The sequence below is a fragment of the Hordeum vulgare genome, chromosome 4H, assembly GCF_904849725.1.
Source record: "Hordeum vulgare subsp. vulgare chromosome 4H, MorexV3_pseudomolecules_assembly, whole genome shotgun sequence".
Classification (NCBI taxonomy): domain Eukaryota; kingdom Viridiplantae; phylum Streptophyta; class Magnoliopsida; order Poales; family Poaceae; genus Hordeum; species Hordeum vulgare.
This window is the reverse complement of record NC_058521.1, coordinates 592,858,727-592,930,815: the sequence shown is the minus strand read 5'-3', so window position 1 is coordinate 592,930,815 and position 72,089 is coordinate 592,858,727. Positions and strand designations below refer to the sequence as shown.

Here is a 72,089-nt window from a genome sequence, read left to right as displayed (position 1 = left end):
AGGTAACAAATGGTAAAAGTGAGCACGAACGGTATTGCAATGCGTGGAAAAAAGGCCTAGGGTTCATACTTTCACTAGTGAAGTTCTCTCAACAATGATAACATAATTGGATCATATAACTAGCCCTCAACATGCAAGAAAGAGTCACTCCAAAGTCACCAATAGCGGGGAACAAACGAAGAGATTATTGTCGGGTACGAAACCACCACAAAGTTATTCTTTCTGATCGATCTATCATAGAGTTCGTACTATAATAACACCTTAAGATACATATCAACCAAGACCCTAATGTCACCTAGATACTCCATTGTCACCTCAAGTATCCGTGGGCATGATTATACGATATGCATCACATAATCTCAGAATCATCTATTCAACCAACACATAGAACTTCTAAGAGTGCCCCAAAGTTTCTACCAGAGAGTCAAAACGTGTGCCAACCCCTGTGCATAGGTTCCCAATGTCACGAACCCGCAAGTTGATCACCAAAACATACATCAAGTACTCACATGAATCCATGTGTGCCAACCCATATGCATAGGTTCCCAATTGTCACAAACCCGCAAGTTGATCACAGCAGATAGACACGTGCAAGACATACATCAAGTGTTCTCAAAGACTCAATCCGATAAGATAACTCCAAAGGGGAAACTCAATTCATTACAAGAGGGAGAGGGGGAAGAACATCATAAGATCCAACTATAATTGCAAAGCCCATGGTACATCGAGATCAAGACATCTCAAGAACACGAGAGAGAGAGAGAGAGAGAGAGAGAGAGAGATCAAACACATAGCTACTGGTACATACCCTCAGCCCCGAGGAAGAACTACTCCCTCCTCGTCATGGAGATTGCCGGGATGATGAAGATGGCCACCGGAGATGGATTCCCCCTCCGGCAGGGTGTCGGAACTGGCTCCTGATTGGTTTTTGGTGGCTACAGAGGCTTGCGGCGGCGGAACTCCCGATCTAGGTTTCTTTCTGGGGGTTTCTGAATTTATAGGAATTTATGGCTGTCGGTGAATACTCACAACATACGCCATAGGTAGGCTAAAGTCGGTGAGAACCGAAGGGACAAAGGTGGGCGCTGGGAACGAGGTTGGTACACGCATGGGCTACACGATGTACCCAGGTTCAGGGCTCTCCGTAGAGATAATACCCCTAATCCTGCTGGTCTGTTTGATGTATGGGAACAGAGTACAATGTCGATCCTCGAGCTGTGTTGGGAGGAGGAAGAGGGGAGCAGTCGGCTCGTCTCTGCCTCTCTCTCTGTGAGTTGGTGAGTGAGTAGTGTTGAATGACTTGTGAGTGATCGGCCCCTTTGCATGGGGCGGTCGGGGGGTTTTATAGACGAACCCGCCGGCCTACAATATGGATAAAGGGTACATTTGTGGGACCCGGCTGGCTGCTTCGCCGGCTGGCCAGGGGCCCACAAGGGTCTTGTGTTGTCGATGAGGTGCCCGCCGGCTGCATGGTCTCGATTGCCTGTGGGACCCGCCGGCTGGCCAATGGGGCTCTCGTGTAAGGCTGACGCTGAGCATGCGCTGTACGTCGAGCGTCACCCCGCGAGATTCTTCATGGGCAGGTAGTACGACCGCCTCCACTGTTCCCCACGCCTAGTGCAGTAATGGAGTGGGAGTGTGACGGTCCGACACTATGCTAGGTGATGGATCAGAGCCGGGGTAGGTCAGCGGCGTGGCCGCCGACGCTCGTACCTGCCGGGCGCCCTGATACTGTACCTTTGCTGACGCGTAGCTACCTTTAATCGTGAGGTCTCTTCCTGACCTACGATCTGATGTGACTTGTGATCCTCGGCTGGCTAGCCTGCTTGGTCAGCCGGCTTGAGGGTGGCCGCCTCCTCCTTAATCCGGCTGGCGGGACCAGGCCGGCTCTGAAGGGGAGGCCGCCTGGATTCTAGCCGGCAGGGGTTGCCTGGCCGGCCAGAAAGGTGGCCGCCTAGTCCTCCAGCCGGCAGGTGATGCCTAGCTGGTCAGAAGACTTGGGCCTTGAGAATCTCCGCACCTTCATGTCCATTGGGCCGGAAATGAAGGGGCAGGCTTGATGAGCCTACCCCGGGGTTATCCCCCCGACAGTAGTCCCCGAAACTGGCGAGGTCTGCCGCCTGCTGGCGGGCGGCCTCATCGGCTTGTTGATTTGTCTTGATATTTTGGTTGTTGTTTACGGTCAAGGACGCCGGCTTCGGAACCGGGTAGCTTCGAAGCGACGCCTCGGTCCAGTCGTAACTGGCCCAGAGATCGCCACGTGCCAGGCCCCACCTGGCGTAATGATGGCGATTACTGCTGACGGGACTGGGCCTGGGCCCTGGGTCCCGCCACGACGCCCCCTCGGCCTCCGCGCGGGAGATCCTCTGCGGATTTACTCCGTGACGGTTGGGCTTAGGTGGCGTTACCGCCCGTAATACACGGAATTTATGGGGCCCGGCGCGCACCAGATCCCCTCCCCATGACGCTTCGTGGGGGTTTAAATGGGATGCGAGGGTTTCGAGGAGGCCATTCGCCTCCTCTTCTCGCCCTGCTCCGTGCTCTCTTCCTCCTTGCGTCCTAAGAAAGAAGAGCTCGCGCCCTTCGTCTTCTTCATCTTCGCCGCCGAGACCTCCGTCGGCCGCTTCGAGCTCTCGCCACCCGCAGCCATGGTCGGTGGATCTTCTTTGAAGAAGTCGTCGGTGCAGCAGGCATCCTCGCAGGGGGCCTGGCTGGGCAGCAACGTTGACGAGGGCACATTGACGCGCTTTGCCACCATCGACTGCTGCCCCCGGCCTCCCAAGTGTCGGTGCGGCTTCCTAGCTCTGAGATCGCTCCCGCACCCTCCGCGGGAGAGGTTGTGGTCTTCGTCGAGCACTTCTACCAGGGCTTTGGGCTCCCGGCTAGCTCCTTCTTTGCCGAATGGCTTCAGTTCTTCGGCCTGCAGCCGCACCACCTAGCGCCGAACGCCATACTGCAGCTGGCCGCCTTTGTGGTGTTGTGCGAGGGCTTCGTGGGGATCGAGCCTCGCGTCGATCTGTGGTGCAGCCTGTTCTTCTTCAAGCAACAGTCCATTGCCATGGAGAAATCTGAGGTGGAGAAGCTCAAGGGGCCGCGCCCCATGACGCCGTGCGTGGCCGCGGTGGTGCATCACCGCCTGAAGTCCGGCTTCCCCCAGATGCCTCTGCAAGATTCCATCAAGCACTGGCAGAAGGGCTTCTTCTATGTGAAGAGCGCCGACCCGGCCCAGGACGCCCTCAACATGCCCCCGTTCGCCATCGCTCCTCCGACACGGCGGAACTGGGATGCAAAGACTCCCAAGCCGCATCCTGAGGTGGCGCTTATCTGCGCCCACCTCAACATCTTGGGGAAGAGCGGCCTCCTCGGCCGCGACCTTCTCGCCACCATGGTGGTCCGCCGGATTCTGCCTTTGCAGAGGCGGCCGCATCTCGTCTGCCAGATGAGCGGCCGGCTTGATCCATGCTGGCTGTCCGCCAAGAGGTTCACCCCGGGCGCTGTAGCGCGAAGGGTGAACCTCATCTCCACCGCCCGCATGGATGAGGGCGGGGAATGGACATGAGGGATGCCCCCATTCAACCGGGCTCACCCGCCTCCGATGGTAGCCTTCCTCCGTTCCTCTCTGTTGTTTTGTCTTGGAGCCGGTGGCGCTGCTGAGCCTGGTTGAATTCCTTTTTTGTAGATGTTCAAGACCCTGCAGGGGTCCCTTCGTCAGCCTGCTCCTGACGTGAAGGAGTCCGACGCCTCCGAGATGGAGGACGAGGGTGCGATGGAGCCCCGCTCAGACTCCTCCGCCGGCTCGGAAGATCCCCTGGAGTCAGAAGGGATCGAGCCGTCTGGTGAGTACCCACGGCACGCCATAGCAGACTGGACGGACGACGATGAGGAAGCCTCATTCTGTTCTGATGCAGCCTTCAAGGAAGACTCTGACGAGTTGGAGGAGGTCACCAGCTCACTGCTGACGCGTGGCCGGCGTCAAGGTGGCGGAGCGACCGCTGCCGACGAGGCAGCCGGGAAGAAGGGAAAGGGTGCCACAGCTTGCCGGCCGGCCTCTAAGCGATCGGCGCCGGGTCCTCCAGCCGGACAGCAAGCAGACGGCGCCAAGATGCGCCGTGGCGGTGGCCGGAGGAAGGTCCCGGTAGTTGCAGGGTATGGTTTCCTCCTCTTTTCCCTTCTTCACCTTGAGATGAGCTTTGTTCCTGAGAAGCTTGGCTTGACAGGGAGGCGGAGGATGCGGATGAAGACACCGCCTCCGCAGCCGAGCGGGTCGGCTGGGCAGCAGCTGATGCTGCCGAGAGGGAGCTCGAGATAGAGTCCAAGCGCCGGTGGGACACGGCTGCGGGGAAGGCCACCGTGGGTCAGCCTCGCCCCAACCGTGTCGAGAAGCCGGCGGAGAATCGTGCGAAGGCTAGACAGGACCCCTCCGCACATGCCCGTGTGGAGGAGCCAGCTAGCGAGGCCTCCTCCAGGCCGGACCCCAGGACCGAAGGGGCCCAGCCGTCTGAACCGGCAGCCCCGGAGAAGGTGGACCTAGAGACGATCCCGGTTTCTCCCAGGGCCGAAGCGGCTCCTCACGCGCTGGTGCTGGATCTGACCACGCCGGACGCAACCCCTGATGCCCCAGGGGCGACCATGGATGCACCGGACGCGGCTCACCGCCTCCTGCGGGGGAGGTAGCGCCGGTTGGGACGGCGCCCGAGCCGGCCCCAGGAGCCGACGGCATCGTTGTCCCCCAGCAGGGCCCTGTTGCGCCAAGGGCCGGCGGCCAGGCTGGGAGTCGGCCCATGAAGTCATGGCGGGCGGCGAACTTGGCCCGCCTGCGAATGCCCGACGGCACCGTTCTTTCCGGCGTACCGGAGCTGGTGACGTTGTTTTCCACCGGTCGGTCAAAGGTGGAGCAGGCGACCCGCGTGGTATGCGGCGACATGGAGCGCCTGGAAGCCCGCACCCAGGTAGGCCTTGCCTTTTTTGGTTTTTCTTTGCGCTTTTTTATCTTCTCTTGACGTCAGTGGGGGCGCGACAGCGCACCCACTGGGTGTAGCCCTCGAGAACCGGGCGGGTTGATTGCCAACCGGTCTGAATCTCTTGGAGGCCTTTTTTTCCTTGCACAGTTTTCTTCAGTGGGGGCGCGAAAGCGCACCCACTGGGTGTAGCCCCCGAGAATCAGGCTGGTTAGGCTTTTAACCTGGTCGAATCTTAATCTGGTTTCCTTTCTCTCCCCCTTGGCAGGCGCTTTACGATGCTCAGGTACAGGAATACAATGAGCTTCGGGACCAGCACCTGGGGGCTGATAGCCGGATCGCCGAGCTTGAAGCCCGGCTGGGCGAGGTTGCCGCGGAGCGTGATGTCCTGCGCGACACCGGCGGACGGCTCCAAGAGCAGTTGGACCTTCTGCAGGCGAAGAAGAAGGAGCTCGAGGCGGCTGGCCGGGTCGAGTTGGAGCAGCTGCGGGCCATGCTGCAGGAGAAGGTGGCCTCCTACTCTACCGACGTGGACCGCCTCGCGTCGCTTCACCTCGAGGAGGTGAACCTCAAGGACACCTCCTTGAGGGCGAAGGACGAAGCCCTTACCCAGAAGCAAGCGCAGCTGGCCAAGGCGCTGGGGTCCGCCACGACCCTCCAAGAGGAAATCTCCCGCCTCACTCATGCGAGTGAGGTGCGGGAGCGCGAGGTCCTCGAGGTCTCTCATGAGACCGACGGCGCCTTCGAGCATGGGTCTCTCTTCCTTGTTTTGGGTTTGGTCTTTTTGCCGTCTCCTCCTCTTGTTGTGTTCTTACGTTCTGGTTGCCGTTACTCGAGATCTCTTCCCCGAGACCCAGGTCGCAGCCGACACCGCCATTGAGGTGTGCCATGAGGAGCGTCGCGCGGCCGGGCAGGAGGTAGACACTACCTCCGGCTGGAGCGTAGAGGAGATCGGGGTGGGCCTTCGGGCCCGCCTGCACGTCCTGGGCGAGTCTGTGACTCAGCTCCAGGTTGCAGGTTCGTCGATGGAGGCGGCCCTGTGGCCGAAGGGCGTGGAGCCGACGACCATGAGCCGGCTTGCCCGCTGGCTCGCAGCGGGTGGAGAGCGCGTGGACGCCTGGCGTGCCTCCGCAGCGCGGTCTGGGGCTTCTATGGCCTTGCGCTTGGCCAAGTCATGGTATCGCAACCTGAACTTGGGCAAGCTGGCTGCCCAGCACGACGGCTCAGAGGCGGAGCTACAAGGCATGGAGGAGGAGCTCCGGGTGAGAGCCAGCGCCATCACCGAGTACGCAGCCTGGGACGACTTCGTCTTGGAGCGGGGTGAAGACGGCGGCGTGATCGCTGAAGATCTGCATGGCCTTCAACCCTACGATGCCGACGGCAGCTCCGACGAGGCGGTCTGGGCTGCGGAATCTGCAGCCGCCTCCAGCGGTGGGGCGTATGCCGACTCCGGGATCGGCGGAGCCGGGGGCCGCAGCGAGGGAGACGGAGCAACTACCTCGGGAGGAGCCGGAGGCGGTGATGCTACCACATCAGGAGCAGCAGCCGAGACGACCACTGAGGCCGTTGTCCCGTAACTGGTGTCCTTTTGTGTTTTTGGTTCTACCCCCAGAGGGATGTAACGAACGTGGGCCGTGGGCCAATGCTTTTTATGAATGTATATATTCAACATTATATTCGTCACCGAGCGTGTTGTCTTATGACCCCGTCTTTTGATTCCTGGTTGACTTCTCTTATCCAAAGCCATCAAGATATAAAGAACAGGACATAGGCCAATCAGAGGCCGGCTTGAATGAGCCAACTCGAGCCGGTCGTCCCAAGTATAGCCGGACTGTGCATGTATTCGACCTGACCTGGCGTCACTTCGCGAACCGGGCGACCGGAGCCAACCCGCAGGCTCGAGCGAAGGACCAGGATTCAGCCGGTACACTATGTGCCCGACTACAAGGGTGGACCGTCCGAGCGGCTGGCGAGCCCGTGAGCTTGTTTAAAGCTAGCAAGGAGCCGCTCTGCATAGCCCCTCCGAGCTTGATTAAGCCTGCAAGGTGGTACGCGGTGTAGCCCGTACACTAAGTGAAAACTCTTTAGCAAGAAGAAGCATGGATCATGCTCGTTTCATCATAGTTGTTGTTTCCGGCAGTCAGAGGCCGTCTTGAGTCTTGAATGAGATCGTATATACGATCGAGCCAGCCCGAGCCGATCGTCCCAAGTATAGCCGGATTGTGCATGTATTCGACCTGACATGGCGTCACTTCGCGAACCGAGCGACCGGACCCAACCCGCAGGCTCAAGCGAAGGACCAGGAGTCAGCCGGTACACTATGTGGCCGACTACAAGGGTGGACCGTTCAGGCGGCTGGCGAGTCCCCAAGCTTGTTTAAAGCTGGCAAGGGGCCGCACTGCGTAGCCTCCGAGCTTGAATAAGCCGGCAAGAGGTGGTACGTTGTGTAGCCCGTACACTGAGTGAAAACTCTTGACAAAAAGAAACATGGAGCATGTTCTTTTTATTTCCTTCGTTGTTCCCTGAAGAGGGAGGAAGATACATGTGCATGCTCTTTCCTTTGCTTGTCTTCTGCCTTTTAGCAATAGAACGGGCGAAGCAACGCCGCGTTCCATGGGCGCTCCGTTTCTTGGCTGGTGTCGTCCCTCTTGCGCTTCCTTGGCTTCTGGGCATCAATCAGGTAGTAAGTGTTGTTGTGCAGCGCCCTACTAATGATGAAGGGTCCCTCCCAGGGGGGTGAGAGCTTGTGCTGGCCGGTAGTGCGCTGGATTCTTCTAAGGACCAAGTCTCCCTCCCTGAAAGAGAGAGACCTGATCTTTTTGCTGTGGTAGTATCTCGGCTTCTGTTGGTAGATGGTCGTCCGGCTCAAAGCCAAGTCCCTTGCTTCTTCGAGGAGATCCACACCGTCTTCTCTGGCCTCCTTCGCCTCCGTTTCTGTGTATAGGGTGACCCGAGGCGAGTCGAATTCTACATCCGTGGGGATAATAGCCTCATACCCATATACCAGAAAGAATAGAGTGAAGCCGGTCGACCGGTTGGGCGTGGTACGGATGCTCCATAGCACAGCCGGCAATTCTTCAATCAAGCAGCTGGCTGACCTGACCAGTGGTGCCACCAGTCTTGGCTTGATGTCGGCTAGGATCAGGCCGTTGGCCCTCTCCGCTTGGCCATTTGACTGAGGGTGTGCCACTGAGGCCATGTTGAGCCGGATGCCAACCTTGGAACAGTAGAGCGCCAGGGCGCCCTTGGCGAAGTTGGTGCCATTGTCGGTGATGATGCTATGGGAACGCCATATCGGACAGAGATGTCTGTGATGAACCTGACAGCCATGGGACCGTCAAGCTTCTTGATGGGCCTGGCTTCGATCCACTTGGTGAACTTGTCAACGGCTACCAGAAGATGCGTCATCCCTCCGCGAGCCGTCTTGAAGGGCCCAACCATGTCCAGTCCCCAAACGGCGAACGACCATGATAAGAGAATGGTTTTTAGCGCTGAAGGCGGCATGTGGCTTTGTGTACTGAAGCGTTGGCAGCCTTCGCATTTGTGCACCAGATCCACGGCCTCCTCGAGGGTCGTGGGCCAGTAGAATCCATGGCGGAATGCTTTGGCCACCAAGGTTCTGGAGGCGGCATGATGCCCACACTCCCCCTGGTGGATGTCTCTGAGGATCTCCTGCCCTTTTTCTGATTCGACGCAGCGTTGGAACACGTCGGTCGTGCTGCGTCGCACCAGCTCGCGATTAATGATGGCGTAGGTGGTGGACCTGCGCTGGGTCTGTCTCACCTCCGCCTCGTTCTGAGGAAGTTCGCCGTGAAGAAGGAAGGCCACAATGGCCTGAGCCCATGATGGAGCCGACACAAGGGTCGCCTCTGCTTCGTCTTGACTGTTGGGGGCTTCTGCAGCCCCCGAGCTTGATGGCGTCTCCGGTGCTATTGCTGCAGCCGGCTCACCATCTATCTCCATGACGTCCACCCACTGGGAGGATTCGAGCCCCGACAGAGCCGGGGTTGTCGTTGTAGCTGGTGCCGCTGTTGGAGTCGGTTGGACCAATCGGGCCGGATTAGGATCCGCAGCCGGCGTAGTTGGTGGAACTGACGGCGCTTGCACCGTAGACTCAGTCGGTGCCGCATTTGGAGCTGGTGCCGTCAGTGCAACCGGCGTGGGGTCCACAGCCGGCATAACTGGCGGAGCCGGCGGCACTTGTATCATAGGGTCGGCCGGTACGAAGATTGATGCCGACTGAGGAGATGGCTTGATAGACGGCTTGTGGAGTTGGTCGAGGGAGACGCCGGCTGGGATGGCCTGCCTCGTGGAGCCAATCTTTACTAGCGTATCGGCCGCCTCATTTTCCGCCCTGGGAACATGGTGGAACTCACAACCCTCGAAGGGGTCGCTGAGTTGCTGGATGAGGAAGCGGTAGCTTGCCATGTTGGCGTCCCTGGCGTCCCATTCGCCAGAGACCTGCTGCACCACCAAGTCTGAATCGCCGAAGCATATGAGCCACCGGATGCCAATCTCCTTGGCAAGTCGGAGGCCGTGAGCTAGTGCTTCGTACTCGGCGACGTTGTTGGAGGCTGTGAAATGGATCTGGAGAGCGTACTTGAGTTGGTCCCCTTTCGGAGATGTCAAGATGATGCCGGCTCCCAGTCATGTCCGCATCTTCGAGCCGTCGAAGTGCATCCGCCAATGTGTGGAGTCTCGAGGCGGTGACTCGAACTGGGTCTCGGCCCAGTCGACTAAGAAGTCGGCCACCACATGTGATTTGATGGCGGTGCGAGGCTCGTACCGAATATCATGGTCTGCCATGGCGATGGACCATTTGGCAATTCTGCCTGTGGCATCACGGTTGCCCATGATCTCTAAGAGCGGAGCAGTGCTCACCACAGTGATGGCATGCTCTTGGAAGTATTGTTTTAATTTCTTTGCAGCAAGGTAAACACCATAACACATTTTGTAATAATGAGGGTAGTTCTGCTTAGAGGCGGACAAGACCTCGCTAAGGTAGTACACAGGGCGCTGCACTGGCAGGGCCTTGCCTTCCTCTTTGCGCTGAACTACCAACACTACGCTGACCACGCGAGTGGTCGCCGCGATATATATGAGTATGGGTTCCCTTTCAGATGGGGCTGCCAAGATTGGCAGGCTCGAGATTACCCGCTTGAGGTCGCGAAAGGCTTCATCCGCCTGGTCGTTCCACTCGACCTTCGTCGTCTTCTTCATGAGCTGGTAGAGTGGAAGGGCCTTCTCGCCAAGCCGGCTGACGAACCGGCTGAGGGATGCCAAGCAGCTAGCGAACTTCTGGACGTCAAGGATCCGAGCCGGCCGCACCATCCGCTCGATGGTGCTGATCTTCTCAGGGTTCGTCTCGATGCCGCGGGCGGATACGAAGAACCCCAAGAGCTTGCCGCCTGGGACCCCGAAGACGCACTTCTCAGGGTTGAGCTGGATCTTGTATTCGCGCAGATTGGCGAATGTCTCCCGCAGGTCGTCGAGGAGGTTGAAGTGCTGCTTCGTCTTGACGATGATGTCATCCACATAGACGTGGATATTTCTACCAATCTGTGGCAGTAAGCACTGCCGCATGCAGCGTTGGAATGTCGCACCTCCGTTCTTCAGACCGAACGTCATGGTGGTGTAGCAGTAGGCCCCGAAGGGCGTGATGAAGGAGGTCTTCAGGCGATCAGCTGGGTCCAGCTTGATTTCATGGTAGCCCGAATAAGCATCCAGAAACGACAGCAATTCGTAGCCTACAGTGGAGTCGATCACTTGATCTATCCTAGGCAACGCGAAAGGGTCTTTCGGACAGGCCTTATTCAGGCTAGTATAGTCGACACACATTCGCCATGTGTTGTTCTTCTTCAGTACCAGGACCGGGTTCGCCAGCCAGTCCGGGTGGAAAACCTCCATGATGAAGCCGGCTGCAAGGAGCCGGGTGATCTCTTCTCCGATTGTGTGCCGCTTCCCCTCGGCGAAGCGGCGCAAAGGTTGTTTCACTGGCTTTGCATCCGGTCGCACGTGAAGTTTGTGCTCGGCGTACTTCCTCGGAACACCCGGCATGTCCTTGGGGGACCATGCAAAGATGTCTCGATTCTCACGGAGGAAGTCGACGAGCTCGCCTTCCTATTTGGGGCTGAGGCCAGCCCCGATAGTGATGCACTGCTTCGGGTTGGCAGGATCGAGTGGGACCTGCTTGGTCTCTTTAGCCGGCTTGAAAGAGACCTCGCCGGCCGACTGGGACGGAGGAGAAGGAATCGCCGGCTGCTCAGTAGCCTGGGCCACGGGCCGATCGATCTGCCGCTTCTCCTCAGCAATCACCAAGGCGTCAGCGAGGCGGCTGCTATCCTGGGCACACTCGAGCGACTTCTTGTAGTCGCCAACAATAGTGATGATGCCCTTGGGACCCGGCATCTTCATTTTCAGGTAGGCGTAGTGCGGGATAGCCATGAACTTGGCCAGAGCCGGTCTCCCCAGCAGCGCGTGGTATGGGCTACTGAGGTCCACTACCTCGAACCATATGGACTCTCGGCGGAAGTGGGCCTTGTCACCGATGAGGACGTCCAGCTGGATCTTGCCGATGGGCGAGCATGACTGACCAGGCACGATGCCATGGAAGACAGTGCTGGTCGGCACGACGTCCGTCTCCTTGAGACCGAGCTTGCGGAGAGTGTCGAGGTAGAGGATGTTGATGCTGCTGCCGCCATCGACCAGCACCCGGGAGAATCGGCAGGTGAGCCTTTTGGAGGCGAAGGTGGGGTCGAGGACGAGTGCGTATGACCCTGGGTTGGGCATCACCGCAGGGTGGTCCACCCGGCTCCATGTGATTGGTTTGTCAGACCAATGCATGTACTGGGGAACCGGGGGGATCGTGGCGTTTACCTCGTGTCGTCTTTGGCGCAGGCTGTGTTTGTCGTCGCCTTCGCTGGTGAAGACGACGAACGCTCCGTCTTGGTGAGGATAGTCGTCAGGGTGAGGACCGTCATCATGAGGCGGTGGCGGCAGAAGCGGAGCGTGATGGGGAGCCGGTGCTCGGGGCGCCGCCTGCGCACCCGGAGGAGCCGGCAGGCCCTCCCCTTGCGACAGCCGGCGTGCGATGCTGCACTGTCAAAGGGTATGGGTAGACAGCGTCGCCCCAGAATGTATCTTGCAGGGGGCGTTGAGCAGCTGCTCGAGAGACTGTCTGGGCAGCCAATTGGGGTTGCCCTGATTACGACGCTTTCATGGAGGGCCGGCTTGAGAAGCCGACGCCTCGCCCTCCACATTGGCTACTAGCTTATTGTTGGAGCGGGGATCCATCTGATCCGCCTTGCGCTTGTAGTTATTCTGGCCGCCTCAGTTGTCCCCAGCCGGCGCGGGCACAACCTTGTCCAAGGCGGTCACCTTGATGCGCCTTGCGGAGTCGGACGTGGCGTACTTGTCTGCCTTGGCCATGAGCACCACCAAAGAGGTGAGCTCGGTGCACATGAGCTTGTGCTTGAGGAGGGTGCCGTCTTGGCATCCATCGATGAAGTACTGGATGGCTTGTACCTCATGCACCCCCTCGCAGGAGTTGCGGAGCTCAGTCCACCGGGTGACGTAGTCGCGGAGGGGTTCGTCGGCCTTCTAGACGCACATGGCCAGCTCGCGGGGCCGGCCAGGGCGCTTGTAGGTGTCGGTGAAGTTGCGGACGAACGCCTCCTCGAAGTCCACCCCAGGAGTTGACACTGCCGGCTGGGAGGCTGTTAAGCCAAGTCCGGGCCGAGCCGGCCAACATGAGTGGCACGTAGCGAACCGCTACGCACTTGTTGCCCGTGGCGATGCCTACGGTCGTGGTGTAGTCGATCAGCCAGTCTTCTGGCTTGGCCGTGCCGTTGTATTTTGGCGTATCCTGCGGCAAGGTGAAACCTCGGGGGAACGGCTCCCCTCGGATCCGGAGGCCGAAGCATGCCGGACCGACGGGTCCGTCTTCCTCCAGGAGGGCCGAATGGGCCAGGGCGATGATACACCGGTGAGCGTCCCGCTCATCCTGGGTGGCGGGGGCGCCAGCCCCGGTGGCGAGAGGGGAGGCGCCTCAGGAGCCGGAGGCGTGAGTTCTTTGCGGGGGAAGGCCCCCGTACTCCGAATCGCCCTCGTCGCCTCCGCGATGCAAGCCCGAAGTGTGCTCGCTTTGGTGCTGCGAGCGCCGGTCTTGGCTTCCCTCGCCCCTCCAGCCGGAAGGGCGATGCGAGGAAGATCCTTCGGCGTGGTGCTGGCCGCTAGGGTTGCGACGAGCCCCCGAGTTCGGCCCCGGGGACTCTGATTGAGCCTGACCGGGGTCAAACCGAGCATGCTGCTGATTAGCGGCGTCAAGGAGATCCTTGACACGCTTCTCCTAGAAGGCGCGCTCCTCGCCTTCTAGTCTTTCCATCTCCTCCATGGCCGCCTGTGCTGCCCTCATGTTGGCCGCAGGAGTCTCGTAGGTGGGCAGGTCCCCGCCTAGAACCTCGGCGACGAACCGTCCATGGCTGTGGACCGATCCAAGCCGGCTGGGGGCCTCGGAAATCGGAGTAAGACCGTATGCGGAGTTATACTCACGATGTGTAGCCTCCAACCGACGTTTCGCCGAGGCCACGGTGATGCCCTCCTCTAAGATACGCTTGCGAGCCTCCTCCAGCGAGGCCCGAGCGTCTACAGGGTCGATGGAAGGGGTGACCAGTGTCTTCAGGCCGGCGATGGCGTCCCAAAGAGTGTCGGCGGCGGCCGCAGCGGGCTCGTCGGCGCCTGCGGAGGCCTTGCCGGGAGCCGTGCTGGTGCCGGCGCCGATAACCATCACCTCCACGGCGTTGGAGACGGCAGCGACGTGGTATGGGGTGAAGAACCCCACCGACGGCGGAGGGCCGTCGAAGATGAGGACGTTACTGGGGTAAATGTCGTGGGCAGGCATCTCAGCGATAGAGAGCATGCTGAAGCTCGCGCAGAGCGCCTCAACGTCGTAGTCCTCGCCGAAGTAGCGCGGGCCGTCGTTGAGACGAAGGTCGCTGAAGAGGATGCTGAGGTTCTCCATGGCGGCGGCAACGACGCTAGGGAGCGCCTCCTCATCAGAATCTTCGTCCGAATCCGCATGGCGGACGGGGACATCGACCATCATGCATGGGCGTCGCCTCGTCGAAGGCGAGCTCCACGGGCATGCCAACTGATCCGGACGCGATGCATCCGGTGGTGTAGGTGCGGGGACGCGCTCAGCGCGTGAAGCCAGCCAATGCCGCGATCGACCCCACGCTGGGCGCCAAATGTCGGTGAATGCTCACAACATATGCCATAGGTAGGATAAAGTCAGTGAGAACCGAAGGGACAAAGGTGGGCGCTGGGAACGAGGTTGGTACACGCATGGGACGCACGATGTACCCAGGTTCAGGGCTCTCCATAGAGATAATACCCCTAATCCTGCTGGTGTGTTTGATGTATGGGAACAAAGTACAATGTCGCTCCTGGAGCTGTGCTGGGAGGAGGAAGAGGGGAGTGTTGGGTAACGTAGCATAAATTCAAAATTTTCCTACGCATGTTCAGATCTTCCTATGGAGAGATCAGCAACGAGAGAGGGGTAAGAGCATCTCCGTACCTTTGAAGATCGCTAAGCGGAAGCGTTGCTAGAACGCGGTTGATGGAGTCGTACTCGCGGCGATTCCGATCTAGTCCCGAACAACGGCACCTCCGCGTTCAACACACGTGCAGCCCGGTGACGTCTCCCGCACCTTGATCCAGCAAGGAGGAGGGAGAGGTTGAGGAAGAAGTCCAGCAACACGATGGTGTGGTGTCGATGGAGAGACGAGGTCTCCCGGCAGGGCTTCGCCAAGCACCGGCGGAGAGGAGGAGGAAGAAGAGCAGGGCTGCGCCGAGGGAGAGGGCAAAGTGTGTTCTCCAAAGGCCAAAGCCCCTCTATATTTATAGGAGGAGGGGGAGGGGGTGCGCCACCCCTAGGGTTCCCCCCCTAGGGGATGCGGCAGCCACCAGAAGGGAGGGGGGCGGCGGCCAGGGCAGGGAAAGAGGGGGGCGCACCCTAGGTGGGCCTTGGGCCTCATCTGCGCCTAGGGTTTCCCCCTTCCCCCCTTCTCTGGTGCGCATGGGCTGGGTGGGGGCGCACCAGCCCACCTAGGGGCTGGTTCCCTTCGCCACTTAGCCCATCTAGCCTCCCGGGGTCGTTGCCCCCCTTCGGTGGTCCCTCGGGGCCACCTCCCGTGGTCCCGGTGGTCCCGGTACATTACCGGTGACGCCCGAAACACTTCCGGTGTCCAAAACCATCCGTCCTATATATCAATCTTTACCTCCGGACCATTCCGGAGCTCCTCGTGACGTCCGGGATCTTATCCGGGACTCTGAACAACTTTCGGTAACCTCATATAACAATTCCCTATAACCCTAGCGTCATCGAACCTTAAGTGTGTAGACCCTACGGGTTCGGGAGTCAGGCAGACATGACCGAGACACCTCTCTGGCCCATAACCATCAGCGGGGTCTGGATACCCATGGTGGCTCCCACTTGCTCCACGATGATCTCATCGGATGAACCACGATGTCAAGGATTCAATCAATCCCGTATACGATTCCCTTTGTCTGTCGGTATAGAACTTGCCCGAGATTCGATCGTCGGTATACCTATACCTTGTTCAATCTCGTTACCGGTAAGTCTCTTTACTCGTTTCGTAGCACGTCATCGTGTGACTAACTCCTTAGTCACATTGAGCTCATGATGATGTTCTACCGAGTGGGCCCAGAGATACCTCTCCGTCAGACGGAGTGACAAATCCCGATCTCGATTCGTGCCAACCCAACAGACACTTTCGGAGGTACCCGTAGTGCACCTTTATAGTCACCCAGTTACGTTGTGACGTTTGATACACCCAAAACACTCCTACGGTATCTTGGAGTTGCACAATCTCACAGTCGAAGGAAAAGATACTTGACATTAGAAAAGCATTAGCATACGAACAATACGATCTAGTGCTAGGCTTAGGATTGGGTCTTGTCCATCACATCATTCTCCCAATGATGTGATCCCGTTATCAATGACATCTAATGCCCATGATCAGGAAACCATGATCATCTATTGACTAATGAGCTAGCCAACTAGAGGCTTGCTAGGGACACATTGTGATCTATTCATTCACACATGTATTACTGTTTCCTGTTAATACAATTATAGCATGAACGATAGACGATTATCATGAACAAGGAAATATGATAATAACCATTTTATTATTGCCTCTAGGGCATATTTCCAATAGGGAGCAGCCGGCTCGTCTCTGCCTCTCTCTCTATGGGTTGGTGAGTGAGTAGTGTTGAATGACTGGTGAGTGATCGGCCCCTTTGCATGGGGGGCGGCCGGGGGTTTTATAGACGAACCCGTCGGCCTACAATATAATACAATTATAGCATGAACGATAGACGTTTATCATGAATAAGGAAATATGATAATAACCATTTTATTATTGCCTCTAGGGCATATTTCCAACAGTCTCCCACTTGCACTAGAGTCAATAATCTAGTTACATTGTGATGTATCGAACACCCATAGCATTATGGTGCTGATCATGTTTTGCTCATGGAAGAGGTTTAGTCAACGGGTCCGCAATATTCAGATCCGTGTGTACTTTACAAATATCTATCACTCCACTCTGGACATGGTCCTGGATGGAGTTGTAGCGGCGCTTGATGTGCTTCGTCTTCCGGTGAAACCTGGGCTCCTTGGCTATGGCAATGGCTCCAGTGTTATCACAGAAGAGTGTCATAGGACCTGACGCGCTTGGAACCACTCCAAGGTCGGTGATGAGCTCCTTCATCCAAATTCCTTCATGAGCCGCTTCTGAAGCAGCTATGTATTCCGCTTCACATGTAGATGCTGCCACGACTTCTTGCTTGCTGCTGCACCAGCTCACTGCCCCACCATTCAACACATATACGTATCCGGTCTGTGACTTAGAGTCATCCGGATCTGTGTCGAAGCTAGCGTCGACGTAACCCTTTACGACGAGCTCTTCGTCACCTCCATAAACGAGAAACATTTCCTTAGTCCTTTTCAGGTACTTAAGGATATTCTTGACCGCTGTCCAGTGTTCCGTACCGGGATCACTTTGGTACCTCCCTACCAAACTTATGGCAAGGTTTATATCATGTCTGGTACACAGCATGGCATACATTAGAGAGCCACAGCTGAAGCGTAGGGGACAGAACTCATCTTCTCTCTATCTGCTGCCGTGGTCGGCGACTGAGTCTTACTCAATCTCATACCTTGCAAAACTGGCAAGAACCCTTTCTTTGAGTTTTCCATATTGAACTTCTTCAATATCTTGTCAAGGTATGTACTTTGCGAAAGACCTATGAGGCGTCTCGATCTATCTCTATAAATCTTGATGCCTAATATGTATGCAGCTTCTCCAAGGTCCTTCATTGAAAAACTCTTGTTCAAATAGGCCTTTATGCTCTCCAACATCTCTATATTATTCCCCATCAATAATATGTCATCTACATATAATACGAGGAAAGCTACAGAGCTCCCACTCACTTTCTTGTACAGACAGGCTTCTCCGTAAACCTGTATGAACCCAAACGCTTTAATCACCTCATTAAAGCGAATGTTCCAACTCCGAGATGCTTGCACCAGCCCATAGATGGAGCGCTGGAGCTTGCACACTTTGTTAGCACCCTTAGGATCGACAAAACCTTCTGGTTGCATCATATACAACTCTTCCTTAAGGTTCCCGTTAAGGAACGCTGTTTTGACGTCCATTTGCCAAATTTCATAATCATAAAAGGCGGCAATTGTAACATGATTCGGACTGATTTCAGCTTCGCTACGGGAGAGAAAGTCTCTTCGTAGTCAACTCCTTGAATTTGTCGAAAACCCTTTGCGACAAGTCGAGCTTTGTAAACCGTTACATTACCGTTTGCATCAGTCTTCTTCTTGAAGATCCATTTATTTTCTATGGCTCGCCGGTCATCAGGCAAGTCCACCAAAGTCCATACTTTGTTCTCATACATGGATCCTTATCTCGGATTTCATGGCCTCAAGCCATTTGTTGGAATCCGGGCCCGCCATTGCTGCTTCATAGTTCGAAGGTTCACCGTTGTCTAACAACATGATTTCCATCACAGGGTTGTCGTACCACTCTGGTGCAGAGCGTACCCTTGTCGACCTTCGCGGTTCAGTAGTAACTTGATCCGAAGCTTCATGATCATCATCATTAACTTCCTCTTCAGTCGGTGTAGGCGCCACAGGAACAACTTCCTGCGCTGCGCTACTTTCCTGTTCGAGAGGGGGTGTAATTACCTCATCAAGTTCTACCTTCCTCCCACTTACTTCTTTCGAGAGAAACTCTTTCTCTAGAAAGGATCCATTCTTGGCAACAAAGGTTTTACCTTCGGATCTAAGATAGAAGGTATACCCAATAGTTTCCTTAGGGTATCCTATGAATACGCATTTCTCCTCTTTGGGTTCGAGCTTTTCTGGTTGAAGTTTCTTCACATAAGCATCGCAGCCCCAAACTTTAAGAAACGACAACTTAGGTTTCTTGCCAAACCATAGTTCATACGGTGTCGTCTCAACGGATTTAGACGGTGCCCTATTTAAAGTGAATGCTGCAGTTTCTAATGCGTATCCCCAAAATGATAGCGGTAAGTCGGTGAGAGACATCATAGATCGTATCATATCTAATAAAGTGCGATTACGACGTTCAGACACTCCGTTGCGCTGCGGTGTGCCAGGCGGTGTCAGTTGTGAAACGATTCCACACTTCCTTAGGTGTGTGCCAAACTCGTGACTCAAATATTCTCCTCCACGATCAGATCGTAGACATTTAATTTTTCTGTCACGTTGATTCTCAACCTCACTCTGAAATTCCTTGAACTTTTCAAACGTCTCAGATCTGTGCTTCATCAAGTAGATATACCCATACCTACTCAAATCATCGGTGAGAGTGAGAACATAACGATAACCACCGCGAGCTTCAACGTTCATTGGACCACACACATCAGTATGCATTATTTCCAATAAGTCGGTTGCTCTCTCCATTATTCCTGAGAATGGAGTCTTAGTCATCTTGCCCATGAGGCACGGTTCGCATGTGTCAAATGATTCAAAGTCAAGAGACTCTAATAGTCCATCAGTATGGAGCTTCTTCATGCGCTTAACGCCGATATGACCAAGGCGGCAGTGCCACAAGTATGTGGGACTATCATTATCAACTTTGCATCTTTTGGTACTCACACTATGAATATGTGTAACATCACGATCGAGATTCATCAAGAATAAACCATTCACCAGCGGAGCATGACCACAAAACATATCACTCATATAAATAGAACAACCATTATTCTCTGACTTAAATGAGTAGCCGTCTCGCATTAAGCAAGACCCTGATACAATGTTCATGCTTAAAGCTGGTACTAAATAACAATTATTAAGGTTTAAAAACTAATCCCGACGGTAGATGTAGAGGTAGCGTGCCGACGGCGATCACATCGACCTTTGAACCATTCCCGACGCGCATCGTCACCTCGTCCTTGGCCAGTCTCTCCTTATTCCGCAGTTCCTGCTTTGTGTTGCAAATGTGAGCAACAGCACTGGTATCAAATACCCAGGAGCTACTACGAGCGCTGGTAAGGTACACATCAATAACATGTATATCACATATACCTTTAACGTTGCCGGCATTCTTGTCCGCTAAGTATTTGGGGCAGTTCCGCTTCCAGTGACCCTTTCCCTTGCAATAGAAGCACTCAGTCTCAGGCTTGGGTCCGTTCTTTTTCTTCTTCCCGGCATCTGGCTTACCGGGCGCGGCAACAGCTTTGCCGTCTTTCTTGAAGTTCTTCTTACCCCTGCCTTTCTTGAAACTAGTGGTCTTGTTGACCATCAACACTTGATGCTCCTTCTTGATTTCTACTTCTGTAGACTTGAGCATCGAGTACAACTCGGGAATGGTCTTCTCCATCCCTTGCATGTTGTAGTTAAGCACAAAGCCTTTGTAGCTTGGTGGGAGAGACTGGAGGATTCTGTCAATTATAGCATCATCCGGAAGTTCGACTCCAAGTGAAGTCAGACGACCGTGTAACCCAGACATTTTGAGTATGTGCTCACTGACAGAACTGTTCTCCTCCATCTTACAGCTGAAGAACTTGTCGGAGACTTCATATCTCTCGACACGGGCATGAGCTTGAAAAACTAGCTTCAGCTCCTGGAACATCTCATATGCCCAGTGTTGCTCAAAACGCCTTTGGAGCCCCGTTTCTAAACTGTATAACATGCCACACCTGACCAGAGAGTAGTCATCACTCCGCGCTTGCCAGACGTTCAGAATGTCCTGGTCTGCTGCGGGAGCGGGAGGGTCACCTAGCGGCGCATTAAGGACATAAGCCTTTTTAGCTGCTTGAAGGATGAGCTTCAAGTTGCGAACCCAGTCCGCATAGTTGCTACCATCATCTTTCAGCTTGTTTTTCTCTAGGAATGCGTTGAAGTTGAGGTTGACGTTGGACATCTACAATATTTATAAAGACAACTTTTAGACTAAGTTCATGACAATTAAGTTCATTTAATCAAATTAAGTATGAACTCCCACTTAAATCGACATCCCTCTAGTCATCTAAGTGATACATGATCCATGTTGACTAACCCGTGTCCGATCATCACGTGAGACGGACTAGTCACCATGGTGAGCAACTTCATGCTGATCGTATTCAACCATACGACTCATGTTCGACCTTTCGGTCTCTTGTATTCGAGGTCATGTATGTACATGCTAAGCTGGTCGAGTCAACCTAGGTGTTTCGCATGTGTAAATCTGGCTTACACCCGTTGTATGCGAACGTTAGAATCTATCACACCCGATCATCACGTGGTGCTTCGAGACAACGAACCTTCGCAACGGTGCACACTTAGGGGAATACGTTCTCGAAATTTTAAGAGGGATCATCTTATTATGCTACCGTTGTTTTAAGCAATAAGATGTAAAACATGATAAACATCACAATGCAATCATATAGTGACATGATATGGCCATTATCATCTTTGCTCTTTCGATCTCCATCTTCAGGCATCGCATGATCATCATCGTCACCGGCGTGACACCATGATCTCCATCATCATGATATCCATCATCGTGTCTCCATGAAGTCGTCACGCCAACTACTACTATCACTACTACTATAGCTAACCGTTAGCAATGAAGTAAAAGTAGTAAGCACATGGCGTTGCATCTCATACAATAAATTAAAACAACTCCTATGGCTCCTGCCGGTTGTCATACTCATCGACATGCAAGTCGTGAAACCTATTACAATAACATGATCATCTCATACATCATACATGCAACATCACAACTTTGGCCATATCACATCACATGTCAAACCCTGCAAAAACAAGTTAGACGTCCTCTAATTGTTGTTGCAAGTTTTACGTGGCTGATTTGGGTTTCTAGCAAGAACGCCTTCTTACCTACGTGACAGCCACAACGATGATATGCCAAAGCTATTTACCCTTCATAAGGACCCTTTTCATCAAATCCAATCCGACTAGAGTAGGAGAGACAGACACCCGCTAGCCACCTTTATGCACGATGTGCATGTCTGTCGGTGGAACCAGTCTCACGTAAGTGTACGTGTAAAGTCGGTCCGGGCCGCTTCATCCCACAATACCGCCGGAAAAGAATAAGACTAGTAGCGGCAAGCAAATTGACAAATCATCGCCCACAACTTTTGTGTTCTACTCGTGCATAGAATCTACGCATAGAAAACCTGGCTCGGATGCCACTGTTGGGTAACGTAGCATAAATTCAAAATTTTCCTACGCATGTTCAGATCTTCCTATGGAGAGACCAGCAATGAGAGAGGGGTAAGAACATCTTCGTACCTTTGAAGATCGCTAAGCGGAAGCGTTGCTAGAACGCGGTTGATGGAGTCGTACTCGCGGTGATTTCGATCTAGTGCCGAACAACGGCACCTCCGCGTTCAACACACGTGCAGCCCGGTGACGTCTCCCGCACCTTGATCCAGCAAGGAGGAGGGAGAGGTTGGGGAAGAATTCCAGCAACACGACGGCGTGGTGTCGGTGGAGAGACGAGGTCTCCCGGCAGGGCTTCGCCAAGCACCGGCGGAGAGGAGGAGGAAGAAGAGCAGGGCTGCGCCGAGGGAGAGGGCAAAGTGTGTTCTCCAAAGGCCAAAACCCCTCTATATTTATAGGAGGAGGGGGAGGGGGTGCACCACCCCTAGGGTTCCCCCCCTAGGGGGTGCGGCAGCCACCAGATGGGAGGGGGCGGCGGCCAGGGCAGGGAAAGAGGGGGCGCGCCCTAGGTGGGCCTTGGGCCTCATCTGCGCCTAGGGTTTCCCCCTTCCCCCCCTTCTCTGGTGCGCATGGGCTGGGTGGGGGCGCACCAGCCCACCTAGGGGCTGGTTCCCTTCCCCACTTAGCCCATCTAGCCTCCCGGGGTCGTTGCCCCCCTTCGGTGGTCCCTCGGGGCCACCTCCGGTGGTCCCGGTGGTCCCGGTACATTACCGGTGACGCCCGAAACACTTCCGGTGTCCAAAACCATCCGTCCTATATATCAATCTTTACCTCCGGACCATTCCGGAGCTCCTCGTGACGTCCGGGATCTCATCCGGGACTCCAAAAAACTTTTGGTAACCTCATATAACAATTCCCTATAACCCTAGCGTCATCGAACCTTAAGTGTGTAGACCCTACGGGTTCGGGAGTCAGGCAGACATGACCGAGACACCTCTCTGGCCAATAACCATCAGCGGGGTCTGGATACCCATGGTGGCTCCCACTTGCTCCACGATGATCTCATCGGATGAACCACGATGTCAAGGATTCAATCAATCCCGTATACGATTCCCTTTGTCTGTCGGTATAGAACTTGCCCGAGATTCGATCGTCGGTATACCTATACCTTGTTCAATCTCGTTACCGGTAAGTCTCTTTACTCGTTTCGTAGCACGTCATCGTGTGACTAACTCCTTAGTCACATTGAGCTCATGATGATGTTCTACCGAGTGGGCCCAGAGATACCTCTCCATCAGACGGAGTGACAAATCCCGATCTCGATTCGTGCCAACCCAACAGACACTTTCGGAGGTACCCGTAGTGCACCTTTATAGTCACCCAGTTACGTTGTGACGTTTGATACACCCAAAACACTCCTACGGTATCTTGGAGTTGCACAATCTCACGGTCGAAGGAAAAGATACTTGACATTAGAAAAGCATTAGCATACGAACAATACGATCTAGTGCTAGGCTTAGGATTGGGTCTTGTCCATCACATCATTCTCCCAATGATGTGATCCCGTTATCAATGACATCTAATGCCCATGATCAGGAAACCATGATCATCTATTGACTAATGAGCTAGCCAACTAGAGGCTTGCTAGGGACACATTGTGATCTATTCATTCACACATGTATTACTGTTTCCTGTTAATACAATTATAGCATGAACGATAGACGATTATCATGAACAAGGAAATATGATAATAACCATTTTATTATTGCCTCTAGGGCATATTTCCAACAGGGAGCAGCCGGCTCGTCTCTGCCTCTCTCTCTATGGGTTGGTGAGTGAGTAGTGTTGAATGACTGGTGAGTGATCGGCCCCTTTGCATGGGGGGCGGCCGGGGGTTTTATAGACGAACCCGTCGGCCTACAATATGGATAAAGGGTACATGCGTGGGACCCGGCTGGCTGCTTCGCCGGCTGTCCAGGGGCCCACAAGGGTCTTGTCTTGTCGATGAGGGGCCCGCCGGCTGCATGGTCTCGATTGCTTGTGGGACCCGCCGGCTGGCCAATGGGGCCCTCGCGTAAGGCTGACGCTGAGCACGCGCTATACGTCGAGCGTCGCCCCGCGAGATTCTTCATGGGAAGGTAGTACGACCGCCTCCACTGTTCCCCACGCCGAGTGCAGTAATGGAGTGGGAGTGTGACGGTCCGACACTATGCTAGGTGATTGATCAGAGCCGGGGTAGGTCAGCGGCGTGGCCGCCGACGCTCGTACCTGCCGGGCGCCCTGATCATGTACCTTTGCTGACGCGTAGCTACCTTTAATCGTGAGGTTCTTCCTGACCTACGATCTGATGTGACTTGTGATCCTCGGCCGGCTAGCCTGCTTGGTCAGCCGGCTTGAGGGTGGCCGCCTCCTCCTTAATCCGGCTGGTGGGACCAGGCCGGCTCTGAAGGGGAGGCCGCCTGGATTCTAGCCGACACGGGTTACTTGGCCGGCCAGAAAGGTGGCCGCCTAGTCTTCCAGCTGGCAGGTGATGCCTAGCCGGTCAGAAGACTTGGGCCTTGAGAATCTCCGCACCTTCTTGTCCATTGGGCCGAAAATGAAGGAGCGGGCTTGATGAGCCTACCCCGGGGTTATCCCCCCGACAATGGCGGTGGAATTGCGTCAGTTGGGCCTACGAGGAGGTCACAAGCCTTCGCGCCACCACCGGGGGGGTGGTGGCGGCTTGAGGGCTTGTGACTCCCTCGTGGCCCATCTGGCCTTCTCCCAAAGCTTCGGGGGTCTCTTTTGGTCCAAAAAAATCATCGTAAAGTTTCATTCCATTTGGACTCCGTCTGAAAATGGGCCAAAAACACGGAAAAAACAGAAACTGGCACTTGGCACTGAGTTAATAGGTTAGTCCCAAAAAAGATATAAAATAGCATATTCATGCATATAAAACATCCAAAGTTGACAAGATAATAGCATGGAACCATCAAAAATTATAGATACGTTGGAGATGTATCAAGCATCCCGAAGCTTAACTCCTGCTCGTCCTCGAGTAGGGAAGTGATAAAGAATGAATTTTTGATGTTGCATGCTACCTAGCATAGTTGTCCTTTGTAACTTCTCTCACGTGACATGAATGTTCAGATCCGTTAGATACAAAACAATAGTTTGCTATTGACGTGGAAACAATAATAATTCAAGCAAACTAGCAAGGTAATCATTAACTTTCAAAATAACAAGGCCAAAAGAAAGTTATCCCTACAAAAGCATATAGTCTGGCTATGCTCTATCATCATTGCACAACGAATTTAAATCATGCACAACCCCGGTATTGGCCAAGTAATTGTTTCACACCTTTACTTTCTCAAACCTTTTCAACTCTCATGCAATACATGAGCGTGGGCCATGGTTTTAGCACTATAAGTGGTGTGGAGTGTGGTGGAGGTTGCAAGACAAAAAAAGAGAAGATGATCACATTAACTAGGCATATCAATAAGTTGTGGAGATGCTCATCGATAGATATCAATGTGAATGAGTAGGGATTGCCATACAAATGATGCACTAGAGCTAAGAGTATGTGAAAGCTCTTAAAGAAAACTAGTGGGTGTGCATCCAACTTGCTTGCTCACGAAGACCTAAGGCAATTTTGAGGAAGCCTATCATTGGAATATACAAGCCAAGTTATATAATGAAAATTTCCCACTAGCTATATGGTGGTGACAAAATGAGAGACTCTCAATCATGAAGATCATGGTGCTTAATATGCACAAGTGTGGAAGGACAGTAGCATTGTCCCTTCTCTCTTTTTCTCTCATTTTTATTTATTTATTTATTTTGGTGGGCACTTTGGCCTCCCTTTTTTTTGGTGGGCATCTTTGGCCTCTTTTATTTCCTCACATGGGACAGTGCTCCATCAGTGATGATCATCACACTTTCAACTCAAAACTTAGAGAAACGATGACTCTATATGGAATGCCTTCGGTAGTGTACCATGACAATGATCTAGCATGGCATAGACATTAATGGAAACATCATGCTAGCTATCTTACGATCATGCAATGGCAATGTAGACGTGGTGGCACATGTCATGGTGGTAGTTGCATGGTAATATATCTCGGAATGATTTTGAAAAAAGCCATAGTAGGTAGTATGGTGGCTGTTTTGAGGGAGGCTAATGGTGGGTTTTGTGCACCGGCGAAAGTTGCACGGCACTAAGAAGATAGTGATGGTGGAAGGTGAAAGTGCATCTAAACCATGGACTCAACATTAGTCATGAAGAACTCATATACTTGTTGCAAAAGTTTTATTAGTAATCGAAACAAAGCATTCAACGCATACTCCTAGGGGAAGGGTTGGTAGGTATAAACCATCGCGCGATCCCGACCGCCACACAAAGGATGACAATCAATAGACTAATCATGCTCAGACTTCATCACATAGAGGTTCACCATACGTGCATGCCGCGGGAATTACTAACTTCAACACAAGTATTTCTAGATCCACAACACCTTACTAGCATGACTTCAATATTACCAAAACCACAACTCAAAACTAATTGACATGAATCAAACTTCTCTAACTATTCAATGTACATGAAGGTGGAAGTTTTCGTATCCCTTTGGATAACTACCCCTTTTGAGACTACTTTCAAAGCATAGATAAACTACCAAGCCACGCACCGCTGCGCTCTAAAAGATATAAGTGAAGCACATAGAGCAAAAGTATCTATCTCAAAAGATATAAGTGAAGCACATGTGAGCTGAATTGTCTACCAAAGGATATAAGTGAAGCTCGACAAAATCACGGTGAGTGCATGTCTCTCTCTCTAGGTGTGCAACAAGAATGATTGTGACACAACAACAAAAAATACTGCTACGATACAAGACGCTCCAAGCAAAAACACATAACATGTGGTGAATAAAAATATAGCCCCAAGTAACGTTACCGATGGATTGAAGACGAGAGAGGGGATGCCTCCCGGGGCATCCCCAAGCTTAGGCTTTTACGGCATCCTTGAATCTCTTGGGGTGACTTGGGCATCCCCAAGATTGAGCTCTTGCCACTCTTTATCTCTTTGTCCATAAGAACTTCACCCAAAACTTGAAAACTTCACAACACGAAACTTAAACAAAAACTCGTGATAACATTAGTATAAGAAAGCAAATCACCACTTCCTTAGGTACTGTAGCAAACTTAAATTCTACTTATGTTGGTGTTGGGTTACTGTATTTTCAATCTTCCATGGCTAATACCCCCCGATATTATCCATAGTTTCATCAAAATAAGCAACCAACACAACAAAAACAGAATCTGTTAACAGCAGACCAGTCTGTAGCAATCTGTATATTTCGTATACTTCTGTTACTTCAAAAATTCTGAACAATTACGACAGTCTGAAGAAATTGCATAGAAATCAGCAGCAAAAAGAATCAACTCAAAAGATCTTACAGAATAAAAATTAAAATTCTTTTCGTGAGCAGAAAGTTTCTGTCTTTTTCCAGCATGATCAAACAATCATCACCAAGACTAATCATAACGGTTTTGCTTGGCACAAACACAAAAAGGAACACAAAAGACACAATAATAAAATAATTATGAAGGTGTGGAGAAAACAAAACAGGAAGCAAAAAGCAAAGAAAAATTTATTCATTGGGTTGCCTCCCAACAAGCGCTATCGTTTAACGCCCTTAGCTACGCATTGATTTCAATGATGCTCACATAAAAGGTAAGGATTGAAACACAACGAGAGCATCATGGAGCAAATGGATAGCGCATTTAAGTCTAACCCACTTCCTATGCATAGGGATTTTGTGGTCAAACAATTTATTGGAGCAATAATCAACTGGCATAGGAAGGCAAAACAAGCATAGCTTCAAAATTTTCAACATATGGAGAGGAAGCTTGATACTATTGCAATAAGTAGAAGCATATGATCCTCTCTCATAGTAATTTTCAGTGGCATCATGAATGAATTCAACAATATAACCAGCACCTAAAGCATTCTTTTCATGATCTACAAGCATAGAAATTTTACTACTCTCCACATAAGGAAATCTATTCTCTAGAATAGTAGTGGGAGTATCGTAAAAGACTTGAGCACTACAAATTGTGTCCACAATGAAAAAGCAAGGTTTAGCAAAGGGTTTCTCGAGAGTATGACAAGTTTTATCATCCCTCTTCTTTAAAGCATAAGTATCCTCACAAAAATCATCATAGATAGGGGGCATGCTTTCATCAAAATGATTTTGATCATTCAAAGTGGAAGAACTAAAAAGATCATCTTCATCAAATATAGCATCCCCAAGCTTGTGGCTTTGCATATCATTAGCATCATGGGTATTCATAGAATTCATGCTAACAACATTGCAGTCATGCTCATCATTCACATATTCTATGCCAAGCATTCTATGTAATTCTTCTTTCAGCACTTGAGCACAATTTTCCTTCCCATCATGCTCACGAAAGACATTAAAAAGATGGAGCATATGAGGCATCATCAATTCCATTTTTTTGTAGTTTTCTAGCGAAAGAACAAGAAACAAAAAGATTCGATTGCAAGATCTAAAGATATACCTTCAAGCGCTAACCTCCCCGGCAACGGCGCCAGAAAAGAGCTTGATGTCCACTACGCAACCTTCTCCTTGTAGACGTTGTTGAGCCTCCAAGTGCAATGGGTTGTAGGACAGTAGAAATTTTCCCTCAAGTGGGTGACCTAAGGTTTATCAATCCGTGGGAGGCGTAGGATGAAGATGGTCTCTCTCAAGCAACCCTGCAACCAAATAACAAAGAGTCTCTTGTGTCCCCAACGCACCTAATACAATGGTAAGTTGTATAGGTGCACTAGTTCGGCGAAGAGATGGTGATACAAGTGCAATATGGATGGTAGATATAGGTTTTTGTAATCTGAAATTACAAAAACAGCAAGGTAACAAATGGTAAAAATGAGCACGAACGGTATTGCAATGCGTGGACACAAGGCCTAGGGTTCATACTTTCACTATTGAAGTTCTCTCAACAATGATAACATAATTGGATCATATAACTAGCCCTCAACATGCAACAAAGAGTCACTCCAAAGTCACTAATAGCGGGGAACAAATGAAGAGATTATTGTCGGGTACGAAACCACCACAAAGTTATTCTTTCTGATCGATCTATCATAGAGTTCGTACTAGAATAACACCTTAAGATACATATCAACCAAGACCCTAATGTCACCTAGATACTCCATTGTCACCTCAAGTATCTGTAGGCATGATTATACGATATGCATCACATAATCTCAGAATCATCTATTCAACCAACACATAGAACTTCAAAGAGTGCCCCAAAGTTTCTACCAGAGAGTCAAAACGTGTGCCAACCCCTGTGCATAGGTTCCCAATGTCATGAACCCGCAAGTTGATCACCAAAACATACATCAAGTACTCACATGAATCCACATGTGCCAACCCATATGCATAGGTTCCCAATTGTCACAAACCCACAAGTTGATCACAGCAGATAGACACGTGCAAGACATACATCAAGTGTTCTCAAAGACTCAATCCGATAAGATAACTCCAAAGGGGAAACTCAATTCATTACAAGAGGGAGAGGGGGAAGAACTTCATAAGATCCAACTATAATAGCAAAGCCCATGGTACATCGAGATCAAGACATCTCAAGAACACGAGAGAGAGAGAGAGATCAAACACATAGCTACTGGTACATACCCTCAGCCCCGAGGGAGAACTAATCCCTACTCGTCATGGAGATCGTCGGGATGATGAAGATGGCCACGGGAGATGGATTCCCCCTCCGGCAGGGTGCCGGAACAGGCTCCAGATTGGTTTTTGGTGGCTACAGAGGCTTGCAGCGGCGGAACTCCCGATCTAGGTTTCTTTTAGGGGGTTTCTGAATTTATAGGAATTTATGGCGGTGGAATTGCGTCAGTTGGGCCTACGAGGAGGTCACAAGCCTGCGCGCCACCACCGGGGGGGTGGTGGCGGCGTGAGGGCTTGTGACTCCCTCGTGGCCCATCTGGCCTTCTCCCAAAGCTTCGGGGGTCTCTTTTGGTCCAAAAAAATCATCGTAAAGTTTCATTCCATTTGGACTCCGTCTGAAAATGGGCCAAAAACACGGAAAAAACAGAAACTGGCACTTGGCACTGAGTTAATAGGTTAGTCCCAAAAAAGATATAAAATAGCATATTCATGCATATAAAACATCCAAAGTTGACAAGATAATAGCATGGAACCATAAAAAATTATAGATACGATGGAGACGTATCATCGGGCTGGTGTCCCCGCGAGTGGCCTCGTCTACCTTCCCAGCAAGGAGGGCTTGTCGGGGCCTTGTCTATCTTCTCGGCAAGGAGAGCTTGCCGGGGCCTTGAATGCTTTCCCAGCAAGGAAGGCTCGCTGGGGTGCCGGATGTCTTCTCGGCAAGAAGGGCTTGTCGGGGCCTTGGATGTCTTCCCGGCAAGAAGGGCTCGTCGGGGCCTTGAATCTTGGGCTTATTCCTCACACCCTTGGAGGGGTGTGGCCTTGGTGGATTTGGAGTTTAGTCTTTTCACGAGCCTCCGTTGTACCCTGCCGTTGAGGGGGTTGCCGGCGCCCGTGCACAAGTCTGGGGCATAGGAGACCCAGTCTTCAGTGTACCGACACACTGCCTGGACTTTCCTTCTCCACCTCAGCTTTGTGTCTGTATAACAACTCAAAACTTCCCTCCCATTCAGTACCATTAATGTTCTGAAGAGCAACCATTCTAGCAGTCCATAACCTCATGTAAGGTAGTTTCTTCTCAAAGCGATATATCTCTGATATATTTTTACCAAGGGCAGTTACTCCAATGGATGGATCCTTTCTTAGCATTGGGGTCATTACCTCTGTGAGCCAATATTTTGTTGCCAATTTTGATTTATGCGTCTCCACCTTAGCTGGACAAGTGTGCGGATTGTTGTTGTATTTGATCTGAAATACAATGAGAAGTACTCCCTCCGTCCCGAAATAAGTGACTGAATTTTGTACTACAAAGTACAAAGTTGAGTCACTTATTTCGGGATGGACGGAGTATATGTTAGACAATGAGATTGAGATCAAGAAAACATGTAACAAAAAATGACCCAACAAAAAATTATATGAATAGTCTTCTTCCCACGCATACCACTAGCATGCAACTTCCAACTACACCTAGGATATGGGCAGTGCACCGTTAGCTTTCGTTTCTCATTCTTCTTAGTGCCATAAACATTATTGATCTGAATACAGTACAATGTAAGTGCATTCCGAAGTTCAATCATACTTTTGTATACTGCACCTGCATTAAGATTAGGATTATCTCTGTTCAATTCAATCTATGGCATGTCTTCGCCTTCGTATTCCTCTTCAATATCTCCTCCTCCTCTTCAAAATCAGTATCTACAAATGGAACGAGGTCTAATTTGCTCGGATGATCCACATGTTCAGTGAATATCGTCTCATCTTCATCATCGTTGCGAGGCACGGCCTTATCGGGCGAAACATCTTCGTCTACACTGGCTGCAGTGTTCTGGCTTGCACTTTCAGTAGGTTTAGATGGATTGGGCCTACGAGGTGTGGGTGGAAGCTGAGAATTAGCAGACTCTGATTTCTCAACAGCCGCCCCCTTTCTCTTTTCCTTTGGCAATACTTTTATTTTCTGAACCACTCTGACTACAATTCTACCAAAGCGGTTGTTCATGTTCTGAGCAAACATACAACCTATCTACTCGCCATTTTGTAGTGGGCAAATTGCTCATCAAGCATTAACCAGTATTTCACCTGAACCGGATCACATTCGGACCAAGCATATTTCATACACATTGCACCCAACAAATCTTTGAACGTACAACTCGTCTCCACCACTAACGGATACCAAAACCTCTTGGACGGTTCATTCAAACCCATAACAAAAGTTTCCATTCTGACCGCCAAACGATAAGCAGTCCGTTTTTTATCCTATTTAACGAACGAAAATCAACGTACTATTGTCAATTCTCCCTGTATTTACTAGCTAAATCACAGAAATGAAAGATTCATTACTTACTTCTGTGGAATCGAACTGCTATTGGATCCCGGAACGACCCAGTCCTCGCCGCGATCAATGGCGGAAGAAACGCTCGCCATTGATGCGGAAGAAACGCTGGCCATTGATGCATCATCGCAGCTCATGTCAATCAGCCGCGGCTCCCCTCAAGCGGAAGTAATAGGGAGTGGAGGAGCGTGGCGGCGGTGGCTGCTGCGACGACTCGCTTTGCGGTGGTCAGATCAGGATCTGGCATGTGGTGGATTCAAAATGGGGTGCGGCGAGTGGTTGTTACTGCGGTCAGATCGGGATCACGTGTGGGGTGGATTCAAAATGAGGACCCAGGTAGGCCCCACCCGAGCCCCACTCGTGAGCGTGATGAGGTGCCCCAGGCCGGCCCCACTAGTGATGCCAAGTAACGGACAAAGGAGGTTGACCCGACTGAAACGGCCGCTTGGCCACATGCGAGAGTGGGATAGAGCAAAGTAGGGCAAAACAAGGAAAGTTAGGCAAGTGGGGCAAAAACGAGCAAAACTAAGCAAAGCGGGGCACATAAGTAAATAATCCAATAAACTAACCTAATTAACTGACCTAAATAACTAACCTAACTAACCTAATAAACTAATTTTGTGGTCCAAGATCACATTGAGTCCATAGGTATGCCAAACTATCAAAAGGGATGAGCTTGAGAATATGTTTATCCACCATCACTTCCATCACGAGAAAGTTCCTAGTACGTTGAACTTCTCCTTCCTATTCTTTGATCTCTATGAAGAAGAACTTGTATCCTTGGATGCCATGACCCATCATCTAAACTTACATAACAAGGGACTGTAAGGTACATTTGATAGTAGAGTGACCTTGTTTCTTGCAAAGAAAATAAAGCAAATGAAAGAAATAATCAGTTTGGAAGTGCCCCATTCTGCCGCACCGAGAGCACTCAGAGTTGGATGCAACCCCAGCCAACAACGCAAGAGAGCGGTCGAACGGACGCCTCAAGAACTACTACATTATCGCGTTCTTGCTCATAGTGATATCTCTTCTCTTCTATATCTTAGTTTAGATATAGATGGCGATACATGTGTATGTGATGAACATGCAGTTGCTTGTATTCGAGACATGCATGTCACTTAACTTGTATCGCTATATCGAGATTATGATGAAAGACGACATTATTTGTGTTGGAGATATGATGATATGATGAGATTATTATGTGTATGATATGATAAGCATATTATATGCTTATGATATGATTAGACTTCTATATAAAACCTTTCCTAAAAAAGACTATTGTATGAAACCCGTATAAAATCTTCCCTTCATAAAACCTTCCCTATAAAAGAAAACTGTATAAACCAGTAGTGTTGGTCGGACGCGCGATGTTGCTACATATTATCTGTGGCGCTGGCCAAACCCATGCTGCTCCTACAACTTCCTAGAAGCGTTGGACATACCCGCACTGCTGCTACGTCAGTATAGCAATAGCGCTCGACAACCGACTCTACTGCTACAAGCTGTAGCGCGGTAGCAGTAGCACGGGTGACTGCGCTACTGCTAGCCCAAAACCCCACGTTACTAGTAGCTATTTTCCTAGTAGTGAATTTACGATTTGGATCGGGTCAATGATTTTTCTAATCAATTAGGAGCAGTTGGAGTATGAAAACATATATATCCCGCGAACCCTCTCACCACCTAAAAAAAAGAAACACCATCATGTGATACTATAGCACCAACATATTACATGCAACTGGCGACGCATAAATTTCCTGACATAAATATGAGTTTATTACCGGATAACACAAAATCATATCAAGAAAGGCCCACAATCATCTGTATATAGTTTATAATAAAATCTTTAAAGGATCTTATCTTCCCTAATAATAAAGCGCGCAGCGCTTCTGCCGTCCGTCATGGCGGTTTTGCAAAAAAGCCCCTGACGTTTTGTGTATTCAACCCGCACTCCCTTTTTAACTGGAGAAAACGAAAAACGATTCGTTTAACCTGGTATATATAAAGTGTCACCTCTGTTTCAACACAATCACGTGCCTAGCCTAGTGGCAGACGCACGACGGCTTGCTACATCACCAGTCGACCTGAGTTCGACTCTAGCGCTGGCCTCTTTTTCCTTTCCTATTGCTTCATTTTTTGTGTAAATTGAAATGCTTTTAAAACATTTATATCTTTTAAATCCTAACTTCAAATCTAACATGTTATATATGAAAATCGTTCAGAAAAAAATGAAGATTTCAAATATGCTATTATTTTGCATGTTACTTTCCTGTTTTTCCTTTCCTATTGCTTCATTTTTTGTGTAAATTCAAATGCTTTTAAAACATTCATATCTTTTAAATCCTAACTTCAAATCTAACATGTTATATATGAAAATCGTTCAGAAAAAGTGAATATTTCAAATATGCTATTATTTTGCATGTTACTTTCCTGTTTTTCCTTTCCTATTGCTTCATTTTTTGTGTAAATTCAAATGCTTTTAAAACATTCATATCTTTTAAATCCTAACTTCAAATCTAACATGTTATATATGAAAATCGTTCAGAAAAAAGTGAAGATTTCAAATATGCTATTATTTTGCATGTTACTTTCCACAATAAAGCTTATTGTGCAATATTAATTAATACATTCTCTATATTAGTTATTTTGGAAATGCCTATTACACATATCGTCCAATACGTATAAGGGGGTGAATTTTTTTTTCGTTACAACGCACGGGCATGTTTGCTAGTATTTAAAAACGGTGGGAGTACGTCGTATCATATGCCATGATGAATTGGTACTATTATTGGGAATCTAGTACTACCAAATCATGAACACGCGAAGCTCATGAACGAGTGAGTAGAATTGCAGGAGCTCTGTGTAGCTTCGGGCTGCGCCGACACCATCTTGAGGCTTGGCACCAGTCATCGGCGTCTTCTGCCGTCGAGGATGTAGCTGCAACTGCAAACAAGGGATCCAGCATGCATCTGTCAGTGCCAATGCACAATATTAACATTTCAATCGAGCAGTTAAGAAGAACCGAGCGTCACACTTACACTCACATTAGAGATTAGACTGGTCAGCAGTCTCCATCCCGAAAGGCAAATCGACCTCCTTGGAAATCAAAGGTGACGCCGATGGACCGTGTGACCGAGTTCCCCAGCAGCTGCACACCATTTCCTATAGCAGCGTCTCTCATGAAATACGTGCATAGTCCATGACTGCTAGTAAAATGAAATGAGCTCTCGGGTGCCAATGTAAGTGTAGCACCCATATCGAACGAAAGCTGCACCACAGGCAAAGCGGACCAGTTGCGGAACACCGTGAATAGGGCGTCCTCATAGCACATATGATTTGGTCCCATAACAATGGTGCGCCCATATCCCAGAGGTCGTAGAGCCTTGGTGATTACCGTCTCAAGTTGGCTGAAGGTATGTGACCGCAGCACTGTCCATTTGGCCCCAGTGTCAACCATCATTTCTGAGGGGTATGTGATGAGCGTGATCCCATCGGCCACCACCTTATCCAGCGTCAGTGCAAACACCGGTCGCTGATGAGCCACGAACAAGGGGGTGTAAGAAGTAGAATCGTCACGGTTGTAGTCACCAATGGACAAATATCCAGTCTTCTTTCTGTCACTTGGAAAACAGTAGCTAAATGCCTGATAGTTAACCACCCGCGCTACTTGTGAGAAGAAGGAAGACGGCGCGGCACCGAACCCGAATACGCTGGCCTCGCCCTGATCATACTCGATGTCCAAGCTGCAGCCGAAGATGAAGCTGGGAATACTGTATCCCTTGCCATCACGCCCAATGGCGATCGTGTCCGCCACCAGCTTGCCAACTGAATAGTAGGATCCTCTTCCGTAGGAGGCACTGTAAAGGCAACTGTCCTCTTTCTCCATGCATGCTTTGAACGGCAGGCGTAGCCGCGACTGAAGTGCCCGGCAGGCTTTCGCCGAGCACCCGATACGCCTGAAGCTCTTGGATTTCTTGGGATCGAATATTTGGCCAGCACCTTCTTGATCGTTGCACTTGAGGGTGCATGGTCTACACTGAACAAAGCAGAATGGCGATCCAGTGTCAACCGCCACGAGATTCCAGACCGGTGGCGTGCCCAGCTGGACCGGCATTAGAAAGGCAAAGTTGTTTATGCTGTCATTCCGTATCAAGTCAATTGGCAGGTCCGGATCAGTTTCAGTGATGCTTTCAGTTGACATCGGATGACCGCGATGTTGTTGGACGCATGGGTGGTCGGTGTGAAACAACGGGAACTCAAGTGCACCTTCTGAGTTGACAACATGTTCTGCAGACGTAAGAGAAAAAAATGTAAGTATCGGTTTGCCAATTTCAGTTTCGCAAAACAATAAAAGTAGTTTTGAGCAAAGCAAGTAATTTGTACCCTTAGACTATTTGAATTGAGAGTAACACCATGGATATGGATTCTGAGCAGTATCGGTTTTCACGTAGTGTGGAATTAGTCTTTTGGATTTAGAATATACTCCCTCCGTTTACAAATATAAAGATCTTCTAACCTCTTTTTTTGTGTGTGAATTGAGTGTGTATACAATCACGTTTTAGTGTGTTGCACAAAAACAAGCTTCAAGGAAGCAGTCCATATGAAAATATCTAAAACGTCATTATATTTATGAACGAAGGGGCTGCTATAATTAGTATGTGGGTGTCCGCAAAAGGTTGTGCAGAAACATGGCATATGTATGTTGCACAAAAAAGATAAGATATGAGGAAAACTATATGCACACAAATATGAAACAACAATGTTTCGGGTCAGATCCTTCTGGATCCAGCGCCCGGACGTTGTCGGCCAGCGCAGGATGGTGGTGCTTGTCACTGTCCAGATCGGATCTTCATTGATTCAGATACCCACGGTGTGGCGGTGCCGGCATGGCTGCGGATGAAGCTGGTGGAGGAGATTCGGATAAGGGAAACCCCTTGGTCGGCCCTGGCCAGCCGCGCCGACCACGACGCTCAAGGGCGTCGTTGTTCTTTTTGGAGACGTCGGTCTACGTCTGCTCCTCCACTTTCTACCTCACTGCCTCTCGGGTGAAAACCCTAACTCCGGTGGACGGCGGCGGCGTCCTTGATGTCGTGACCTTCTTGAAGGCGTCGCCTTGAGGGCTGAGTGGTGGTGGACACTGTGTGGGTCCTTGACGGTTGCTGGTGGTGGGCACTGCTTCGGGGGAAACCCTAAGATCTGACCTTCGAGATCGGACGGTGACGGTACTGTGGAGCCGTTTCTCTCTTAGGAGCATCGTTTGTGGAGCAGTGGTGGATGACAGAGGCAGAAGATGGAGCGGCTTCATCTGGCCCGGAGATTTGGTGAAGCAGGCAAGTCATGCCTGGTTGGTAGGTGCTACGCACGACAGTTCTTTCAGAATCTCCGCGTCTGGACGAATGAGCGTTGGGTGGTGGCACTGTTTCGCGTCATGGTGGCGTCGACGGATGTACGGACTGGCAAAGATGATACGGGTCTCTCTTCTGAAGATGGGTCAATGGACCGATGATGATGGACTTCTAATGTGTGCATGTGGTGTGCACTTTAGGTATGTTGCGCCGACTGTTGGTCCCGATACGTTATGTGGATGGATTGGCGACAACACCGATTTTAGATATGGAAAGTGAGAGCACTCCAAATTATCAAGTCTGTAGGTGAGAATGGTGGCTTCGGGTGGTTTGATGTATATTTTTGTCAGACCTTTGTGAAATAATTAATAAAGATGGTTGTATGCATCGACTGATGCAAAGGCTGGGGTTTGAACCTCCTTTTCTAAAAAAATCAACAATGTCATGACCGCAAGAATCAACGTATGAGGCAAACAACATTTCCAGAGATGAATGGATATATCAAGCTTCAAGCAAACTAAAGCGACTTTCGAATATGCTAGTTTTTCTTGTTTTTGAAGAGGATCCAGGCGAACATTGAGAGATACGACGGTAGCGAGGTTGAAGGTCGCAAATGACCAATGGAGGCTGGGCTCTATGGAGCTTGGTTTCAAAATATGATTTTCTACACGGTGAAAAAAATCATTTTTTTATGAACATGCATACACATATACATTATGTATGTGCAATATTTCAGAACATTATATATACTTTCACTAGTATGGTACACAAAGAAGATAAATATTTAATTTCTAAATTGGCCGGCATTTTTTCTTGTGTACATCATACAAATCACAATATTTCCAAATGATTTACACGTTTGTGCGGAAAATATATAAGTTTCCATGAAATTTAATTATATTTGAAATATTTGAAATATTATTTTCTATTTTAGTTTTTTGGACAAAATGGGTTCCGCGGAGAGCCTGTCCTCCAAAAATTTGCACTCGGTTGAAGATGAGTGACAGTGATCTATATACTGTGTGCTACCAAGGAAAGGGATGATAGTATCGATTTGTACGCAATAGCTCATCCAAATCAAGATCACACGCCGAGACTAGTTACACTAAAAGACATCTATGAGAAATTGCTGTTTTCTTATGGAAAAAGTTGGAATAAATTCAAGACTTGATTTTATAGTAGTAGTTTCTAGTGTGCACGACAAAGGGAAAGAGAGAAATCACTTACCGAAGGCGGAGGAGGAGCAGCTGGTGCATGATGACATTCCTGGTGAAAGGATCAAGAGAAGCAACACTATGGCAAAATCCATTGCAGCTGCACATACGAAGCTGCAAGATTACTGTAGCGCTTGGATCTTGGATTGTGATCTCTGAATGAGGATTAAGAGCTGGAGGACAGCCGGTGTGGAAACTAACGTAGGAACCAGTGGCTAGGGCTTGATGATTCAGCTGGACTTGAGTAGGTGAAAAGTAAATTAGTGACCGATCGATCCTAGCAGGCGAAGGATGCATGTGTCAACCGTGAGTTTCAAGTTTCAACATGACTCGATCCATTTATCAAAAAACAAAAAACATGAGATCCAACATGACATTTTCACCTCCTGGCTCCTGCACACGAGTGAAGTTTGAAATAAACCCTGACGTTGTAGAGGTTGACTGAAATAAACCCTCACCTTTAAATCCCTGAAATTGATACTCTGTATATGCAGATCCCAATCAAACCAAACCCTGCGTGAATAAAATCTTGTTTGTTGTAATAGGAAAGTTGTCATCCCAGCCGGGATTGACTCCTACAATCACTTACAACATGGATCCACCTGTCATTATTATTTTTTAAAGGTCACCCCGGGCCTGTGCATCCATCTGTCATATACATCTCCTTCCCCAATCTCTTCCTCACAAAATTCACTCCCAAACCGATCCTGGGCTCGCCTCAGAATGATGTCCTGATTCTGATTAATGCGTCGGACAGGGTCGGGTCGACCGTGCACGCCATCCCAGACGAGCTCGTCGGTGCATCCCGGCGAGCGATTGTTGCTCATCCAGGCAAGAAAAATACCAGGCATGGATCTATTGCAAACCATCGGTGTTCGGCGTCTCGTGTGCGGGTATCCAGAAGAGATCACCTAATTGATCAAGCCAGAGTGCCAGACTCACGTACTACTAGTTCGTGCTTGCATGAATAGATCAAACCAGCCCTTTACGTCCGTGTTTTTCAGCGGTGCTTCAATCTTTATTCGGTGGTCGTCGATATCGTCTTGCATACAGTAGAAGGTCCGGTTGGTGTGATCGTCGTCGCCCTTGCCGCGCGTGTCCATTCGTGCTGAGCTGTCAGTGACTTAGTGTTGTGTCAAAGAGAAGTAAGAGCAGCGCTTCGGCAAGATGGGGTCCTTGACATAGCTCGAGACCAAGCCCAGAGCGCCGCTGCGTGCGAGTACTACAACCCGGCCTAGGCCTCGAGTGTCGCGCGCCAGCAGAAGTGCTCTGTTGCGTTGGCTGTCATTCAGAGGGTGCTCACTATATGGCAGCAGGCTCGCCTCGGCTGCATCTCCTACCGTCGATGTATCATGTAGCCATCTCCCAAGCAGCACCTACCCCTATTGACCTTGATGGATCTGAGAAGAAAGGAGACAGGACAAAAGGGATGGGAGCGAGGAAGAAGATAACTATCATGTGTTGACCCACGCAACACTGAAAAAAACGAGTTCTCGGTCAGGATTGTACCTTTTTCGGTGTGCCAAACATACCCAGGGTTAGGATAGACCAGGATCAAATAGGTCAGGGTATCAACTTTAAGGATTTAGAGGTAAGGATTTATCAGTGTCGGCCTCTACAACCTCAGGGTTAATTTCAAACTTTACCCCCCTGCACACACAAAAAAAAGAAAGAAAAAGAAACATGACTTCTTCTACGAGCCGTATACAGATTGGTCAATAATACTCGGATACCATGTACTGATGGAGTCGGACGCGGCCTGGTCGATGGCCATGACATATAATGCTGTTGTACAACGGCCGCCGAGCACAAAACACGCCGATCGAGAAGCAGAGATCGACTACTCCAATGGCGGCGACTCGTCCGCTCCTCTACCTCGGCGTTCTGCTCCTTTTCCTGGCCATGGGTATGCTTCCTCTCCCTCCGGCATCGCCATCGATCGGTCTCCGGCCGCCTAATTCGTTAATTTGATTGTGTTTTCTTGATGATGACATGACATGCAGCGGCATCGGGTGCGGCGGCGTTTGGCCTCCCACGAGGCGTGTCGCCTGCGCATTGCGCCAACGAGTTCCTGCAGTACCACGGCATCTCGCAGCACGAAAAGACGGCCATCCACCTCGGCAACACCAAGTCCTGCATCGCCGGCTACGGAGGCCGGCTGGATCCCTACACCGCGTACCAGTTCTGCATCCCCTCCTGGGTTGCCTTCACAGACAACGGCACCCTCGTCGGAGAGGCCGCCATGAGCCACGCCGCCGTCAGCCCCGGGACGGCCGTCTCCGGCTTCAAGCGACTCCTCGGCATCAGGCAAGTAACTTACTTACTAGCTCCTGTTCTATCTTCGCACAACTGATGGAGTGGATGGATTGTTTGATTCGTCAAATTCAACTGTAATTCATATAGGATTTACAACGAGATGGTGAAGCGAGACGCGGAGCTAGTGCCGTACCAGTTCACCGAACAGCTGGGAAGATGCGGCATTCAGATGGAGACCGAGGAAGGCCAGACGATGAATTTCCTTCCCGAGCGTGTGGCCGGCATCCTAATTGCCGAGCTTAAGAAGATGGCGGAGGCGCGCCTCGGCCGCGAGATCGAGAGCGCGCTTGTCACCGTGCCCGGGCACTTGAACGACGCCCAAAGGAGTTGGGTCAGGAGAGAAGCTGCGCGGTTGCACGGCGGCTTGGGTGTTGCCAAGGTCGTCGACGAGCAGGTCGCGGCGGCCGCGGCATATCGCCTTCACGAGAAGAGGGGCGACGACAAGGTTGTCCTCGTCTTCCATCTCGGTGGCCGCACAAGCCATGCCACAAAGTTCAGGTTCAAGGATGGCACGGGCCATCTCCTCGAGGAACGCCATGATGCCTACCTTGGCGGTACGTACTTAATTACGTGCGCATATATACACAGCTCCAGATCGATTTTGCTAAGGGAAGAAGAGGCTCCTAAACTATGGTTCACTTATTTGTTCACTTCTTCTTCCATGCAGGTGACGACTTCACCGGCAGGGTTGTCGATTATTTCGTGGAGCTGATCAAGGAGAAGCATCACCGGGACATCCGTGGCGACGAGGCCGCTCTCAGGAAGCTGAGGGCAGACTGCGAGACTGCCAAGAAGTTACTGAGCGACCGAGAAGGCATTCTTATGAACATCGGATCGGTTCTCGGCGAGGGCGCAGATGTCTACGAGGAGCTCACGCGGGCTAAGTTCGAGGAGCTGAACCATGACCTCATGGAGAGAGCGATGGAAATAGTGGAGACGGTGGTGATGGGAGGTGCTCCCACTTCCGTGGCGCAGAGCCGCAAGGACGCCATCGACGAGGTCATTCTCGTCGGTGGAAGTGTGAGGATCCCCATGGTTGGGCAGCTCCTGGAGGACTACTTTGATGGCAGGGGGCTAATCAGAGACGAGGACGCAGTGATCCGCGGAGCTGCTCTTCTGTCCCGCCCCGAGTCTGCTAGGTACGTGGACGAATGCTACAATGGAGGTGTCTCGGGGCCTCTCTGGTTGGCAAAATAAACACACAAATAGGATGGCAAGGCATGAGAAAAGCGTTTCTCCCAAGCACGGGAAATCCGGTGCATGCATCCATCGTTGTTATGCTGAAGATTCGAGTGCGTGCAAACTATGCTTCGTTGTATACTTATATATTAAACTAACACAAATACCGAAAATGAACAAAAAAATGTAGTCCATTGATAAAAACGTGCGTGGATACTGTCAAAAAAAAGGCATGTACATAAGGTCTTAGATTATAAAATATGTATAAAAAAGAGTCCGTGCGTTGCAACGGAAGAAAAAATAACACGTACTTTTAACCCAATAACCACGACTGAAGACCTTAATAGATTCACGTCTTTTAGTTCCGAATGACATCACATTTTATGTTATCAACAGTGGTCTGAGTGCTTACACAACGAAAACGCTTTTGAATATGGTGAGTCCTAAACAAAATAACTATTCTTTCTAGTTAATTTAAAAAGATAGAACTCACATATAATAGGAATTTTTAAGGGTGCATCGTAAACATAATTTTAGAAATAATTAACGTACATGATTGCAGCATATTTAGTACACATTTTTCTAAGGATTTTTCATAAATCAAAGGTTCAATTTAATGTTAAGGTTTGAAAGATATAATTTTTTAAAGCATTTGATTCGTCAAAAAAGAAAAGAAATCGTTCCAAAATTGAGTAGCTCGGCCGACATCAAAAATTGAACCCTACTAAGGAATGCATGGGCGAGTGAACTGTTCAATTTAATGTTAAGGTTTGAAAGATATAATTTTTAAAGCATTTGATTCATCAAAAAAGAAAACAAAACGTTGCTAAACTGAGTAGCTCGGCCGACACCAAAAATTGAAAGTAGCTGGATTCGAACCCTGGTCTCCTTTGTGGGGAAGAGAGGATTAGGCCGCTATGCTGCTTGGCTACTCATGCTTTATAAAACGCTCGCTCAGAATAAACTAAAGTTTGCATGGATTTTAGAGTGACGGACGACAGAAGCCATATGTGTTTTATTATATATTATTATAAGGGAGAGAAAAGATTTTCGCCCCGTTTTATAAATAAAACAAACCGTCACATCAATACAAACAAGTACAAAACACTTCCACACAAACGCATGTCCAACACACCCAAGTTCAACACACACACGCACAAAATTAACACAGAACAACACCAAAGAGTTATGTTGAGGGCACAACTCAACAAGCCCTAAGAGACATAAACACACACACTCAACCGAGGGTATGTGATGCGAAGAGAACGGCACAACAGGCTAATAAGGCTCAGGAGGCGGAGGAGGAAGTGGGGGCACGAAGCAGAGAGCCAACCAAGGTTGACGATGATGTTGGTGATGGCGTCTCGGTCGGAGGGGCGGTTAAGCGACCGCCGGAGCTGCAGGAAACCACACATTTTAAACAATGCGTGAGTAGCACGTCGGAGGGGCACATGCTGGATCACAAGCTTGTTGCGAATAGTCCAAGAAATCCACGCGAGCACCCCGATGGTCATCCACCTAATATGGCAGGCCGAAGAGGGGTTGGACTGAATCTCCGCGAACAAGTCGGATACATTGGTATGGCACCACTGACCTCCTACCATTTTGCGAAAGCAACTCCATAGGAATTGAGCATTGGCGCAAGGGAGAGAAATGGCATCGCACTGGGCGAAACGACATCCCACGCCGCTTATTTCGTGCGCCCGCTCCCGTGCGTTGCACACTCGAGCGCCCTGCCGCTCCCTCTTCGACCGCTCTGCCACCTGTGAATTCGCCCAATGGACGGTCGTGCCGACATCCCCCTCACCCTCCCTACACCCGTGACCTCGCCGCCGGCACAAACCCTAGCGCGGGGAGCTTTGGCTTCGCCTCCGTCGGTGCTCCTCCAACCACCGGTCTCGTGCGTGATCTTTGCATGGCGCCACTGACAACCTCGGTGGCGGGTTGCATCGCACCGGGGCCGAAGGAAGAAGAGGACGAAAATAGGACGCGACATGATTGTTGATGTGTCATTTGTTTGTGTGAACTTTTATATCATGAACTTGGTTGGGTGATTTTGAACTTGGTTGGATGATGATGTGATGTGGCATGATTTCAAACTTTTATGTCATGATGAACATGATTGGGTGATTATAAACTATGATATGTCTTGTTTTGATTTAAAATATCACTATATTGTCAAAAATGAACGATTTTATAAGTAGTAATGTAGTGTTATGTTGATCCAATGGTTCAATATTATTCGTTTTAGATTTGGCTCGAGGACAGCTTTTCGAGGGCGAATAGCTCCCATGCGACGTGGTTGAGTTGTGTTATCTTTCATGCGACGTCGTTGGTTGTAATGGCCCTCATGCGACATCTCCCAGCGCAGAAATAGCTGTCGTGCGACACTGCTGCCTAATCCAAAGACACATGTTTAAAACTCGAATCAGGTGAGCCCCTACGTAACAAAGCGGGACCCACAGCGTGGGACCCAGTAACTTATCTATCTCAGCATTGGTACAAGAGCACTACCGCGACCTTCCCATCCTCGCCCCGCTCGCCGGCCGTTGTTGTTCTTCTTCTCCGGCGACGACGGGCAGCAACGCCGTTCGGGGCCGCGACCTAGCAATGTCGAGCTCCGCTTCAGCCTCCCGCCGCTCATGGTCGTGCTATGACGAAGTTCCCATGACAAGGTGCCATGCATGTCCACGTACCGCACCCCTGAAGCGGCTAGTCACAACGACCGACAAGAATGGCAACCTTGGGCGGGAATTCGTGAAATGCGAGAGCAAACAAGAGCAGGGAAAGGTGAGATTTTACTTCTCAATATGCCAATTTTGGTTTTTGTCCCCCAATTTCATATTTTTCATCGGATTTGGGATTTAGGGTTCATCTTTCCGATTTCAGAAATTGAAGCAATGCGCCCATTTTGAGTGGCTAGATGAGTACATAGAGCGAATTCAACTGGAGGGTGAATCACGGGAGCTCGATTTACCGTTGGAGGCGGAGAAGTTTGGATCGGGCCCGTCTGGATCTGGGGCCCCAAGATCTGGAAATTCCATTGGTGCTACTGTGGGGGATGCAGCAGGGACGGCAGAGCTGAAGAAGCTCAACAAGAAGATGAAGAAACTAATCGAATTGAAGAAGCAGGGCAATTTGATGGCCGGAATTTTTTATGTTTGTGTAATTGCTCTCGCATTTGTTTATGTGATGATAATTAGTCGATAGTGAATAGATTGGGCATCATTTGTAATCGTAATGATATGGATGTTTGAATAAAACTGGTGCGTTGTACGAATTCGGCATGTTTTCTCGTCTCCTCCACTCTGTTCGCCAGCCTCCGTTGTACCCTGCCGTCGAGGGGGTTGCCAGCGCCCGTGCACAAGTCTGGGGCACAGGAGACCCGAGTCTTCAGTGCACCGACACACTGCCTGGACTTGCCTTCTCCACCTCAGCTTTGTGTGTGTATAACAACTCAAAACTTCCCTCCCATTCAGTACCGTTAATGTTCTGAAGAGCAACCATTCTAACAGTCCATAACCTCATGTAAGGTAGTTTCTCCTCAAAGCGATAAATCTCTGATATATTTTTTACCAAGGGCAATTACTTCAATGGATGGATCCTTTCTTAGCCTTGGCGTCATTACCTCTGCGAGCCAATTTTTGGTTGCTAATTTTGATTTATGCGTCTCCACCTTAGCTGGACAAGTGTGCAGATTTGTTGTTGTATTTGATCTGAAATACAATGAGAAGTACTCCCTCCGTCTCAAAATAAGTGACTGAACTTTGTACTTTGTATTATATTACAAAGTTGAGTCACTTATTTCGGGACGGAGGGAGTATATGTTAGACAATAAGATTGAGATCAAGCAAACATGAAACAAAAAATGACCCAACAAAAAATTACATGAATAGTCTTCTTCCCACGCATACCACTAGCATGCAACTTCCAACTACACCTAGGATATGGGCAGTGCACCGTTAGCTTTCGTTTCTCATTCTTCTCAGTGCCATAAACATTATTGCTCTGAATACAGTACAATGTAAGTGCATTCCGAAGTTCAACCATACTTTTGTATAGTGCACCTGCATTAAGATTAGGATTATCTCTGTTCAATTCAATCTCTGGCATGTCTTCGCCTTCGTATTCCTCTTCAATCTCTCCTCCCCCTCTTCAAAATCACTATCTACAAATGGAACGAGGCCTAATTTGCTCGGATGATCCACACGTTCAGTGAATATCGTCTCATCTTCATCATCGTTGCGAGGCACGGCCTTATCGGGCGACACATCTTCGTCTACACTGGCTGCAGTGTTTTGGCTTGCACTTCTAGTAGGTTTAGATGGATTGGGCCTACGAGGTGTGGGTGGAAGCTGAGAATTAGCAGACTTTGATTTCTCAACAGCCGCCCCCTTTTCCTTTTCCTTTGGCAATACTTTTATTTTCTGAACCACTCTGACTACAATTCTACCAAAGCGGTTGTTCATGTTCTGAGCAAACATACAACATATCTACTCGCCATTTTGTAGTGGGCAAATTGCTCATCAAGCATTAACCAGTATTTCACCTGAACCAAATCACATTCGGACCAAGCATATTTCGTACACATTGCACCCAACAAATCTTTGAACGTACAACTCGTCTCCACCACTAACGGATACCAAAACCCCTTGGACGGTTCATTCGAATCCGTAACAGAAGTTTCCATTCTGACCGCCAAACGATAAGCAGTCTGTTTTGTGATACTATTTAACGAACGAAAATCAACGTACTATTGTCAATTCTCCTTGTATTTACTAGCTAAATCACACAAATGAAAGATTCATTACTTACTTCTGTGGAATCGAACTGCTATTGGATCCCGAAACGACCCAGTCCTCGCCGCGATCAATGGCGGAAGAAACGCTCGCCATTGATGCGGAAGAAACGTTGGTCATTGATGCATCATCGCAGCTTCTGTCAAACTGCCACGGCTCCCTTCAAGCGGAAGTAATAGGGAGTGGAGGGGCGTGGTGACGGTGGCTGCTGCGGCGACTGGCTTTGTGGTGGTCAGATCAGGATCTGGCATGTGGTGGATTCAAAATGGGGTGCGGCGAGTGGCTGTTGCGGCGGTCAGATCGGGATCGGGCGTGGGGTGGATTCAAAATGAGGACCCAGGTAGGCCCCACTCGAGCCCCACTCGTGAGCGTGATGAGGTGCCCCAGGCCGGCCCCACTAGTGATGCCAAGTAACGGTCAAAGGAGGTTGACCCGACTGAAATGGCCGCTTGTCCACATGCGAGAGTGGGATAGAAAAAAGTAGGCGCGTGGGGCAAAAACGAGCAATACTAAGCAAAGCGGGACACATAAGTAAATAACCCAACAAACTGACCTAACTAACTAACCTAACTAACCTAATAAACTAATTTTGTGGTCAAAGATCACATTGAGTCCATAGGTATGCCAAACTATCAAAAGGGGATGAGCTTGAGAATATCTTTATCCACCATCACTTCCATCACGAGAAAGTTCCTCGTACGTTGAAGTTCTCCTTCCTATTCTTTGATCTCTATGAAGAAGAACTTGTATCCTTGGATGCCATGACCCATCATCTAAACTTACATAACAAGGGATTGTAAGGTACATTTGATAGTAGAGTGACCTTGTTTCTTGCAAAGAAAATAAAGCAAATGAAAGAAATAATCAGTTTGGAAGTGCCCCATTATGCCGCACCGAGAGCACTCAGAGTTGGATGCAACCCCAGCCAACAACGCGATAGAGCGATTGAACCGACCCCTCAATAACTACTACATTATCGCGTTCTTGCTCATAGTGATATCTCTTCTCTTCTATATCTTAGTTTAGATATAGATGATGATACATGTGTATGTGATGAACATGCAGTTGCTTGTATTCGATACATGCATGTCACTTAACTTGTATCGCTATATCGAGATTATGATGAAAGACGACATCATTTGTGTTGTAGATATGATGATATGATGAGATTATTATGTGTATGATATGATAAGCATATTGTATGCTTATGATATGATTAGACTTCTATATAAAACCTTTCCTAAAAATACTATTTTATGAAACCCGTATAAAATCTTCCCTCTCTAAAACCTTCCCTAAAAAAGAAAACTGTATAAACCAGTAGCATTGGTCGGACGCGCGATGCTGCTACATATTATTTGTGGCGCTCGTCAAACCCATGTTGTTGCTACAACTTCCTAGAAGCGCTGGATATACCCGCACTGCTGCTATGTCAGTATAGCAATAGGCTCGACAACTGGCGCTACTGCTACAAGTTAGCTGTAGCGCGATAGTAGTAGCACGGATGCGTGCGCTACTGCTAGCCCAAAAACTCACGCTACTAGTAGCTATTTTCCTAGTGGTGAATTTACGATTTTGATCGGGTCAATGATTTTTCTAATCAATTAGCAGCAGTTGGACTATAAAAACATATATATCCCACGAACCCTCTCACCACCTAAAAAAAGAAACACCATCATGTGAAGGTAGTTTCTCCTCAAAGCGATAAATCTCTGATTTTTTGTTACCAAGGGCAATTACTTCAATGGATGGATCCTTTCTTAGCCTTGGCGTCATTACCTCTGCGAGCCAATTTTTGGTTGCTAATTTTGATTTATGGGTCTCCACCTTAGCTGGACAAGTGTGCAAATTGTTGGTGTATTTTATCTGAAATACAATGAGAAGTACTCCCTCCGTCCCAAAATAAGTGACTGAACTTTGTACTTTGTATTATATTACAAAGTTGAGTCACTTATTTCGGGACGGAGGGAGTATATGTTAGACAATAAGATTGAGATCAAGCAAACATGTTACAAAAAATGATCCAACAAAAAATTACATGAATAGTCTTCTTCCCACGCATACCACTAGCATGCAACTTCCAACTACACCTAGGATATGGGCAGTGCACCGTTAGCTTTCGTTTCTCATTCTTCTCAGTGCCATAAACATTATTGCTCTGAATACAGTACAATGTAAGTGCATTCCGAAGTTCAACCATACTTTTGTATAGTGCACCTGCATTAAGATTAGGATTATCTCTGTTCAATTCAATCTCTGGCATGTCTTCGCCTTCGTATTCCTCTTCAATCTCTCCTCCCCGTCTTCAAAATCAGTATCTACAAATAGAACGAGGCCTAATTTGCTCGGATGATCCACATGTTCAGTGAATATCGTCTCATCTTCATCATCGTTGCGAGGCACGGCCTTATCGGGCGACACATCTTTGTCTACACTCGCTGCAGTGTTCTGGCTTGCACTTCTAGTAGGTTTAGATGGATTGGGCCTACGAGGTGTGGGTGGAAGCTGAGAATTAGCAGACTTTGATTTCTCAACAGCCGCCCCCTTTCCCTTTTCCTTTGGCAATACTTTTATTTTCTGAACCACTCTGACTACAATTCTACCAAAGCGGTTGTTCATGTTCTGAGCAAACATACAACATATCTACTCGCCATTTTGTAGTGGGCAAATTGCTCATCAAGCATTAACCAGTATTTCACCTGAACCAAATCACATTCGGACCAAGCATATTTCGTACACATTGCACCCAACAAATCTTTGAACGTACAACTCGTCTCCACCACTAATGGATACCAAAACCCCTTGGACGGTTCATTCGAACCCATAACAGAAGTTTCCATTCTGACCGCCAAACGATAAGTAGTCTGTTTTTTGATCCTATTTACGGAACGAAAATCAACGTACTATTGTCAATTCTCCCCGTATTTACTAGCTAAATCATACAAATGAAAGATTCATTACTTACTTCTGTGGAATCGAACTGCTATTGGATCCCGGAACGACCCAGTCCTCGCCGCTATCAATGGCGGAAGAAACGCTCGCCATTGATGCGGAAGAAACGTTGGTCATTGATGCATTGTTGCAGCTCCTGTCAACCTGCCACGGCTCCCTTCAAGCGGAAGTAATAGGGAGTGGAGGGGCGTGGCAACGGTGGCTGCTGCGGCGACTGGCTTTGCGGTGGTCAGATCAGGATCTGGCATGTGGTGGATTCAAAATGGGGTGCGGCGAGTGGCTGTTGCGGCGGTCAGATCGGGATCGGGCGTGGGGTGGATTCAAAATGAGGACCCAGGTAGGCCCCACTCAAGCCCCACTCGTGGGCGTGATGAGGTGCCCCAGGCCGGCCCCACTAGTGATGCCAACTAACGGTCAAAGGAGGTTGACCCGACTGAAACGGCCGCTTGTCCACATGCGAGAGTGGGATAGAACAAAGTAGGCGAGTGGGGCAAAAACGAGCAATACTAAGCAAAGCGGGACACAGAAGTAAATAACCCAACAAACTGACCTAACTAACTAACCTAACTAACCTAATAAACTAATTTTATGGTCCAAGATCACATTGAGTCCATAGGTATGCCAAACTATCAAAAGGGGATGAGCTTGAGAATATCTTTATCCACCATCACTTCCATCACGAGAGAGTTCCTCGTACGTTGAACTTCTCCTTCCTATTCTTTGAGCTCTATGAAGAAGAACTTGTATCCTTGGATGCCATGACCCATCATCTAAACTTACATAACAAGGGATTGTAAGGTACATTTGATAGTAGAGTGACCTTGTTTCTTGCAAAGAAAATAAAGCAAATGAAAGAAATAATCAGTTTGGAAGTGCCCCATTATGCCGCACCGAGAGCACTCGGAGTTGGATGCAACCCCAGCCAACAACGCGAGAGAGCGATTGGACCGACCCCTCAATAACTACTACATTATCGCGTTCTTGCTCATAGTGATATCTCTTCTCTTCTATATCTTAGTTTAGATATAGAGGATGATACATGTGTGTGTGATGAACATGCAGTTGCTTGTATTCGAGACATGCATGTCACTTAACTTGTATCGCTATATCGAGATTATGATGAAAGACGACATCATTTGTGTTGGAGATATGATGATATGATGAGATTATTATGTGTATGATATGATAAGCATATTGTATGCTTATGATATGATTAGACTTCTATATAAAACCTTTCCTAAAAAGACTATTGTATGAAACCCGTATAAAACCTTCCCTCAAAAAGAAAACTGTATAAACCAGTAGCATTGGTCGGACGCGCGATGTTGTTACATATTATTTGTGGCGCTCGCCAAACCCATGTTGCTGCTACAACTTCCTAGAAGCGCTGGATATACCCGCACTGCTGCTATGTCAGTATAGCAATAGGCTCGACAACTGGCGCTACTGCTACAAGTTAGCTGTAGCGCGATAGTAGTAGCACGGATGCGTGCGCTACTGCTAGCCCAAAAACCCACGCTACTAGTAGCTATTTTCCTAGTGGTGAATTTACGATTTTGATCGGGTCAATGATTTTTCTAATCAATTAGCAGCAGTTGGACTATAAAAACATATATATCCCCCGAACCCTCTCACCACCTAAAAAAAGAAACACCATCATGTGATACCTCAGATACGGACCACTCTTTTTCTTTCTTTTTTTAGATGAACATGCCTGAATTCAGCGCACTTCCGTGCAATTAAGGGGTCTGACTATAGCTCGCTTCCTTTTTTTCTTGAGAGAGGTTATACCTGGCTTGCTACTAGGGTATATGGGATGCTCGCCCAAGCGCACCTTCAATGGGCTAGGCTCAAGTTTCTGCTCGCCTAGCTCTTGCCTTGTCCATCATACAACACAACATACACACGTTTTCTTTCCTCTTTCGTTTTGCATCTCTACTTTTTTATGTATTTTTTAATGTTCATAAAAATAAATGTATTTTACAAAAATATGCTAATTTATTACTTAATATTTAAAATTATTCATGCGAATATTTTGAAAATGTTTCACACATCTGTAAAAAATCAAGAAAATTTAGATTTTAGGCACAATTTTACTAAAATCTCCTTACATTTAGAAAAAAATATCATAGCATTTAAAAAACAAATGCTCATCCCAGTTAAACAAATGTTTAAAAATAAAAAAATGGTCATAAAAATTTTGATATATTTTCCATGAAGTGTAACACAAAATATCAAACATTTTTTCAAAAGTCATAAGATATAAATAATGTTTGTGCTATTTAAAAAAGTATTCACAACAAATAAACGAATGTTATATGTATACAAAAAGTTTTTAACAATATAAAATATTATTCATGCAACATTTTATGAGAATCATAACATACAAATAAAATATTTGGACCATTTATATTTTTATTAAAACACTTAATAAATGTTAATACATATACAATGTCCTTGAATAATTTTAGAAAGAGCAACTTTTAGAAAATGTTCATGACAGGTACAATAATATTCCTAAACTAAACCAGGCGGATTAGAAAAGTTGATCAATTTCAAAAAATAATAAATATAAAAAAGCTGAAAAATGAATAGAACCAAAAAAATAACTAACAGAACCGCAAGTAAAAAAAAACTGGCAGAGAAAGAAAGAAAAACAAACAGCCGGAAGCTTCCCCGAACCGTTGAAAACAAAGTAGAAAAAGGTTCCTAAAATCAAATTTCTTGTGGTTTTTCTATAAAAAAAAGTATTTGTCGGTGTAACGAGAGACCCGTAAATGGTTTATGGGCAAGCCCATTTGTTAGAATTACTCATGGAGGAATTTCTAAAGAGGATAAATTTATCAGAGTAGAAATGTAAGTTGTTTCTTAATGGGAATTTTTAGCAACCATATTTTATTCTATACTAGCAAAAGGGCCCGTGCGTTGCAACAGAAGAAAAAATGCTACACGCTCTTAATTTATAAAAAATGATCTATAATATGAGATTTTTTAGTTACGACACAAACAAAGATGAACTTACCCTACAAAAGTGCAATTCAAGATTTCCACCGGCCAAATGCCGCATGGGAGCATAAAATAGATTCAAAATTCAGCAACCACTCTGTATGCATATCTGGCCGATGTTGTGTACGTCGGGCGCCACTGTGCTCGCATGCATATTGTCGTACGTGAGTGAAAGAAATCAAGATGAACTAATCCAGAGGCCATTGGGGCAAAAAAATGTTCACGGTCTAGTTAGTGGTATACAATTTGACAACCTATCATAGATAGTTGGCCTCTTCCAAAAATAGTCCATTTCGGCTTCTCCTCCCAATTCCTATCGCTTGATTTAAATCAACCTGATAGAAGAAAAGAAGAAAAGATAAATAAAAATAAGAAAGAAAAAATCGCTTTGATTTGAATCAACCCGATAGAAGAAAAGAAGAAATGGTAAACAAAAAAGAGAAAAAAAGAAACAAAAATTGCTTTATTTGAATCAGCCTGATAGAAGAAAAGAAGAAAAGGTAAACAAAAAAAGGAAAAAAGTATGCTAGAAAAGGTAAACAAAAAGGAGAAAAAAATAAACGATAATTGCTTAATTTGAATCAGCCTGATAGAAGAAAAGAAGAAAAGGTAAACAAAAAAGAAAAAATATTGAATCAGCCTGATAGAAGAAAAGAAAAAAAAAAGGTAAACAAAAAAAGGAAAAAAAAGTATGCTAGAAAAGGGAAAAAATAATCGAAAATTGGTTGATTTGAATCAGCCTGATAGAAGAAAAGAAGAAAAGGTAAACAAAAAAAGAAAAAAATATGCAAGGACAATACTCGAACCGGGTGTTCTAGGAAGAAGGGGCGCACTCGAGCTAGTATGCTAGGACAGCTTAGTTGCCAAATTGCGATTCAACATCTTATAAACCAATACATGGCGGAGCGATTTGTGATAAAAAAAGGAACCATTTTCTTTTGACTTATTGGTGGCATAGTGGGTAATTTTAAGCAACTTTAGGGCTAATGTTTATGACGTACGACAGAAGCATTATTTGCTTTATTAGTCGGTAAAGATGCACAAAAAACAAAATTCAAGCACAAAAAATGAACATCTTTTATATGCACAATGAAGCAAAAAAAATCATAGAATTGTAGGTTGTGCATTTGGGTTGAGGGCTAGGTTTCTTTCGTGTGTTTTTGAAATATATAAATGTAAATTTTTGAGTACTATTGTTTTAAATAAAGGGCTCACTAAAGGCCGGGAGCACACACAAATATCCTCAATAGTATAAGTACTTTCAGTGATGTGCCACACAAAATACATACATAGCTATATGAAAAGGGCATGCTGATGACCCTGCCGTCCTTGTCTCCAGGCCGTCCTTGTCTCGAGGCTATTTGCTATTTGCGACGACCCTGTCGTTCTTGTCTCTGCGTCTGCTGTGGAGGAGGGATGGCAGGTTGCGTTCCGCCGTCCCCTCGTCCCAGTCGAGGTCCAGGACTGGGAACTCCTGCAGGCAGTGGTTCCCCTCCCGGCCTCGTCGTCCAGAGATAGTGTTTCCTGGAGTCTTTCTCCCTCGGGAGAATTCTCCGTTAGTTCGGCCTATTTGGCTTTGTGCAGGATGCCTGTCCTTCCGTGGATCTCCCCACTTTGGAAGGCACCGTTGCCCCTGAAGATCAAGATTTTCGTTTGACAGCTTCTTCGAGATCGTTTGCCTTCAGGGACGAAGGTGTTGAAACATCATGGTCCGGGTAACGGCATTTGTCTCTTGTGCCATGTCCCGGAGACCGGCTCTCACATTCCATTCTCCTGTGTCGCGGCACAGGCCCTTTGGTGCTTTGTACGCGAGGCCCTGGACCGGAATGGGCGACCTCTGACCTTGCAGATTTTCTGCATGTATGGGTCACCCAGGTCGGCCGTAAGCGCCGACTGTTCTGGCTGGTATTCGCAGCCATGATGTGGATCCTTTGGACTACTCGCAACAAAATGATGATTGAAAGGGTCTTTCAGCAGCGTGCTTCTCACTCGCTCTTCAAATTCATTGTCTTTTTGCAGCTCTGGCATCCGCTCGTTAGGATCCGAGACCGCGGCAGGCTTCAGCGATACCTGGATGCGCTGATGGCGGCTGCCCGACGGCTCTCCGCTCTCCCGGCTGCATCTTAGCCGCCCCTTCGATGGCATTTTTTGTTTCTTTTCCTTTCTTGGGCAGGACTGTGCTGGTGCCCCAACGTTTCTTACGTTTGCACTCTGTTGGGTTGTGTTGTTTGGATGCTGGACTATGTGCTTTATATATAAAGCGGGGCGAAAGGCTGTTTCGAGGAAAAGGGCATGTTGACAACGTAGTAGAATGGTGTTGTAGTTTGCTCGATACATTTATCTCTAGAAAAAGTATTGTTCGTGTCATTCATTGATTTTCATGGCTTCTAAAGAAATATGGTAGTATACATGTTTGCTTCAAATAAAATTTTGTTAATTGTCAATATGCGTTTGTTCGTTGTTAGTTTTTCATCACCCCTACTGTCTTAGTTGCACAAAACACATGCCTTTCTGCACGCTCATGGAGAATAGTTTTAAGATTGTCAGAAATGCACAACTGAACGTCGTTCTCAAAACCATTTGAGCGATTGGTCGCGCAAAATCCATACCCAACAAATAGCAAGTTATTTGCTCGTTTCTGAAATATTTCCCTATAGTATTTATTTTCATCAAACTAAATATAACTATGAGCCTGTCGTGCATGCTTCAACAGATCATATTGTCAACTCGCACGGAGCACTTGAGTTCCCGTTGTTTCACAGGGACCATCCACCGGGCGCTACGCCTTCAAACCAAAGCATGCTTGGAGAAAGAGAACAGTTGCCTTTACACCATGACATTCGGAGGATCAACTACATATTCCGCCGGCAAGCTGGTGAGGGACAGTATGCCAAGGGATATAGCTTCCCTGATTTCCTCTTCTGCTGCAGCTTGGACACCGAGTACAACCAGCATGAAGCTGGCATATTGGGATTCGCTGACGAGCCCTTCTCCTTCTTTGAACAAGTAGCGCCACTAGTCGGCTACAAGGCCTTTAGCTACTGCTTTCCAAGTGACAAAAGGAAGGCAGGCTACTTGTCCCTCGGAAATTACAGTCGTGTCAGCTCCACTTCCTATACTCCCTTGTCCCGGGCCTTTCAGCGATCAACGTATGCGTTGAAGCTGGATGAGGTTGTTGTCAATGGGGTCGCGCTGGTCACAACACCCGCAGAAATGATTGTAGACACCGGGGCTAAATGGACAATACTGCTGGCACATACCTTCGACCAACTTGACACGGTGATCACCGAGGCAATCAATCCTCTGAAATATAATCGTAACCATAACAAGGGATCAGAATATATGTGCTTTGAGAACCCCCTCTTTCTACCGTTTAACAATGTTGAGTAAATAGGCAATTTCCCGAGTAGATTAATCCATGAAATAATTACTAACATAGCATTGACTAGGTTCATGACATACTGATCACGGAGTATACTAGCAAGTACTACGCATATAGCAGAAACATCTATGCATATAGGCAATACTACTAGTGCAGACAGAAACACGAGAGAGATAAACATATCATACCCTTCGATCGGCCAATTGGCTGTAGCAGCAGCGGTGGCGGCGGCAGTATCCTCTGCCGCCTTCTTCTCGGCTTCGGCCTTCTCGCGGACGAGACGGTCAGCTTCGCTTGGCGAAGACATGGCGATGACGAGGGCGACGCGGACGTAGACGAAGCAGTCGCGTGATCGCTCCCCAAAAACCTAATCGCCCCTCTCCCGTAGAGGAAACGGAGAGGCGAGGTTTCGGCGGCTGGGTGGAGAGACGTGGGCCGAACCCACGTCCGAGTCGGTAACAGCCCAAATAAGCGCGTAGGTATGAGCTCGGCTCGGCTCATTCCCGCAACCCGCGGCGCAGCGAGGCGTGGCGAGGCGGGCGGCGGAGGAGGAGTGCGTGAGGGCACCTTCTTTTCTCACTCTCCAATAGCATGTGGAAGAGAGACCCTTATAAAGGGGGTCCAACTTCTCCTCCACTAGCGGGGTGGGACTAAACTTCCCACCACCTTGTCATGCCACCGCCTACATGGGCCCTTGGAGATTTTTCTGAAATTTGTCTTATGGGCCTAAGGCCCATCTCTAATTTCAACAATTCCCCACCAGATCTCAAGGGCACATCGTGTTCCCTCGTTCCAAACAATGTTTTAATATACCAGCGTTTCAGTGAAGACCTGTTAAGGTTGAGCTTCACCTAGAGCAAGTAGCTACACCCCTTTACAACTGAACAATGGACTATGCCTTGAATTGTCAGTTTGGCGTAAAGGAGCTTCACCACAAGTCTTACTAGTACTAGGTTGCCGAAGGTGACCCCTCGGGTGGAGCATATTAGTCACACTCCTAGCCTATTCATGAGTTTACTAGAGATCACCCAAATCTCATAGACTGTGACCAGCAGTCAAGCTCATATAGGTGTGTTCCTTCAAAGATCGCTCTGTAGGACAGCATCTTGCTTACATATAAGCTTTAGAACACATTAAGACAGTAGTCATCCTACCATACAGTATCCGAGAGTATTGCATCTCCAACGGAGTGGGTTAGTAAAGTTACTCTCCTCAGTTCACCACTGGCTTGTTTTCCCAGGTCCTACTTCACGGGATCTCCGATCATATAGGTTGGGTTACTGCCATGGCAACTCATGTGGGTCTCATACCCATCTCCCTCGATGCACTGTCTATCACAACACGTGATAGCCCTTTAGTAAAGGGATCTGCCAGATTCTTAGTCGTTTGGATGTAATCCAACGCTATCACTCCGGAGTTTCTCAAACGTCTGACAAACTTCAATCTCATTCTTATATGTTTGTTGGACTTCATATTGTCCTTTGAACTCTTCACTTTAACAATAATTGTTTGATTATCGCAGTTCATAAGTATAGCCGGAACCGGCTTCTCAACCACATGTAAGTCCATCAAAAGATCTTGAAGAAATTCTGCTTCGACACCAGATGTGTCTAATGTTGTTAATTCTGCTTCCATTGTCGATCTTGTTAAGATCGTTTGCTTGCAAGACTTCCAGGAAAGAGCACCACCCGCAAGAGTAAACATATACCCAGTAGTGGCCTTCATCTCATCAGCATCAGAGATCCAATTCGCATCACTATACCCTTCAAGTACCGATGGGAATAACGTATAGTGAAGCCCGTGGTTGACAGTCCCTTTCAAGTAGCGCATAATTCTTTCAACAGCACGTCAATGAACATCGCCCGGGTTTGCAACAAACCGGCTAAGTTTGCTCACAGCAAACGCGATGTCAGGCCTCGTTGCGCTAGCTAGGTACATAAGTGAACCTATAATTTGAGAGAATCTCAATTGATCTATAGCTGTGCCTTTAAACTTTCGAATAAGCACACTAGGATCATATGGTGTTTGACAAATTTTGCAGTCTGAATATCCAAAGCGACTCAAAATCTTATCAACATAGTGGGATTGCAGAAGTGTAATCCCACCCTCATCATCTCTCAACAGCTTGATGTTCAAGATAACATCAGCCACCCCAAGGTCCTTCATCTCAAAGTTTTGAGACAGAAAAGACTTAACCTCCTCAATTACTTTGAGGTTGGTTCCAAATATCAGTATGTCATCAACATACAAGCACAATATAACTCCTTCGCCCCCACCATGGCGATAGTATACACATTTGTCAGCTTCATTAACAACGAAGCCAAGAGATGTTAGAGTTGTATTAAACTTCTCATGCCATTGCTTAGGTGCTTGTCTCAGACCATATAAAGATTTCAGCAACTTACACACCTTTCCTTCCTGACCTTCTATCACAAAGCCATCTGGCTGTTGCATATAGATTTCCTCATTTAGCTCACCATTCAGGAAAGCCGTCTTAACGTCCATTTGATGAACGAGAAGACCATGAGAGACCGCCAATGAGAGTAGTACTCGAATGGTGGTCAGTCTAGCCACAGGTGAATAAGTATCGAAGAAATCTTCTTCTTCTTTCTGGGCATAGCCCTTGGCCACAAGCCTAGCCTTGTACTTTTCAATCGTACCATCGGGCCTAAGCTTCTTTTTGAACACCCACTTGCATCCCAATGGTTTGCAACCATAGGGACGATCAGTGATTTCCCATGTCCCGTTAGCCATGATGGAATCCATCTCGCTACGGACCGCAGCTTTCCAGTAGTCAGCATCTGGAGAAGCATACGCTTCTGAAATAGAAGTGGGATTATCATCCACGAGGTATACGAAGAAATCATCACCAAAGGTCTTTGCAGTCCTTTGTCTCTTGCCCCTACCACGGGCTTCCTCGTCATCCTTCTCAGGATTTTCATCATGTGTTTGTTCATAGTATTCCATAGGAATGGCAGGCTCAGGAGTTATCTCAGATTCATGTCTAGAAGTGCTTTGCATATCTCTCATGGGAAATATATCCTCAAAGAATGTAGCATCCCTCGACTCCATTATTGTACCGACCTTCACGTCAGGTACCTCAGATTTCACTACTAGAAATCTATAGCCTACGCTATTCTTAGCGTATCCCAAATTAACGCAGTCCACAGTCTTTGGTCCAAGCTTACGCTTCTTGGGGATCGGTACATTGACTTTCGCCAAGCAGCCCCAAGTACGTAAGTACGAGAGCGTCGTCCTTCTCTTCGACCACTCCTCGTAGGGAGTGACCTCATTATCTTTTGTAGGAACTTTATTCAGGACATGACACGCGGTCAATATAGCCTCCCCCCACCATGCCTTGGATAAACCCGATGTATCTAACATGGCGTTAACCAAATCAGTTAGAGTACGGTTTTTCCGCTCGGCAACCCCGTTTGACTGGGGTGAATAGGGAGGCGTCCTCTCATGAATAATGCCGTGTTCCGCACAAAATGAATCAAATTCGTTTGAGAAGTACTCTCCACCACGATCAGACCGGACTCGTTTAATTTTCTTTTCAAGTTGATTCTTAACTTCTGCCTTATAGATTTTAAAGTAGTGTAGAGCCTCATCTTTAGTATTTAACACATACACAAAGCAAAATCTAGTGGAATCATCTATCAATGTCATGAAGTATTTCTTTCCACCTTTAGTCAACACACCATTCATCTCACAAAGATCAGAATGTATGAGTTCTAATGGTGCCAAGTGTCTCTCCTCTGCAGCCTTGTGAGGCTTGCGAGGTTGCTTTGCTTGCACACACGAATGGCACTTAGAACCTTTGGCTAAAGTGAAAGTTGGGATTAAATTCAGTTTTGCTAGCCGCGACATAACACCGAAACTTATGTGACAAAAACGTGAATGCCAAACTTCAGATTCATTAACACTCGAATGAATATTGTTCACGACTTTATTACAAAAATCTGCAAGAGAAAGGCGGAACAGACCTCCGCATTCATAACCTTTTCCAACGAAAAGTCCATATTTCGTAACTACTACTTTATTAGACTCGAATACCAACTTAAACCCTTCTCTACACAGAAGGGAGCCACTAACGAGATTCTTCTTGATGGCGGGGACATGCTGCACGTTCTTCAGTTGCACGATCCTTCCCGAAGTAAACTTGAGATCGACCGTGCCAACACCAAGAACAGAAGCACTCGCGCCATTCCCCATCAATACGGACCCGCGACTGGTGGCCTGATAAGAAGAGAATAATGATAAGTCAGCACACACATCAATATTTGCACCCGTGTCCACCCACCAATCGGTGGACTGACAAACTGTAAATACAGTAAGTAAATTACCATACCGAGATGCACCACTTTCATTGTTGCCCACAATCATATTGACAGACTTGGAGTCCTGCGCCGGCTTCTTGTACTTGTTTGGGCATTTGTTCGCCCAATGTTCCTCTGAACCACAAGTATAGCAGCCATCTCCCTTCTTATTCTTCTTGAAGGGCTTCTTTCCCTTCTTCTTGAAGTCGGTATTCTGTTGGACAGAATTCTTTCCCTTGGGCTTGTGGGAATTGAAGTTCCTCTGATGTACCATATTGGCAGCAGAAGAGCTTTCCATCGCTTTTCCATTGGAGTCCTTTGCTCTCGAGTTCTGCTCAACACTCAGATGGTCGATGATGTCCTCTACTGAGAACTCACGCCTCTGATGTTTCAGAGTAGTAGCAAAGTTCCTCCAGGAATTAGGGAGCTTAGCAATTATACAGCCCGCGACAAACTTGCCCGGCAAATTGCACTTAAGAACCTCAAGTTCCTTAGCTATGCATATTATCTCATGAGCTTGTTTCAATACAGAACGGTTGTCAACCATCTTGTAATCGTGGAACTGCTCCATAACATACATCTCACTCCTAGCATCGGTGGCTCCGAATTTAGATTCGAGCGCCTCCCACAAGTCCTTGGCAACATGCATATGTAAATATGCATCAACCAACTTATCTCCGATCACGCTAATGACTGCTCCAAGGAATAGGACGGTGGCCTCCTTAAACATCTTCTCCTGTTCAGGAGTGATAGTTTCCGTAGGAGTGACACCGGCTACCCAGAACACGTTCATAGCTGTGAGCCATAAGGTGGTTCTCGTTTGCCAACGCTTGAAAAAGGTACCGGTAAACTTATCCGGTTTCAGTGCAGCAGCAAAACCATTAGTCGAAAAATTCCTACAGAAATTAGGTTTTTGGATTGTTGAGTAAATAGGCAATTTCCCGAATAGATTAATCCATGAAATAATTACTAACATGGCATTGACTAGGTTCATGACATACTGATCACGGAGTATACTAGCAAGTACTATGCATATAGGCAATACTACTAGTGCAGACGGAAACAGGAGAGAGATAAACATATCATACCCTCTGATATCGCGTAGGTATGAGCTCGGCTCATTCCGGCGGAGGAGGAGTGCGTGAGGGCACCTTCTCTTCTCACTCTCCAATAGCATGTGGAAGAGAGACCCTTATAAAGGGGTCCAACTTCTCCTCCACCAGCGGGGTGGGACTAAACTTCCCACCACCTTGTCATGCCACCACCTACATGGGCCCTTGGAGATTTTTCTGAAATTTGTCTTATGGACCTAAGGCCCATCTCTAATTTCAACAAACAATTGGACCGCTTTGCCAGCCGTGGAGCTCAAGTTCGACATGGGTGTTACACTCACACTACCACACCCCAGAGCTCATTCCTTATTGATAAGGACTTTGGATTATGCAGCTACTTCATGAGGCATTCCGGTCTAATAAGCGGTGTTCAGATACTAGGGAACTCAATGACACGGTCGGTCGGCGTCACGTTTGACATCCAGGGCGGTCGATTTGCATTTCGGAATGGAGACTGCTGATTAGTCCCACTCCCATCCCAGGTTAATACGACCCATCAATTTTTCTTATACCATTAGCTTCTAAATCAGAATATCTGTATTGGTTGTGTGTAAGCAGGCAAAGGATTGGCCCTGATGCATGCTTCCTTGATTCCTTTTTTGCAGCCATGTGTCCTGCTTTGCTCCACGGTGTTTGCCGCTACTCGTTCATTCACGCCTTCGTGTGTCCTGCTTCATGACAGATTCCCAATATTTGTAGCAACTGGTTTTGGTCTAGTCTAGCATATGTACTGCTTTGTTCATTATGAAAAGAAAAAAAACTACTGCTTTGCTGCTATCACAAACTCTGAGTGGTCTATTTCTTCAGTCTTATAGCACTATGATCTGTGAAATTCTACCAACTGAATTCTGAAATACAGATTTAGAAGAGTGTTTTGCGCAAAAGGGTATACTAATTTAAATACCAGGCAATGGCATCTAGTACCCTCACCTAATAAGACTCGTTGAAGAGACTTCAACTAATGCCAATACAACGAACATAAAAATCTTCCTAACAAAGGCATACCTTGCTGGCTTCAAGTTACACTGTAGATCATGTGCTAAATAACTAAATATAACTCAAAATGTATTGATTACAAACTAAATCTCAAGGAAGAAGTAACTGCCAAAGAAACTGAAAATTCTCACTACTTTAAAATCCCTTGCACTAAATATTTCCACGTTTTCTAGGGGCCATTTAAATTTCAAACAAAATGGCTATAGTATGCGCACATCTAAGATCTAAACACTTATTGAGTCTTCTCGCTATAAAGCTCAAGGAGGCCATGTTATTTTACCACTGACTTTATTATAAAGCTCAAGGAGGCCAGATGCAAGCATTATATTAAGTGTTGTTCTAACCAGGCTTGTATGTAAAACTTCATAGGGCGGCTCAAATCTTCCAAAGGTGGAAAAAGGCCCCCTCGTCACCTCCACCTAGGGCGGCTCGGGTGGAAACCCTAAACCGCGTCGTCGGGCACCTCCATCCTCATCCTCCCCTCCGTCGTCGCTGGAGGAAGCCGTCGGGCAAAGCCCTGGACGGCTGACTCCGGCGAGGGAGGATCTCTTCTCTCCCACGTCGGATCGGTTGAGGCGGTTCACCCCATGGCGTCGGGGCACTTCTTCCCGATCTGCGTCGTGGTGGCATGACGGATCGTCTTCGACGACGACACAAGGTTGCGGCGTGGGGCTGGGCGAAGATGGCGGAGTTGCAGAGCTTCGTGGAAGATCGGGTGGTGCTCGCTGCTCGGCGAGTTCACGTGGCCGCGACGGCCTTGGTCGTGGTAGCCGGCGACTCAGCGGGTCGGCGACGGCGGAACATGGCCGGTGGCAGCGGCAGTGTTTGGCTTGGATCCCAGGACGGTGGCCCCGGAAGGTGACGGCATGTGAAGCTCGGGATTGCCGCGGCGGCATGGTGTGGTGAAGTCCCTGTCCAAGGCGGATCTGCACCGACGATCTTGTTGTTTTTGCTACGAATTGGTTCGGGTCAGAGACGGTGACGAGCGCGCGGGATCCATCTCGGCGGCTCTCGTGGTTTGGCAAGGTGGGGTGGAAGCCCTTCCCCCAGGCTTCAGTGGTGGCACACTCACACAGTGGCCGGTGCGCTAGGGCTCCTACGATGCCTGTGTTGTCGTGGACGGTCGCTGGATCTAGATCCGGAGCTGCCGCCGTTCTCCACCTTGGACCGCTCTAAGGCGATGCAGAAGGCCAGCTCCTCGTCGTAGTCGATGTCGGAGTCGTCGGAGCCATAGGAGCTAGCGGAGCTCGACATTGCACTCGATGGGATCAAAGTCAAAGAGGGAGAAGAGGGGACCAAGCGAGAGAGGGTGAGTTAGGGTTCTGAAGGAGGCGTCCTGAGTGGGGATTTTATGGGGCAGCAGTGGAGTCAGCGGTGGACCGGGCTTGTCAGGCGAATGCGTCCGAGCGTGACCGGGCCACCCCATATCCGTTCTGTATTTGGGCTAGATATGAAGGGTGTCGGTCAGTCTGGACATTTAAGACGGGTATAAGGGAACCGATTCGGTTGCATTTTTGTGATCGATCACTGATCGGGCGGTCTATCCGAACGTTTGAAACAGTTGCTAGGGTTGTACATGCTCTTATGTGTCTGAGCTGAGCTGAAGCCACTCTCTAATCATGTCCCAAAGCCTAATCGTTTACCGACACTTTGTGAAAAAGAGGGTCAACCGAATCGTAATCGTGCTTGCATAAGGGACAAGGGCCATTGATGATCACTTGTTGCAAGCCGGGGATGAACTGGGTTAACGACTTAACGGGATCACGGTGTCGTGCAATAGACCAGAACAGGACGTGTCCTCCTTTTCAGATGAAACTACACTCCGTCGCAGCTAGCAGCTTGCCGAGCCACGGCTAGCAGCCCCTGCAAAAGCATCACCCGCTCTCCTCCTCTGCTCTGGAGACGACGAGGCATGCCATATTGCCATTGCCGTGCATGGTGGTGCGCTCGCAGCTGCAGCAGCAGGAGGAGGATCTTTTCTCCCCTGCTCGGGCCCGGCACTGGGCGGAGAGGCGTCAATGCGCGAGCGGACCGAGTTAACGCTTTCCACCGACGACTGGTCCAGTCCAGTGTTTCAGGAGCGCCTGAAATCTCCAAAGCCGCAGCTGCGCCCGTCATGGCTTCCACCACCGGAGCGGAGCAAATCATTACTACTACCACCAGTCACCAGATCACTGTCACTGACTGTACACCGCACCGTCTCCGGCTAGTTTCCTCTCGGCCTCCTACTACACCTTTCCAACCCCATCATTAACCCATTAACCACTATTTATTTTTTAACTCCTACGTATTAGCTGGAGCTACCAGCATGGTACTGTTAGCTCCAGCTCTTGTGGTTGATCTCTGGATCCCCAGACAGACATGTTCATCATTTGGCCGTGCTATAGTGTCGGGCGACGGACACTGTCTCATTAGGGACAATCATTAGTGCATGCTATGCCAGTGGTAGCTACGCTTATTATGTTGTTTAACTACCACTATGGTGCATGCCTCCATGGACGTGTCCCCGGCCCGTGAAACCATGGTCTAGTGTTTTTGTCCTACTAGGACCAGCATCAGCATCGGCCAAGAAAGCCAAGAAACGGAGGGGGGCCAAAGCCACAAAGGTACAATGATAGCAATGGCGATCGATTTGAGAGGTGCACCCGCGCCTATATGTCTGTCTCACGTTACAACATGGATGGAATCAAATGCCTTAACCATGCACGCCAACTCTTTGACCTCACAATTCAGCCTATCATTTATTTACATGGCCAACTATTAGAGCATCTATAACCACATACACCTAATATGCCCCCTCTTCTATTTGCTTCCATACATTCACTATCTCAAATTTGATCCCTCGGAGCAACTCCAACCGACCGATCCAAATGAACGGCGATTTTGTTCATTTTTCGTCCGTTTGGGTCGTCCGTCCGCTTTAGGATTTGGGTCAATATTGCGCCTCACGCGTCGATCCATATTTATTCGTGTGGTCGGCTAGCTGTCGGCTTTTAACAAATACAAATATTTTGCATATTTTTCAAAAGCAAATGAAATAGCATAGTTTCATAACCGAAATAAAAATATAGCAAAGTTTTACAAGCCCAATAAAAATTAGATTGTCTTAAAAGATACATCTATTGATTACCAACATGATCCCACATATGCTCATGTTTACTTGCAAGATGATTTGGTTGACAATGTGGTGCCTCAACATTTTTATGAGCATCTTCACAATGTGGTGCCTCAACATTTTTATTGGTTACCAACATGGTCCCACGTATACATCTATTGGTTACCAACATGCTATGCTGAGGCACCACATTAATTGTCACCCTGAAACTCAAACCCTTGATCGTGGAGACGTTCCGGGCGCTCATCCTCTACGATCATATTGTGCATGATCACACAAGTAGTCATCACTGTCTCAAGTATGACAGTGCAAGCCTTGACATGGCCGTTGTACTGGTCTGGCCAAGCAGAAGGGCGGTTCTTTCACTCCTAATGCATGCAGTCTATGATGTCAAGCATCCCTCAGAAGCCCCGGCTGGCATTGGTCGCCAACAAGCGGACGGTGCCTGCAGCAGTCGGCACTCTCATGTACTCAGGGCCAAACACTGCAACCACAGCCTTGCAGAATATGTACAACGACTCTAGGCACGTAGACTCACTTATACGGACGTACTCATCGATAAGATCATCGGGCACTCCGTAAGCAAGCATCCGGATAGCTGTAGTGCATTTCTGATAAGATGAGAAGCCAATATTTCCAATGGCATCTTCTTTGCACTAGTCATCGTATCCGACCACCCCCTCTCGGATTCAGTTGAAAACATGCCTAGACATATGGAAACTCCCCGGAATTTCTCATATTTGAACAACGAATTGATTGTGTCAAAGTAGTCCTTCCATAGAAGGAAATGGTCGCCGACTGGTGGGCCAGGAGAAGGAATACGTGTGTGTCGTCCACGTCCGCTTTGTGTCTGCGTCGATCCAAACAAGGCACAAAATTGGGCTAAGAATGGGTCCGCATGCGGATGAAAAGCATACGCGCGTCCTTCTGGATCGGCACGTTGGGCCGATTTTTTTGTCCGTACGAACCCAAAAGGACGACGGGGACGAAACGGGTTGGCTCGTTGGAGTTGCTCTCATTATCGAGTCATTTCAACAAACACCTTTTTATGCAAGCATGTAGAGCAACAATGGCAGCACATCCCCGCGCCTTGCCCGCGCTGCGTTGCCCCGCCCCCGCCCACCCGAGCGCTCGCCCGCCGCGCCAAGGCAATGTCTCCGCCAGCCGCCCCACACCCACGCCCACCCGTTGCGCCCCTGTCCTGCCCGCCCACGCCCGCCCATTGCGCCCATGTCCCGCCCGCCCAGCCGGACACCGACCAACCCGCACCCATGAAAAAGCTACCGTTGTGTGGTTAAACTTGGTTTCACCCGGATTTATGGTCTCTCTTGATTGTAACACTTTTGTCCAACCGTTAAACTGTCAAGGTGACCTACGTCTCTTGCGAACCAACTTATGATTGGATAGTTAAAGGTATTGTAATATCCTTAGTCCATCATGTTTTGAATTCTGATGCTTGCATTTTTTCTAGATTTATTTCAGGATGCGTTGTCTCCGCCCTGCAAATGCTCCCCTACGTCTGCCTGGCCCGGTTGCCTCTCGGCTTCTGCACATTTATAATTTTTTTTAGAAAATGAGGGTTTCCTTCGGCCTCTGCATCGGGGCGATGCATGCAGCCACTTTATTTAATCACAATCCAAAGCAACATCCAGGTGTTTCAAACTAGCTGTACAATGACAGCGAAAACAAAAAAGGGATAAATAAAGGTGTCACAACCGGCTAAAAAATAGACATAGATGCTTAATAATCTATCCTATTACTGAACCGTCATCCAAACCGATTGTAGATATCACGTGCTACCATCTCCCATCGAATAGACCCAGTAACCAAAGGCTCCCTGGTTTCCGCAGGTGTGAATAACGACCATACACGGGTGCCGATGCCCTGTGAAGTACCTGCAAGAAATTCACATTCAATAATCTGTTAAAGGTCACATCATTCCTACAATTCCATATAGGCCAAATTAATGCACATACTCCTATACGAATATGTCTGGCAATAGACATGTCAACCCATTTAGCCACGTCCCAAACAACGTATCAATGTTATCTGGTGGTGTGATGTTAAAAGCTATACGGACTGTTTGTCATAGAATTTTAGCAAGAGGGCAATGGAGAAAAGGTGTTCGATAGTCTCATCATGCTCACAAAATGAACAGCGCTTATCCCCCCCCCCCCCCCCCCCCCCCAATTTCTCCTAGACAGATTGTCTCTCGTTAGAATCACCCTCTTGTGGACAAATCACATGAAGACTTTGATGCGTAGGGAAACTTTAACTCTTCAGATGTTTTTAGACTTTGGAATAGCTATTGTATTGATATTGCTTACGTACATCGACTTCATAGAAAATACGCCATTGGGCGTTAGCTCCCAATGAAGCTTATCAGCCTCCTCCGATAAGGAGACATCCATGAGTCGTGTAACCAGCTGTAGCCATGACTCCCATCTATGTTCTATCAATGATTTCCGAAACTGAATATTGAGAGGATCAGCATGTAATATCTATATCGTGACAACGTATGCATCCTTATGTTGAAGGACGTATTTATCTTGTCAAAGCACCGTCCGCTTCTTCCGATCTCTCCTGAGTTCGGAGGACACGACCAAGGAGGCAAGTACGCATATGTTGCACTGCTCCCTTGGACTGGGACTTGGGCCTAAAAGGAGGAGAGACTTTCAATTCGCGCGCAGGTGCTGCTCGGTCGCTTTTCACCAACTGGTTCAGTCTTGAGCAATGAAACCCCCAAAGACGCACTTGACACACTGCAACCGCGTGGCTCAAGGGCTCCGTACGGCACTGCTAACCGACATTACGACCACCCATTTCTTCATTCCGGCCATTGTTTCTTCCGGTGAGACTGATGATGCCAAGTAACTAGCAATGGCACTGTTACTTCGCCAACTCACTCAAAGCGATGGCACTGTTAGAGTATCTATACGGACCTTTAAACTCGTTTTAAATAACCGTTCGATTACTTACCGGTCGTAAAAATTCAACTCATTCGGACCTCTCAAACAAACCTCAAAGGACCAGGTTGACTGACACCTCTCATATCTAGCTTAAATACGGGACGGATATGGAGGAGCCCGGACGCGTCGGGCACGTGGACTCGCCCGAAAACCCGAAGGTCCAACGGACGCCTCGACCGTCGTCACAGTGTGAACGTCGTGTGGCGCCGCTCCAGCTCATCGTCCGAGGCCATAGCCAACTATTTAAGCCGTTCGACGTCCCCCAGCCCTAGCACATCCACCTCCTTCCTTCCTCCGTCGCCATCCGAGCCCATCCGCCTCCTCTCCCCCGCTCTCCGGCCTCAGTATGGTTCGCCGTAGGATCACGACCTACGCTGAGCTCACATCGGAGCATCAGATGCAGATCGAGGCGGAGATTCAGGCTCGGCGCGCCGCCCGCATCTCCGCGGGTCTGCTTCTGGACTGGACGAAAACGAAGGAGGAGGAGGAGCAGCCGGAGGAGGAGGTGCCAGAGGCCATGGAGGAAGACAACCCGGAGATCCATGCTGCGAGCTTGAACATGGCAAAGGCGGAGGCGGAGTTCGTTGTTGCCCAAGCCGATGAGATGGCGGAGCAACAAGCCACCCTGGATTCCATCGAGGATGAGGCCGTGGTGGAGGCCAACCGCAGGCTCATCCGGTATAGAGGCACACGGAGACCGACACCCTCTAAGACGAGCTCGAGGCGAACGTGGAGGTGAAGGAAGCCGCAGGGAAGCAGCCGGAGATGCCTGAGGGGGCAGAGCTGTAGCTGCCGCACATCTATCCGTCAAAGGGCACGAAGATCGTCGATATCTCCGACGAAGAGTAGATTGTTTCTACGTACTTGTATGTATATTTGTATGTTGCGTGCATTTGTATGAATTTAAGAAATCAATATGAAATGTCCCAATGCAATAGTCTATTTTTGAGGGACGTGATGTTTCTGAGCTCGGGTGAACAGTAATTTCGAAATATATTGTAAAAATGTTCAAAAAAAAATTTAAAAAAAATTGAGCAAACTTTACAAATGTTCTAAATGCCCATAAAATTTTATCATGAAATCACATTTGTGAAAGTCGTGGCAAAAAAAAACAAAATCAAAACTTTGAAAATGCTACTTTGAAAGCATTTTGGATCGCTAATTTTGTCTTTTTTGCTACGACTTCAAAAAATGTGATTTCGTGCTGAAATTTTACGAGCTACTAAAACATTTGTCAAAGTTTGCTCTTAAAAAATTCTTTGAATATTTTTAAAATATTTAACGAATTTACTGTTCAGCCGAGCTCATTTGAGCTCGGTTGTAGAAGCGCACTTTTCATTTTTGAGGGATTAGATTTGCAAGTTACCACTGTAGTTGTTCTTACTTTTTTTTGCGGGTGATGGCACTGTTACCCTGCATGTACAGTTCTAGTTCATGTGATCGATCCCAAGACACGCCTTTGATCACTTCGGCAGTGCTGTAGTGTCGGGAGACACCGCCTCATTAGGGACAATGATCATTAGTGCACGCTAGCATCTCCTTTTATTATGTCGGTGACATGACAGTATGGATCATGGACATCGCGTCCAGGCTCCGGCCCCTCAAATCATGGCCTAGTGTTTTTTGTCCTGCTAGAGTAGAAGAGAGGTCGGCCAAGCTGAAGGGGGGCGCAAAGCCGCAAAGTTGAATGCTAATGAGGGGTCGACTCTATGGAAGGTACGTAGAAGAAGTTAAAATTATTTGGTTAATTGGTAGAAAAACCCGACTAAAATCAAACCTTTTTCTCTTTTTGAGCTAGACCAAACGCCTTAACCATGCAGGATGCACCACGCCAAACTGGCTCCCGGCCTTTCACAGAGTAACTACTCACCATTCACACCGTTCCCCGAGATAAAAAAAAATCACGCTGTTTTCAAGTGTGCCTGGGTTCTTAAAATTTTAACATACAGTAGTTCTCTGCTACTCGCGGTCAAATTTATCAGAAAAAAGACACCTGCTGGCTGCTGCACCACCCGTTGCGTCTATCTAGTGCTCCGCCCGTAGCACCGTACCCTCCATACAGTCTTGAGGAAAGGAAGCGAGTAGCCATACATGCAAGGACGTGTAACGTTTTCGAGGAAAGGTAAAGCCACCTGCGCGTCCAAAGAGGAAATGGGCCGTCAAAGTGACAGGAAATTTCGCGCTTTCGCTCGCGCCCTCCTCTTTTTCCCTTCCCTTTTGCTGCCCAAAGGTTGGGTTGGGTGCAACTAGTAAAAGGAGCGCCGTTGCCGTTGTGAAGAAGAAAAGAAAGAAAGAAAAGCTTTCGCGGGGTACGTACTGGAGTCCGAGACCGGGGGTGGGCAAAGTCACTCCGTCCGTAGGAACACAGTACATGCATGCAACAAAGGTGGTAGTGATGGAACACTTTGCAGGTGTATAATTATTCCGTGATAGAGTAGAGTACTCCCGTTCCTTTCTAGAGATTCAACTAATATACTACATACCGATGTATATAGACATACTATAGAGTATAGATTTATTTATTTTGTTTTGTATGTAGACACCTAGTGAAATATTTTAAAAGACTTATAACTTATATTTAGGTACGGAAGGAGTAGTATGGTAAGAGTACATACGTAGTACTTGATGAAGCACTTTGCAAGCCCGTGGAAAGACGGAGCTGGAGCAGACTCTGCTTCCGCACCTGTGCTGCAACTCAGCTTTTTACGCAGTGCATATACCTTACCGTTAATGGTGCTAGTTACTACGAGCAGTGATGGGGTGGTGGTGGTAGTACTACTGTGACCATCGATCAAGCATTGTTTGCTGTGTCAAGGCCGGTTGACCAGTCAACCACAACATACACTGCGACCACGGTAACTCTAGATTTTTCACCGCCGTTGCCGCAACGCTCCAAGCAGGCATCTGCCGTGCTCGCTGCATTTCCCGGTGACCTGCCGCCCCTGAAAATCTCTTTTCAGCAGCAGCCAAAGTGCCCATGCAGATGCAGCAGCAATACCAACAGCCACAAGCCAAATCGACGGCCATGCGTGCATGCAGAAAGAGAGAGGGAGAGAGAGAGGGTGGTCAAAGAAAGGGGAATCAAAACGGGCCCATGCCATACCGTTTCCCCGTATCCCACCAAACCCAAATTCCATGCCTCCTGTCCTGCATAAAAAGCTGGCTAGCTGCTCTAGCTACAGTTAGCAAGCAAGCAAGCAAGGAGCTCCTCCGGTGATCTGCTGCACAACAACGGGAGATTGGCCAGGAATAAACAAAGGTTAGATGTTGTTACTACGATTGATTGATTAAACAAGGATAAGTCGTCCTGCTACCGCGTGGACCGTGGACCCCTTGGAAGGCCGGTGGTGATCATCTGCGTGGCCAACTCCAACCAAATCATTCGGACTAGGCGCACACAAACGTCCGTTTCCGTGAATGAGTCGGCGTATGCTTCCAACGTTGGTTCGATTTTTTTTATCAACGTGCAAAATAAATATAAAAGTGCATAATTAAACATTAAAAGCCGGTCATAAAGGTCGGCGAGAGTCCACACGTCCGCATTACACTAATTAAACACAAAAAAACTAAAACTACGAGGCAGCCGTAGGGGGCGGCGTCGGCGTCGCCGGAGCCGGTGAGGTCGACCATCGTAGGCGCAGGCCGGCCCAGGGGAACGCCGTGTTCCAGAGCGCGGCTGCCTGC

At 48.4% G+C, this 72,089-nt stretch overlaps 2 protein-coding genes and 1 pseudogene across 2 annotated transcripts; 2 read left to right on the top strand and 1 right to left on the bottom strand.

Annotated features, from left to right (window-relative positions):
• Positions 1 to 34,762: 34,762 nt before the first annotated feature.
• On the bottom strand, positions 34,763 to 39,363 carry LOC123450862 (aspartic proteinase CDR1-like). Its single transcript, XM_045127917.1, has 3 exons — positions 39,312 to 39,363; positions 38,274 to 38,360; positions 34,763 to 35,970 (listed from the first exon to the last, which is right to left on the bottom strand). Exons 1-3 carry the CDS (start codon positions 39,361 to 39,363, stop codon positions 34,763 to 34,765), a joined length of 1,347 nt encoding a protein of 448 aa, XP_044983852.1.
• Positions 39,364 to 40,108: 745 nt separating this feature from the next.
• On the top strand, positions 40,109 to 41,773 carry LOC123447383 (heat shock 70 kDa protein BIP2-like). Its single transcript, XM_045123981.1, has 4 exons — positions 40,109 to 40,166; positions 40,264 to 40,571; positions 40,677 to 41,130; positions 41,244 to 41,773. Exons 1-4 carry the CDS (start codon positions 40,109 to 40,111, stop codon positions 41,771 to 41,773), a joined length of 1,350 nt encoding a protein of 449 aa, XP_044979916.1.
• Positions 41,774 to 55,198: 13,425 nt separating this feature from the next.
• LOC123450861 lies at positions 55,199 to 61,786 on the top strand (annotated as a pseudogene).
• Positions 61,787 to 72,089: the final 10,303 nt, after the last annotated feature.

Bases quoted from the DNA above. Each gene is read 5' to 3' on its own strand.
- LOC123450862 (XM_045127917.1), bottom strand. From the start codon at position 39,363: ATGGACACGCGCGGCAAGGGCGACGACGATCACACCAACCGGACCTTC. The intron at 38,361-39,311 runs GTATGCAAGACG...TCGTATGTGCAG, and splicing joins CACCAACCGGACCTTCTACT to CTGCAATGGATTTTGCCATA. The intron at 35,971-38,273 runs GTAAGTGATTTC...TTGTCAACTCAG, and splicing joins CTGCTCCTCCTCCGCCTTCG to AAGGTGCACTTGAGTTCCCG.
- LOC123447383 (XM_045123981.1), top strand. From the start codon at position 40,109: ATGGCGGCGACTCGTCCGCTCCTCTACCTCGGCGTTCTGCTCCTTTTC. The intron at 40,167-40,263 runs GTATGCTTCCTC...CATGACATGCAG, and splicing joins GCTCCTTTTCCTGGCCATGG to CGGCATCGGGTGCGGCGGCG. The intron at 41,131-41,243 runs GTACGTACTTAA...TCTTCCATGCAG, and splicing joins CCATGATGCCTACCTTGGCG to GTGACGACTTCACCGGCAGG.